The sequence below is a fragment of the Passer domesticus genome, chromosome 28 (genome assembly GCF_036417665.1).
Source record: "Passer domesticus isolate bPasDom1 chromosome 28, bPasDom1.hap1, whole genome shotgun sequence".
Classification (NCBI taxonomy): domain Eukaryota; kingdom Metazoa; phylum Chordata; class Aves; order Passeriformes; family Passeridae; genus Passer; species Passer domesticus.
This window is the reverse complement of record NC_087501.1, coordinates 2860164-2925492: the sequence shown is the minus strand read 5'-3', so window position 1 is coordinate 2925492 and position 65329 is coordinate 2860164. Positions and strand designations below refer to the sequence as shown.

The window sequence follows — 65329 nt, the reverse complement described above, 5'->3', positions numbered from 1 at the left end:
CCTCGGCGTGGCGGCCGCCGCGCTCCTCTCGGCCGTGCACAAGATCGACGAGGGGCACATCGGCGTCTACTACCGGTGAGGCAGCCCGGCGGGGAGAGAGCCGGCCCGCGGCCAGCCCCGCCGCCGCTCACGGTTTCCCTCCTGTCTCTCTCCCGTTCTCTCCGCAGCGGCGGCGCGTTGCTGACCTCCACCAGCGGGCCCGGCTTCCACCTCATGCTGCCCTTCATCACGTCCTACAAGTCAGTGCAGGTGCTGCTGGGCGCGGGCCCGGGCGGGGCGGGCACCGGGACACCGGGGCACCGGGATACCGGGACACCGGGGTGTCGCACGGGGCTGGCCGTGCCCGCTACCGGCGGCTCTCGGGACGCTCGCTGCCCTCCGTGCCGGGGAAATCCCTCTCCTAAGCCTCTTTCCTTCAATCCCCTGCAGACCACGCTGCAGACGGACGAGGTGAAGAATGTCCCGTGCGGCACCAGGTGAGAATTTCAGCTCTTCCCCCTCGGCTCCTCACGAACCGGGACACCGGGAGGACAGGGAGCCCGCGGGGAGCGGGGCTCGGGGCGTGCTGGGGTGGTCCCACAGAGGGGACAGTGCCCCTCGGAGCCGCCCAGCCTCCCGCAAGGATCATTTGGTGTTTTCTCCCTTGGCAGCGGGGGAGTGATGATTTATTTCGACAGGATCGAGGTGGTGAATTTCCTCATCCAGAGCGCGGGTGAGTCACAGCTGTGCCCCGGGGCGGGGCTGCGGTGGCAGGAGGGGCTGGGCTGGGTGTGGAGAGGGCCAGGCTGTCCCTCAGGAGGGGCTGGGCTGGGTGTGGTGGGGCTGGGTTTGGTGGGAAGGATCCAGACTGTCCACAGGAGGGGCTGGAGTTACCTGGAGGGATCCAGACTGTCCCTCAGGAGGGGCTGGATTTACCTGGAGGGATCCAGACTGTCCCTCAGGAGGGGCTGGATTTACCTGGAGGGATCCAGACTGTCCCTCAGGAGGGGCTGGGCTGGGTTTGGAGAGAGCCAGGCTGTCCCAGAGGAAGGGCTGGATTTACCTGGAGGGAGCCAAGCTGTTCCACAGGAGGAGCTGGGCTGGGTTTGGTGGGACTGGGTTTGGTGGGAGGCATTCAGGCTGTCCCACAGGAGGGTCTGGGCTGGGTTTGGAGGGACTGGGTTTGGTGGGAGGCATTCAGGCTGTCCCTCAGGAGGACCTGGGGCTGAATTTGGTGGGAGGGATCCAGATTGTCCCACAGGAGGAGCTGGGCTGGGTTTGGAGGGACCCACGTTGTCCCACAGGAGGGTCTGGGCTGGGTTTGGTGGGACTGGGTTTGGTGGGAGGGATCCAGGCTGTCCCACAGGAGGGTCTGGGCTGGGTTTGGTGGGACTGGGTTTGGTGGGAGGGATCCAGGCTGTTCCACAGGAGGGTCTGGGCTGGGTTTGGTGGGACTGGGTTTGGTGGGAGGGAGCCAGGCTGTCCCACAGGAGGGTCTGGGCTGGGTTTGGTGGGACTGGGTTTGGTGGGAGGGAGCCAGGCTGTCCCACATGAGGAGCTGGATTTACCTGAAGAGACTCAGGTTGTCCCTCAGGAGGGGCTGGGGGCTGGTTTGGTGGCAGCCAGGCTGTCCCCCACGTGTGCCCCAAGCACCTGGCAGAGCCCTGAGTTCCTGCTGTCCCCTCTGCCCTCTCCCCCAGGAATTTGGGCTGTTGGTTGTCCCCATCCCAGCCCCCCCGAGCTGTGTGCAGCAGGTTGGAGTCAGGGGAGCCAGGGGCTGTGGGCAAAGGCTCCTCTGCAGCCCGGGGACAGCACCTGGGCAGCCTTTTCCCAAATCCTTTGGGTCTGAGCCTGGCAGTGCCTGGCTCAGCAGGGAGCTGGGGGTGTGTGTGCAGCCCCAGCAGGGCAGGGGAGAGATCCTGGTGAGGCCTGAGCAGAGGCTGTGAGAGCAGGGGCTCCTTCATTTCATACTGCACTGAGACTGAGCTCCAGGGCTTTCCCTGAGGGTGCTGAGCCTGCTCTCTCCTCCTCTCTCCTCCTCTCCTCTCCCAGTGTACGACATCGTCAAGAACTACACGGCTGACTACGACAAGGCTCTCATCTTCAACAAGATCCACCACGAGCTGAACCAGTTCTGCAGCGTGCACACCCTGCAGGAGGTGTACATCGAGCTCTTTGGTGAGTGCTGCTGGGGGCTGTCCCCTTGGGCTGGCGCTGCAGAACCCCAGCTGGTGGCTTTTATCCACGAATCCCCAGCTGGCTCTGCGTGGAGCTGGGGTTTTTAGGCAGCTGCCATCGTTTATCCCTGTTATCTTTTGGAGCTGAGTGCTTCAATGTGTTGTAACAATGAGCTCCAAGGCCAGCCCTGCCAGCAGCCTCCCTTCAGGGAAGGCAGCAGCAATTCTGTGGCGTTCTCTGTGCGTGCAGCAGCTGTGATGGATTGAATTGGTCACAGGATTGTCTGATCCAGATGGAAGAGCCTGGCTGGGCCTCTCTGCTGCCACAGAAACCCTGAGCAAGCACCACTGGCCAGGGGCTGGCTCAGCTTTTGTGCCACAAGGGCTGCTGCCCTCCCCTCCAGGGAAGCACAGGGCAGGAGGGCTGAGCAAAGCTGTGGTTTCCTGGTGGGATTGGCCCAGCAGCTGCCAGTGCTGAGTGTTTTGTTTCTGGCTCTGGGCTGACAGGAAATCCTCCCAGGCTCTCAGCACTGCTGGCTGTGGGCAGGGGGCTGCTGGGGGCCCAGCAGGACGGGCTTTGTGCCTGAGTGAGCACAGGGTGTTTGCAGGCTCCTGTTCTCCCTTCAGCCTGGCTTTCCAAGGAGCCTGGCTGCCCTTCCCACACTGCTGCAGGGGCTCAGATCCCCCCAGTTCCCAGCTCCTGCTGGTGGCTGGACGGGTTCCTGGCCCGTGCAGGCTCCAGATGTTGGCAGCTGCTGCTTGAAATGGCCTGAAAGCTCTCACTCTGCACAGAAGGAACTTGTGCAAACTGCCTGGAAGCCCTGGGCCTGGCTGGGGCTCTGCAGTGGGGCACAGCCCCTCTGAGCAGCCTCAGTCACCCTCTGCCCCCACAGCTGCCAGCAGGTGCAGGGAACTGATAACAGCTGCTTCCCAAACTCCTGGCTGGCCTTCATTAGGAGCCTGAGCTCCAGATAGGAAACTGGGCCCAAAGCAAACATCCAGGAGTGTGATGTGATCCCTCTCAAGGCCCTTACTGTTTGATTTTCCCTCTGCACTTCCCAGCAGGCCCCAGCTGGAAGCACTGCCCTCCTTGGAGCTTTCATCAGAGCAGGGTTTTAGGTTGTGTTTCCTTTTGAAATCCTCAGCTACGCTGGAGTTCTGGGACTCCTTGAGCCAGAGAGACATTGCTGATGATTTTTGCAGCCTGCTCAAGTAACTGATGCAGCCATTTGCCATTCCTGCCTTTCCATTTGCTCCGTGTCCTGCTGGCACGGGTGCAGGTCAGGATTTACCTCGTCACTCCAGGATTTGTGGGGCAGTTCAGTTCAAGGGGGTCAGAGCACAGAGTCCTGGTTGTGGAGATGCTGCCTCTGGCTCAGGAAGGTTCCAGACTGCAGGTTATGGGAAACTGCAGGGTTTCCTTTCATGCTGCCACGTTCCTGTGGTGTGTCCCATTGCTGGGAGCCTGCCTGGGGGTCAGCCCAGCACTTCTTCATCCAGCTGCCATTTGTGCTCTCCAGGAATAAGAAATGGGAGCCATCCCAGCTCACTCTGGGTGCTGACACTGCCTTGGGGGATGTTTCATTTCCTTTTCTTTTCTCCCCATTCAGATCAAATTGATGAAAACCTTAAACTGGCCTTGCAGCAAGACCTAACCACGATGGCCCCGGGATTAATTATACAGGTAATCAGGATTTGATTGAGAAATTGAAGGGGCAGACTGTGAAGAGGGGAAAGGGCTAAAGAGGACCAAGAAATTGAGATTTGTTTAGGAAATTGCTTCACAACACAGATTTTATTTAACCTGGGGAGGGGGAGCAGTGTCCTTCTGGTCCCCTCGCAGTTTTGGTGTGTTGAGTTTCTCCTGGAGTTCCTCTGGGTGCTGCTTTGCCCAGGTTACAATCTCCTCTCATATCAGACCTTGCAGTGCTGTTTCTCTGTGGGTTTTGGGCCTGCTCACAGTCTGTGCAGCTCTGGTGGCAGAGGATGCCCTGAGTGCCACCCACAGCCCCAGTGGCCACGTGGCTGCTGGCCCAGGCTCTCTTGTGTGTCTCTCTCTGCAGGCAGTCCGAGTTACAAAGCCAAACATCCCTGAAACCATCCGGAGGAATTACGAGCTCATGTGAGTGCCTGTGTGTTCCCAGAAGGGGCAGCTGAGCTCAGGGCTGGGGCGTCCTGGTGCCCCTCAGGAAGGGGCTGGCATGGGGCAGCTCTGAGCTCTCCCTGGGATGCTTTTCCCTGGGGCTCCTTCCCCTGGCCCTGTGCTCCAGAGCCCTCCCAGAGCTGAGGCTGAGTGGCAGAGGGATGGATTTCACCACTAATCCTCTTGTTTGACTGGGATGGAGAAACTGTTGATTCAACAAGCTGAAGCTTTGAAATAACTCTCTTTGACAGCACTTGACGTGCTGATCCCCCTGCAGTGCCCTGAGCCAGCTGCCAGCACTTTGCTCAGCCAGGATTGGATCCCTCTCATGCTCTCTGCTTCCCCAGCACTGCCTCTCACCCTTTGGGCTTGTGGTAAATCCTGTGTGCTGTGGTCGTGGCAGGAGGCCCCAGATCAGCCTGTGTGCCATAAATACAGCAGGACGTGTTGAGAGACTCAGTTCCAGTGTCTCTTCCCTGACTGGGAGCAGCAGCAGAGTTTTTATTTCTGTTCACTTTAAAAACTCATGAATGTGAGTAAAAACCAGTAAGATAGAAAAGGCACCAGTGCAGCCTGCAGGGACTGTCACAGGGAAATCTTCCTGCTGTGGAGAGGAGGAAAGAATGCTTTGATTCAGGCAGAAAGCTCTGTGCAGGTGCCTGCCCTGGACACATGCTGGAAGGAGGGAAGAGCCAGCAGCTCGTTCTGGGGGTGTGCTGTGTGTCCCACACCAGTGAGCTCCTGGTTTTAACTGGTTTTAATGGGTTTAACTGGTTTTTCTTGCTCCCCAGGGAGAGTGAGAAGACAAAGCTGCTGATAGCAGCACAGAAGCAGAAGGTGGTGGAGAAGGAGGCAGAGACAGAGAGGAAGAAAGCTCTGATTGGTCTGTGGGGCTGGGGAAGGGGGTGGGGAGGGAAAAATAAGGGTTTGGGTTTGGATTAGGGAAGGGAGGGACAGGGAGCAGAGAGACCCCAGGTCCCAGGGAGGGATACACGTGGTTCACTCTGGGACCTTCTCTGATCTGATACTCCCAGAGAAACTCAGGAGTTTTTCAGGTGGGTTCCAGCTTTGTTCTCTGTGGGCTGGAAATGTTTCCCACCGTTTATTTCCACCTGAAGTAGGTGATGAGTGAGGATTTTCCAGGGTGAGGCTGCTCCTGGTGTTAGGAAAACGTGTGATGACAGCGTGGGCGTGTTCTTGTTTTCATTTCAGAGGCAGAAAAGATTGCACAAGTTGCTGAAATAACTTATGGACAGAAAGTGATGGAAAAGGAGACAGAGAAGCGGATTTCAGAGATTGAAGGTGAGTGGGGGTGAGCTTTCCAGTAAGTAAATCCTGGAGGAGGTTACCAAGGAGTTCTTGAAGTGTGTGTTGGCTGTTCCTCAGTCCAGGCTGACGTTCACAGGGGTGAAGTTCCTGACCACAGGCAGGAATAGGAATTTCTTTGCAGGCTGTCCTTCTTGAAACTCCCTTTCTCAAGGTGATCTTTGTAGCAGTTTGAACTTAAGGAGATGTTCCCTCACCCCTCTGATAAAGTCAGAGAAACTCCAGGGCATGGAGAGGGCTCTGCAACTCCAGCTCAGGAGTGGCAAGGCTTTTTTTCCCCTTATATTCATTAAAGTCCCTGACAAGCTCTGCGGAAGCCACTGAGGAGCCAATTAAGAGTTTTACAGGTCAGCAGCTTCTCATTAAGAAGTTCTTTGCAGGAATACAATGGGGTTTATTTCTTATAACTGTGTCAGCAGGTGTCAGCCCTCAGTCTGGCTCTGTGCTGGCAGAGGATTCCTGCCTCCTCCTTTTTTCCTGGTGTCTCTGACTGGGACCAGCCTCTCCTTTTAGCCAGGAGAGGCAGATGTGGGCCAGACCATCCAGCTGTTTACAGGATCTTTAAAGTGCAGCAGCTCCCAGGCCTCCCTGCTAGGGGAAGTAAACAAATGGTTTATCCAGCTGTGCAGCTCTCAGCCCCAGACTGACATGTTGCAATTGTGTGGCTCCATGCCTTAGGAGGAGTGGCAGGAGGTGGCAGGATTCCACTCATTTTATCTGTAACCTGCTGGCCTGATACCCATCATTATCACTGGATGGATGCAGAGGGGAAAAAGTGCAGTTCAGAAAGGGGAAATGTTCCTTAAGTGTCTGTGCCAGGAGTCAGGAATTGCAGTATCCACAGAGCTATGCTGTTGATACAGCAGAGAAAAGCTCTCCAGCATCTGTGCAAAGGGCAGAGCCTGTGGAGATTGAAATCCCCTGCTCTGTGTGCCAGAACCTTCATCTGCACATCCCAAATCCCAGCTGGGAATGCCATGCACAGCACAGACCTCACTGCACAGTCTGCTGGGCTGCCCAGGCTGCTGCTGGGCAGGGGCTGTGGGTAAATCCCACCTCTGCAGGAGAGCAGTTGCTGTGTTTGAGCACAAGAGTCAGCCCTGGCTCGAGAAGAAAGGCTGAGCTCAGCCCACGTGATGGGGATAATCAAACCCTGATGTTTGTGAAGTTCTTTGAGCTCTGCAGTTGCAGATGCAATTTGCTTCTTCATGCTCTTATTCTGCAGCCATTTGGCTGCAGCAAATTGAGCTCCCATTTCTGGGTTTCCCATTTCTGGGTTTCCCATTTTGTAAATGGGAAATTGAGCTCCCATTTCTGGGTTTCCCATTTCTGGGTTTCCCATTTTGTTCTCTCTTGCCTTGGTTGTACCCTGTGTAGCTCAGAGGTTCCCCTGACCACCTCCTGAAGAGTTACCAGCTGCAAGCAGTGCTGACGTGGCTGGGAATAAAAATGTCACTCACAGCATGTGTTTGCTTCCAGATGCTGCATTTCTTGCACGAGAGAAGGCGAGAGCTGATGCTGAGTGTTACACTGCAATGAAGGTGGCTGAGGCCAACAAGGTACTGTGCTTTCCTTTGTGGTGCCTCAGAGCAGGGCCCCTGGCACCAGGCTGAAGGGAAATACCAGCACAAGGGCAGGCAGTGATCCTTGTTTACGTCAAAAAGCAAAACAAGGCCATCTCCTCTCAGCAAAGCTTTCATCTGAAACAATTAGTCAACAATTAGATCCTTATTTGCAAGTTCATTTTGTTCTCTGGATGGATCAGTGTCGGGGAATGTGAAATCTCTGCTCTGCCAGGTGCTCACTGGTCCTGGCTCTCTGTGGAATATGACTTTCAGTGCTGCCCTTTCACACTGTTGTGATGAGAAATGTGGTTTCATTCCAGTCTCAAGCTGGCAGGCAGAGCAGGAAGATCTCCAGGGTGACAGGCAGGGGCAGAATAAACCACAGTGCAGGGAAAGAACTGAGCTCAGACCCCTTGGAAGAGCCTCAGTACTGCGAAGTAAAAACAACAAAAAATCCAACCTGGAAACAGAAAAATGGCATGGATAGAATGGTCAGGTGTGCTCCTGATACAGCAAGCTGCCAGCACATCCCAGCAGGGAGTTGCAGTTGTGTGGTGGTCAGTGAGAAGGGGCAGAGGGCCCAGGTTTTGTCCTCTCTGTTACAATGCTGTTATCCTGAAGGAGTGAGCTCCTCTCAGCCAGACAGGCTGGTGGATGTGCTCCCTGGAGAGAGCCAGGGATGTTTCCCTCCTCCTCAGCTCTCCTTGCAGGGGCTGCAGTGAGGGATGTGCTCTGGAACACTCCATCACGCTTGCACTGAGCCTTCCCCCAGCTGCTCCCTTCCCTCTCCATTCTGCCCCCTTCCCTTTCCATTCTGCCATTTAGTCCCTGGGTTCTGGAGTGCCCTCAGCCCTGCTGGAGGAGAGCCTGGCTCTGGGCACTCTGTTTTCCCTGGGGAGGGCTGGCCATGCCTGCTGGGCTCCTGGAAAGCCTGTGCCTCGTGTGCTCAGGCAGGAATTCCCTTTTCCCACCCCCGAGCTCCTGTGACCCGTTTTCTCTCCGTGCAGCTCAAGCTAACTCCTGAGTACTTGCAGCTGATGAAGTACAAGGCAATCGCAGCCAACAGCAAGATCTACTTTGGCAAAGATATTCCCAACATGTTCATGGACTCTGCAGGGAGCCAGAGCAAATCTGCAGAGGGACTGGCAGAAGGAATCCAGGAGGAGGACGGGGCAGGAACCAGTGAGGACACAAAACTACTTCATAACATCAACTGAAAAGAAAGATTTCTATTCATTTTATATCAAAAAATCATGAACTGGGAAATTCCTTTTAGTTTTCCCCCTTTTCCTGTGCTGAAAGAGATGAATCAGATTTAATCCTTTCAATCTTTTATATGACAATTAGACACTAGGACTTTGGTATTTATGGGGTGGGTTTTCTGGTAATTTCTAAGCCCCAGGTATGTTCTGTAGCTGCTCTTGGTCACCCAGACCAAGGATTTGGGAGAGGTTGTCATGCCTATCAGCTTGGGTGGGAACCTAATTTGGGACTGAGGTGGTTCATAGCAGTTGCAGGTAAAGAAATGTTGAGGTTTTGGAGGGAGGGGATTTGCTGCTACAACTTGTTTTGGGTTTTTTTTCTTACTGAAAATTCCAAGTACTTTATTTCAATCCCCTCTGAAAATAAGGTGCTAGATTTTGTACATTACACACAGATGGCTGCTCAAGGCTGGGGCCACACGAGGTGACCCCGTGAGGGACAGAGGCTCAGCTGGAGTCCTGCAGGTTCCCACCCCTGGGGGGATCGAAGCCTTAGACCACATCCCACAGGGAGAAACACAAACTCTTCATTTTCTGCGTCCTGACTCTGCTTTGTTTTCCATTTGTCATGTTTCTGTGGTGGAATTGTCCCAGCAGTTCAGCTGCTGGGGGAGGGTGTGGGCAGCATCCTGGAGTGCAGAGCTGGGTGGGATCTTCAGATGGAAATTGTCACAGAAAACCAGGGAGGAAAGAATTTTTGTCTCAGGGACCCTGAGTTTACAAAAGGCCTTGCTGGGGAGGAGCTGCTGGAGTGAGCAGACAGCTTTTCAGCTGATCTGCTCTGGGAGCAGCTGGAGCTCAGTGTTTACAGTGTCTGAGTAGAAAAAGGACCTGCAGGTGAGCACAGCAGAGCTCCTGTGGACTGGGGCTGAGGGACCTCGTGGAAGGAACATTTCCCTCTGGCCAAGGACAAACCACGACCCTGAGAGGCCACAGGGCAGAGACAAGCAGCTCTTCCTGAATTCCCAAAGATGGAGTCCCCTTTTCCTCTCAGAACAGTGTTACAGAATGTTCCCTCTAGAGAGGGAACAGAGCTTTCTTCTCCACACATGCAAAATTGGAGGATAAAAGTCCAGGCCTAGAGAGAACATTTTTTTTTTCCCTCCCTAATCCATCTGCATTTGGCAGCAGAGCCTGGTGATTAATTGCTGATGTAATTAGAGGCCAGTATCCTCTTCTGAGATGATGCCAGTGCTTGTCAGAGACCAGCCTGGTGCATTCACAGGCTCCTGCCCAAATTCTTGCTCCCCAGCACCCCTGGTCTCACCCTTCAGTGTTCAAACCTTCATCACTGTGTTGCTCTGAGAGCTCAGTGAATCACTCCAGGGTTTTTACAGCAGTTTTCTCTTCCTTGTTGATGCTTGAAAATGCAAAATAGAAATGAACATCAGTTTCTGCTGGAGCAAAGTCCCATCCTCTTTGTATTTCTTAGGAAATAGGAGCTAAGGGAGACCTACAACAGACCCAGCAGCATCCCCAGGGAGGCTGTGATATTCCCAAATATTCCTAAATAGGTCTGTGCAGGCTCTAACAGGGAATAGCAGAAGTTTTTAGCCATGAGGATGAGCTCACTTGAGATTGTTCTGCGTTTGTGCTCGAGGTTTCCATCAGCAACTAACACCTCCTTTTACACAAGTATTGTTCACTAATGAAAGGACCCTACTAAGCCAAAGTGGTGTTATAAAGGCTTTTTTTTTTATGTGTGATTTCACAGCAAGACAATAGCTTGGGATAAAGAGCTCTTAATAATTTTTTTTTTTAATTAAAACCCTAATTGCTAAAGCATTAGTGTAATTTAGTTAAGTTGTACTAAGAGTAAAAAAAGAAAAGTGAAGTTGAGAGTGTGTCAGTCTTCATAAGCCAGAATGTGTTGTTGTGTCTTCATTCAGGTTTCTTCACACTAAAATGTCCTGAATGTTCCAGAGTGGCTCAGTCTCCATGTAAACCTTTATTCCTCTAACAGGCAAATGGTCCTGTTTCTCTAACCTTGAGGTGAAGATCTGAACTTCCAACCCACTCTGTAGCAAAGGGAGCAGAGGTTTGTGGCACTGCTGATTCCTGGCAGCACGGAAATGCTCTGCCAGTGCAGTCCTTGATCTTCTTATGTACTGAATTCAAAGCCTTTTTATTTTGGTATTTGCTATGACAATAAAATGGCCTTCGATTTTAGAGCCTTCAGTGTTCCCCTCGGGGTTTCTGGATGGATTTTAATCCCACGATGTGTTTGCAGGGGAGGATTTTGCAGAGGGGAGGTCGAGGTGGGAGTGGGGGGCTGTGGGGTGCTGGGGGTCGGTGCTGTGCTGGTTTTCCCTTTCCACTGAGGAGGAGGAAGGTGGAAGAAGGCTGGGAGGAATCCCAGTCTGTCAGCGCCTGCTTTGCTACAGAATGAGCAAAAAACAGACCGGAGCAGCAAACACCTCAAAACCCTTGTCGTGTTTTACCAGACAAAGGGCAGGAACCTTCTGGGTGTTTTTCACCAGCTGTGTCAACACGGAATCTGCAGAGGGACGGTGAAGTTCTGCGGGTTAGGACAAATATTTGAGTTCATGTGCTGCAGCCGCGCTCTCCCGCCCTGCCCGGGCCTCGTCCCTCCGCTCCAGCTGCCCGAGGGCTCTGGCCGGGCTCTGGCCGGGCTCCGAGCTCTCCCCACACCTCAGGCGGGGCCTCAGGAGCAGCCGCGTTCCCTCCTTCCCTTCGTGCCGCTTTTCCCCTCAGCAATCGGGATCCACACCCTCGGCAGGCCGCTCGGGCAGGGATAACATCAGTTTTGGGGGCGGGCAGGCCGGAACAGCCGGGTGCGCTGCTGGCAGCGCTCGCTGCGGTTACCGAGGGCACGGAGCGATTTGGATTTGTCCCCAAACCCAGGCGAGGGCACACGCGGGGAGCCCCGGCCGGGCCCCGCTCCCCGGCGCCGCCATGGCGCCCGCGACCTTCCCAACATGGCGGCGCCGCGCCCCGCCCCGCCGCTCCCATTGGCCGGCGGCGCCGCACGGAGCGATCCGATTGGCGGAGAGCGGGGGCGGGGCGGGTGTGTGGCGGAAGCGGCGGGAGGGGATGTGGAGAGCGGGCATGGCCGCCGGGGACGGGCTGGGCCCGGCGCTCCGCGCCGTCACCGAGCAGGTGCAGCAGGCGGCGGCGCGGCGGCCGCAGGTGAGGGGGACACGGGGGACAACCCGGCGGGAGCCGCGGGGCGGGGGCGCTGCCACGGCCGCCGGCCTCCGCCACCCTAGGGACGGGCCCGCGCTGAGGGGACAGGGCACCGGTGACCGTGGGGACAGGCCCGCGGCGGCACCGGGACGGGCCCCACCGTGGGGACAGGTCACCGGTGACCGTGGGGACAGGCCCGTGCTCACCCGCCGTGCTCCCGCAGGGGCTCCCGGCCGTGCAGCCGCGGCTCGTGGCCGTCAGCAAGACCAAGCCGGCAGAGATGGTGATGGAGGCCTACAGCCACGGGCAGCGCAGCTTCGGGGAGAACTACGTGAGTGGGGGGCTGGCAGGGGACAGGGGCTGGGACAGGGTCAGTAGGGATGGGACAGGGTCAGAGGGGTGGGACAGGGTCAGAGGGATGGAAAAGGTCAGCAGGGATGGGGCAGGGTCAGCAGGGATGGGGCAGGGTCAGCAGGGCTGGAAAGGGTCAGGGGGCTGGGAGGGGGCAGCAGGGATGGGACAGGGTCAGAGTGATGGGATAGGGTCAGCAGGGAAGGGACAGGGTCAGGGAGATGAAAAAGGTCAGCAGGGATGGGACAGGGGGCTGGGACAGGGTCAGGAGGATGGGACAGGTTCAGAGGGGTGGGACAGGGTCAGCAGGGATGGAAAAGGTCAGCAGGGATGGGAAGGGTCAGTAGGAATGGGACAGGGTCAGCAGGGATGGGTCAGGGGGCTGGGACAGGGTCAGCAGGGCTGGAAAAGGTCAGCAGCGATGGGACAGGGGCAGGGGGCTGGGACAGGGTCAGCAGGGAAGGGACAGGGTCAGAGGGGTGGGACAGGGCCCCTGCAGAGGGCACAGAATCCCAAAATCATTCCAAGCCCTCCAAGGGCATCGAGTCCAAGCTGTGCCCCATCCCCACCTTGTCACCCAGCCCAGAGCACTGAGTGCCACCTCCTGAGCCCTTCCTTGGACACCTCCAGGGGTGGGGACTCCAGCCCCTCTCTGGACAGCCATTCCAATGTTCAACAGCCCTTTCCATGAACAAATTCCTCCTGAAGGCTTGGGCCAGCCTGTTTGGGTGGCTCTGTGGGTGACACATCATTCCCTGCCCTCGTGGTTTTGGGGCTCAGGTTGCCCCAAGATCACACATCCCGAGGACACCAATCCTCTGCCTGCTGTGGGTTTAACAGAATTTCATTCTCCTTCATTCTCCCAGGTTCAGGAGCTGCTGGAAAAGGCATCAGACTCCAGGGTGAGCCCACAGTTCACTCCATGCTTTCTTACCATGTCTAGCTGTGTCCTAGGAGCTGTTCTGTCAAAGTCCTGAGGTTTGTTAGGGCTTTGGCTGGATCCTTATCTGTGCAGATGAATGGTGGGTTATTCTTGGCTCTCTGCCTCTGCCCTGTTCCCCCTCCTGCCTGGCTGGCTCCAGAGGAGTTTGGGAATACATCTGCCTTAGTCCTGACCTGTCTGCACTGTGCTCTGCCTTTTGTGCTCTCTTTAGGAGAAGCACAGTCCTTGTTGAAAAAAAAAAAAAAACAACAAACATTAGCACTCAGTTTGGGGGAAATGTCATTTTATGACTGTTGCACAAGAGCTTTGCCTTCACTGTTCCCAGGGACAGCATTCCCTGCAGCCACAAACCCATCCCTGTCCAGGCTCAACCCCAGCACAACCACAGGCTGAGTCTCAACAAACAAAGAAATTGGGTGTCTGCTATTTGGTTGTGGGCAAACTAAGTCTGAAGTGCTGCGTGGGGGAAGGGGGAGTTGTTGTTCCAACCTGAGCATTCCCTCTGCTTTCAGATTCTCTCATCCTGCCCAGACATCAAGTGGCATTTCATTGGCCACCTGCAGAAGAGCAATGTCAACAAGCTGATCGGTGGGTCCTGCTTGCTTTGATGTGGGCAGTGGTCTTCCAGGGCTCAGATGTGTCAGGGAGGGTCAGGATTTGGAAAGATTCTCCCCCAGAGGGTGCTGGCACTGCCCAGGGAATGGGCACAGCTGCCAGAGCTCCAGGAGGGTTTGGGCAGCACTCCCAGGGATGCTCAGGGTGGGATTTTTGGGGTGTGTGGGCAGGAGCAGGAGTTGGACTCAGCCATCCTTGGGATCCAGCTCAGATTCCCTGAAACAACCCCCATGAACTCCCCAATGCCTGCTGGAGGTACCAACAATCCCCTGCCAGCAGAATTCCCTCAGCCTCTGCTCTCTCCCCAGCTGTCCCAAACCTGTTCATGCTGGAAACAGTGGATTCTGTGAAACTGGCAGACAGAGTCAACAGCTCGTGGCAGAAAAAAGGATCACCCCAGAAGCTGAAGGTCATGGTGCAAGTTAACACCAGCGGGGAGGACAGTGAGTGGCTCTTTGTGACAAGTGCATGGCTTGGCAGGGAACGGGGATGGGCTGGGCTGGTTTGTGCTCTGGAAGCAGAGCTGGGCACTGATGTCCCTGTGCTTTTGCAGGCAAGCATGGCCTTGCCCCCGGGGACACCACGGCTGCTGTGGAGCACGTCATCAACAAGTGCCCCAGCCTGGAATTCGTGGGGCTGATGACCATCGGCAGCATCGGGCACGACCTCAGCAAGGGGCCAAATCCTGACTTCCAGGTAAGGTTTTCTCACAGAAAATGGCACTGTGGGCTGGTTTCCTGGCACGGTTGGTCTGTCCCAGTCAAACCAGTGCGAGTCAGGCTGTCAGGAGGTAGGGACACCTTGTGCAGAGCCCTCAGTGCCAGTGTCAGTGCAGCTGTGAGGCTCCTTTCTGCAGGGTGTTGCTCCCACCCAGCCTCTGAAGCTGCAGGCAGGATTTTGGCAGGGCAGCAGTTGCTGAGCTGGAGCCCCAGGTGAGGTTTGAGCCTCCTGTGTGCTGTCAGTAAATCTGGGGGACCTCCAGACCTGTTACACTCCTTCTGTGGGAAGTGTGAGAGTTTCAGCTCCTGTGTGGAGCAGACATCAGGGACAGGCAGGAGCCAGCATCTGTGGCACCCTGGAGGGGAGCTGGCGTGGCTGTGCAGGTGAGTGACCTCTCGTGTCCCCTGTGCCCTGCAGGTGCTGCTGTCCCTGAGGCAGGAGGTGTGTGAGAAGCTGAACCTGCCCCTGGACAAGGTGGAGCTGAGCATGGGCATGTCCACGGACTTCCAGCACGCAGTAAGTGTGTGTCTGCCCCTTCCCTGGGGGAACAAACGTGCCTGCACCCCAAATTCCAGCCCAGGCAACCCAGACAGGCCTCTAAGATTTCCCCCTGGGTGAAGATCCCAGTGCAGCTCTCCTGGTCCTGGGGGTCAAAGCAGCCCCTGGGTGTAGCTGTGGGTGCTGAGGCTGTGAGGAACCATCCTGTGGGAGCCCAGGCTGGGCTGTGGGGGTGGTGGCAGCCCTGCCCTGAGCTGCTCCTCTCTGTCTCTCCCAGATAGAGGTTGGATCCACAAACGTCAGGATCGGGAGCACTATTTTTGGAGAGAGGGATTATTCCAACAAAGCCCCCGCTGGGGGTGGAGGCCAGCCAGAGGCTGTGACAGTGCAGGGGCACTAGAGGGAAGACAAGTGGCCTCAGCAGAGGAGAGACCTCGCCGTGGGAGACCTCACTATGCATTTTTACCTCCCTCCGTGTGGGCACCCATCGTGATGGTGAGAGGGAATTCCTCGGAGCAGAGGCCGGGATGCCTCGTGATCATTGTGATTATAGAGTACCCCTAGAAACTGGAGATCTTCATAACCAACAAGGAAATCGAGGGTTGGAAGTGGCTGTGGTGTCTTGGTTCCTCAGGGTCGTCAAGGACAGAGACTTTGGGGTAACTGGGCTGCACAAACAGGTGTTTGTCAGGCTGGAGTTGCTGCTGAGCAAGGTGGGTGTCCCTGCAGCAGTGCTGGTGGTTGTTTTTTGCTGAGGACTAAACGCTTCATTCAACACATTTATGATTGCCAGAAAGCTGTAAATGTTTCCCCAAGTGCAAGTTCAGCACGTGGGATGGTTGCACAGGAGCTGGGATGGGGCTGTGCCGTGGCACAGCAGAGGCCATGGCCGTGGGAAGGGGTGAGTGACAGGCACAGGGGACTGTGAGGAGCTCAGCTGCCACTGTGAGTTCATGGTGTGGGGCTTTGGCTGCACAGCACAAGTGTGGGAGTGTCTTTTCAGCTCAATTTTGTCCTTTTCAGCTGACACTAACTTTTCCCATGGCTCTGTGGCCGCCCAGATCTGGAATGCTTTCCCCCCTTCCCTTCCTTTCCTTTCCCCTCCTCTGTTGTTGGGAATTATTTTCATCCTGCCTGGTAGTTTTGCTGCTGTTTTTTGGTCAGAATGGAGGTTTCCTGCCAGGCCTCTGCTCTGCCACCAGCTTGCTGCTGCTTTCCAAGGTTTGGTGCCTGTGCCATCCCTTTTACACCTGTGTGAGGATATCAGTGCTTGGCTCAGGGCAGCAGGGAGCTTTCCTTGGGAAAATACTTCAGAAAATGAAGTTTCATTGTCCCACTGCATTCTGAGTTCCTGAAAAAAAAAATCATTTGGTCACTGAGAGAACTTCTAGAGTGTCTTAACATCCTCTCCTGCTTTTGGAAGAGGGAAATGGGACTGTCTCTGCAGTAACTTTCCTCCAGGTGTGAGCAGAAGCTCCTGCCTTGCCCTGCGTTGTTTGGCCACTCTCACAACCCGTGTCACAGCTGATTTTTGGGCTTTTGTGTCTGCTGAGAGGAGGAGAGCTCGGCTGCCAGCAGGACCATCCTCCCCAGGCTTTGCTCTGTGTGCGCGTGGTTAAATCTCGCTGTCGGTTTCACTCTCCAAAAGCTGAATGTAAACGAGAAGAGAACTCCACCTCCAACCCGTCGTAGCCCCGTGGTTCAGCAGCGCCGGGGGTCGGGGCCGCCCCCCTCGCGCTGCCCCGTGTGTGGTTCATCGTCTAGTAATAAACAGTGCTCCGTTCACTGCCATCTGTGCCAGCTCACGAGCTATTAAAGATGTTATTTTTACCTTCCAGCCTGGTGAGTGAATGCCCTGAGCTGCCCTCGGGGCTGGGCTGGGGAGAGGAGGGCGGCTGAAGGCAGCTGAGACGGGGCAGGTGACAGAGCCCCGGGCGAGCTGTGGCATGTCGCGAGCTGTCCCCGCAGGAGCCCCTGGGTGTCGCTGCCGGCCCGGGCACGGAGCCCCAGCCCCAAAGTCGCCGTGTGCCCACCTGGCTCAGGTGCGGAGCCCCAGCTGAGGCAGTCAGGGGGCTTGGGGGGCTCCCTGCGCGGCTCGGCGGCCCTGGGGACGCGCTTGGCCCAGGACACCTCCCCAGGACACCTCTGGGCTGCTCCACGTGGCCTCGGGGAGCAGCCTGGATGCTGTGCAGGCACGGCCCGAGCTGGGCTGGGGAGCAGCGGGGATCTCGGAGAGCTTCTGCTCCTTCCCCCGCAGCTGCTTCTCCCACCCGTGGAGCTTCCAGCTGCCTTTTCCCGTTATGCCCGGAAGGTTTGTCCTTCTTCCCACGGGTCTGAGCCTCCCCGGGGCCGGGGAGAGGGCTCTGCCCACGGGCACATCCCGAGGACCCGCCTGGAGCCGGGGGATGCGGCGCCGGTGGCACCGGACACCTGCCGGGGGTCGGGGGGCGCAGACCCCCCACTCCCTGGCAGAGATCACCCGGCAGATGGGAGCTGCTGGTCACTGGAGCGCAGCCAGCGGGCCGCGGATGAAAGAGCCCTGAAAGAGCCCTGAAAGAGCGCCCGGCCCCCGCCCCCGGCCGGGTTTGCATCCAGCCGAGCCCCGCAGCGGCGGCTCGGGCTCCCCGCACCGGCCCCGGCCGGGTTTGCTCTGCCCCCGCCGCCCTCGTGGCTTCCAGCAGCCGATGGTGCTGGCGTTGTCCCCTCCGGAGCGACAGCATGGCCCCAGGATGCCCAGCGGTCCCCCGAGGTCACCCTTGTTCCCACATGTCCCGTGGGTGGGGGCTGGACCGGGCTGACCCCCCCAGAGCCTCAGCACTTCACGTGCTCTGTGGTGAAAAACTTCCTGCGGGCTTGGAGCACACCCAGGGGCAGAGCTGGCTGATTTAGTGAAGAATAAACCCCTTGGTGAGGCTGCACAGGGTGGTTTGCTGCTGCTCTTCCTCCAGCTCCTGGGAAATGAGTCCTCCTCACCCTCGGGGACGCAGCAGGGCCCGAGCAGCAGAGGTGGGAGCTGGGGCTCAGCTCCCTGCTGCTCCTGGGTGCCACCAAAATGGGAGCTGGGGTCAGCTCCCTGCAGCTCCTGAGTGCCACCAAAATGGGAGCTGGGATCAGCTCCCTGCTGCTCCTGGGTGCCACAAAAATGGGAGCTGGGGGTCAGCTCCCTGCTGCTCCTGGGTGCCAAAAAATGGGAGCTGGGGCTCAGCTCTGGGCTGCTCCTGGGTGCCACAAAAAGGGGAGCTGGGGCTCAGCTCCCTGCTGCTCCTGGGTGCCACAAAAAGGGGAGCTGGGGCTCAGCTCCCTGCTGCTCCTGGGTGCCACCAAGGTGGGGAGCTGGGGGTCAGCTCCCTGCTGCTCCTGGGTGCTACAAAAATGGGAGCTGGGACCCCAGAGCAGCTGGGCCCAGGCGGATCCCCCTGCAGCCCTTCAAAGTGGGAAGCGTGTTTATTTCTGGGATATCGGCTTTCCGGCAGGAAGGACGGCCACTGCCAAGGTTTTTATTGGATCCCAGTGAAAGGAACTGAGAGAGTCTCGTGCTTGTTGTCTTGCCCTGTGCCTGCAGTTCAGGAGGTTTTTACCTTCCAGTGGGAGGGAGGGAGGGACACAGGGATTTGGCATCCAGCACCGTGGCGATGGAGTTTCAAAGTTGCCTTGTCTCCTGGGCCGGAGGCATCAGGAGGGGTCGGGGCTGGAAAAGCAGAGAGAGGGGCTTGGAAGCAGTTGAAAGAACCCGAGCTCTCAGGCTCAAAGCATGTGGAAAGTGTTGCTTGAGCTCCTCTCCTCCAGCGGGGCTGGGGCAGGGTGTTCCACACGTCGCAGCTTGGACAAGGTTCTCACTGTTCTTGGAGGGACTTTAGAGGCTGAAATTCTGAAGGGCAGGCCCAGAGGTTTGATTGCTTCACAGTGTCATGGATGCAATTCCAGTGCTGGTACTGGAGCTCCTGGAGGTGCAGATTTCTTCATTTCAGCTTCATCCAGTGAAAGGAGGTGGCTGTGCCCAGTACCCTGAGGTGTTTTGGGGTGCACTGTGTGGTGCTGTGCTGGGTGTGTTGTGAGTGCCTGAGACAAGGAATGTCCCCTCCCTCGTGGGAATGCCCAGGGAGAGCAGCAGGCTCCAGCCTGGCCCTGGGAGGGAGGGGAGCCCACTCCTGCCCTGTGCAGAGCTGGAAGGGGGGCCCCACTCACCGTGGGGGGCTCTGGGGGGGCTCCCTGCTGGGCTGATGCTGGCAGGGTCTCAGGACGGATGCTGGACACAAGCAGCTTCCTGCTGCTCTTCCAGCTTCAGGATCTGGGACCTGCACAGAATCAAGGAATGTTTTGAGTTGGAAGGGACCCACAAGGATGGTTGGGCCCAGAGCTCAGGACAACCCCAGGACAATCCCACCCTGTCCCTGAGAGGCTCCTGTGCCAGGACTCACTCCTGGAGCAGCGACATTCCATGGAGCAGGGCAGACCCAGGCAGGGAAAATTCTGCTCAGTGGAAAAAAATAAAAGGAAAAAAAAAAAAGAAAAAAAAAGACGGAAATCCGTGGGACACCTCATTGTCTGTCACCAGCAGGACGATGCTGGTCTCCAGGGCTCTGGGGTCCCACAGCTGACCCCAAGCACCGAGAAGGGATGTCTGGGGGGTGGGACTGGCCACGGAGGAGCCCTTGGGGCCACAATCCTTGTCCTGCTGGGTGCCCGGGCCGGGAGCTCTGCGGGCTCCGGGCTCCTGTGCTCGCCTGGGCTGCGAGCTGAGCAGCTCTCACTCCCCGGCGCCCACCGCCGCGGCGGGTTCTATTTGTTTAGAGAGAGGAGTAAATTTCTTTTCCCCTCCAGGAACTGTTGGTCCTGGAGAGAAACCGCATTCCCAGCGTCGCCCCGTCGTCCTTCCATGACCCTTTTCCTGCGCTCCCTGGCACGGGGTCCTGCAGGCTTCATTGCCGGCTTTTGATCCCCTTTGATTCGGCGCTGCAGCGAGCCGTGGCCTCGGAGAAGCCGAGCCCCGGGCGGCCGAGGCGGAGCTGCGGGGATGAGAGAGGGGGGAGCGCGAAGAAAAATATTGAACTTAGTGAGAAAAGCAGTGAAGCAAACAGGGAACCGAGGGGGACGAGTGTTAACTGCGGAGCGGAGGCTGGGAGGCGACAGGGCAGCGTGACCACGGAGTGAACTGTGACAGTTTGGGCAGGAGCGGGGTCCCAGGTGGGCAGGCAGTGCGAGACACCACAGAACTCCCAAAAAAAACCCCACAAAAAGATCTGCCAGGCCCACGTGCGTGTCACCACCCCCGACACGGCGCCCTGTGCTTGTCACAGCCGGGATGTCGCGGCGAGGCACCGCAGGGTGGCCACACGGTGGGCTCTGACCCCCGCAGGCTCTGACCCCCCACCCCAGCTCGGCCCCGGGCTGGGAGCAGCCGGAGCCCTCGGGGGCTGCCGTGGGACCCGGGCACCGTCGCTCTCGGTGCTGCGGGGGTCTCGGCTCCCGCCCGCGGGGGTCCCGCTCTGCTCCGTGCGGGTCTCCCCCGCTCCTCCACGCCGGTGCCGTCGGGGGGGCCGAGCCGGTGCCCCCGGCGGGGCCGGGGCGGGCCGGGGCGGGCCGGGGGAGGCGCCAGGGCCGGCGGCGGAGCGCGGCGAGCGGGGGAGGCGGCGCCGCCGGAGCCGCCCCGGGGAGCGGGGCGGCGGCGGGCGCGGAGCCGGAGCCCGGAGCCGTGGCCCGGGGCCGGGGCCATGCGGCGGGCGGCGGCGCTGGTGCTGCTGGCGGCGGCTCTGAGCGGCCCCGGGGCCGGGGCTCGGAGCTGCCCCGCGCTCAGCCTGGGCTGCAAGTGCTCGGCCGAGCGGGCCAAGGCGGGCGGCGGCCCCGGCGCGCCCCGGCGGAGGGTGGTCTGCAGCGGCGGGGGGCTCCCCGCGCCGCCCGAGCCGCGCCTGCTGCCCGAGGGCACCGTCACGCTGTGAGTACCGCGAGCCGCAGCGTCCCGGGCATCCCCCCCTACCCCTGGCATCCCCCCGAGCATCCCCCCTGTCCCCGGCATCTCCCCCAGGCATCCCCCCCTGCCCCCGGCATCTCCCCCGAGCATCCCCCCTGCCCCTGGCATCCCCCCGAGCATCCCCCCCTGCCCCCGGCATCCCCTCGAGCATCCTCCCTACCCCTGGCATCTCCCCTGGGCATCCCCCCTACCCCTGGCATCCCCCCGTGCCGGGCAGATGCTGCGGGGCCTCGGGAACCGGGGACGGGCGTGAAGCCCCGCGGGGGCCGGAGCGCGGTGAAGTGACTTTTTCCTCTCAGTACTTTTTCCTCTCAGTACTTTTTCCTCTCAGTACTTTACTTTTTCCTCTCGGGAAGCGGCTCTGCAGCCGCGAAAGCGTCGCTCGGCGCTGCGTGGCGTGGTTTAAATCGCGTTCAGGGGTGTCGCGGCTCTGGGCTGCCGGGGGGACCCCGCTGTCCCCAGGGCGCGGCGGCAGAGCGGGGCTGCTGGGGACGTGAGCTGGAAATGCAGGAAACGGGCTCCTTCTGCTGCTTCCCTCCGCAGCGTGCTGGGGGAACATGTTTTTGTTTGAAAATGACGGCTGTCCCTGGAAATATTTACTGAGAGGCCATCAGGAGCGGTTAATGGCTTTGGGGTTTGTGCAGAGGTTCCAACGCTGCTGCTTGATCCCTAAAGGCTCCTCTTCCTCGCGGCCCCCGTGCCGGGGGTTGGGGGCTCGGCTGGAGCTGGCAGACGTGTGCTGCTCGCTGCAGGGTTTATTTATAACTCCAGAGGAGATGTTTGAATTAAAACCTGGATTGGAGGCTGGGCTGGCAGCTCTGCAGCCGGGGGAGCGTTGTCCCCCTGTCAGGGTGGCTGTGCTCATGGCTCCCACCTCGCCCTCCCGGCTGGGGTGGGTGGGACACTCCAGGGGTTGGGTCTGGGGGCTGCCTTGTCCTGAGCCCATGGGCCGTGTTGCTCTTTTGATGCTTGCTGCTTTGGGGTGATGGTGGCAGTGAAGGTGACCCTGCTGGCACCACTGTCCCCACTGTGGCTGTGAAGGCACCGGTGCCACGGCATGGTGCCATGAGCAGGGGTGCAACAGCCACACTAAAAGCATAAATTGGCCCAGAACAGCAGCACTGCTGGGTGTCTTGGCCTTCCCTCGGTGGGGGACACTGCGGGGGCCTCAGGCAGGTGGCAGCTGGGCTCTCCATCACACTTGTGAGCTTTGCTCTTCATGCCTTTCCCCTTAGGGCCCTTCCTTGTGTCAGCCCCTCTCAAACACTCGTGGGGACGCTCAGTCCTTTGTCAGTTTGAATTTAGGGAAAGCATCCCATCCCATCCCATCCCATCCCATCCCATCCCATCCCATCCCATCCCACACCCCGGGCCTGCTCCAGTGCCTGCCCAGCTGCTCCCAGCCCGTGCTGAGGGCTCCTCGGAGGGGCCGGGGTGACCGTGCAGAGGCATTAGGGCATTACACGATCCCACTAAAACGTGACATGAAACCTACAGGCGTAGGCAGAAACCTACAAATATGCGGTGACCCTGGCTCTGCTCTCGTGCAGTAAACATGATTTATTCCAAACCCTTTCCAGATGGAACAATCAAAACCAGAGGCTCCGACTTTGGGAGCGTCTCCTGGAGCCACTGGGGTGCGGGCAGGGAGCGGAGGGGCCCAGGCATGTGGCAAGGGCTGCACGTGCCTTGGGGACATCCTGCTGGGGACAGCCAAATCTTGAATTCTGCGGGTGAGAAGGGCTCCTACACGTGCCCCGGGGTGCCAGGTCCTGTTTGTGCCCCGGGGTGCTCAGGTTCCCTGTGTTCCCAGGGTGCTCAGGTCCCCTGTGTCCCCAGGGTGCTCAGCACTGCTGTTGCCCCTGCTGCAGGAAATGTGTTTGGGGCAGTGACACTTCAAAGCAGAGCCGTGTTCCAGCGCTCATCCGGTCCAGCCCGGAGTCAGGAGTGCTCAGCTCGGGGGAGGCTCTTCCCAGCAGCCGCCAGGCGGGAGGGACGCTGGCCCAGCCCAGCTCCAGCTGTCCGGGCTGGGGACAGGAGGGTGGCCAGAGAGGCTTGGGTGGCTGCAGGAGGTCTGTCACCCTGTGGGTCCCTGCTCCCGCCTCCCGTTTGGCTTTTCCCACACTCTTGCTTTATTTATCTTTAATTATCAGGCTGTGCTGAGGAATCCTGCGCTGCAGCTGCTGCGCATTTACCCCCCACGCCTGAGAAACACACCCTGGATGGGCAGGGCAGGGCTGGGGGACAAGGACAGGGGCTGGGGGATGCCTGTGGCCCCAGGAACCTGCCCTGCAGCCACTGCTGGGCTCGGCACGGCCCCGGTGTCCCAGCTGATGGGGAGTGTCTGCTGAGCAGAGCTGTGGCTCCTCTGTCCTGCAGGGATCTCCTGGGAGGGCTGTGGGTCTGGGGAGGGGGTGATGCTCACACATCCCAGGTTCTGGGTGTGTGCAGCCCAGCACCACCCCAGTTTGTGCCCAGGTCATTCCTGTGCCCAGCTCCCTGCAGGAGAGGTGCCAGCCTTGGTGCTTTGGGCTGTCACCCTGCTCTGACCCGTGGCCCCAGAGGGGTCACCTGGCTGTGTTGGCAGGGCTGGCCCCAGCCCCACTCCTGCTCCAGCTACAAATAGGGGATTTGGCACCTCTGGGGCGTCCCCCCAGCGTGGCTGTGAGGTGCTGGGGTGCTGCAGACAGGGATTAAGGAGGCTTTAATCCCCCCAGCTGACCCTGTGCTAATGGCCCCATGGAAAAAGCGCCACATCCCCAACGAGAGCTGCAGGGGCTGGGCCAGCCCCGCTGTCACACGGGCGGGAGCCCAAACCTCTTCCAGATGTGGAATCCCAGCACAGGCCTCATTTATGTGCACAGCTTGATTGCACTGAAATTACAGATTGTCTGCAGGGAATAGAGGGCTTTGACTTATGACCAATTTCCAGTTCTACTTGAACTCCCTGCTCCAAGGCTGCTCTGTCCTGGGCCCTGCAGATGGTTTCTTTCTCAAGCCTTCTCCAGCTTTTTATTTGTTGTTTATTGGGCTGCAGCTCCATCAGGTTTGGGTTTTTCCAGGGGCTGCAGGTCATGGTGCTGCCTGGAGCATCCCAGCCCAGGCTGGCTCGGGAGGCTTCGCCCTCTCTCCGGGGCTTTATTTTTCCTGTGCTAACAAAAGCCGAGGCTTGGAACAATAATTTTCACCATCCGAAATAGCCCGGCGTGACGTGAGGCTGGAGGAAACGCCCGGGCCCGGCGCAGGGAGGGGAAGAGCCCCCGAGCACCCAAACAAAGCAGGGAGGGGGGATCCCCCGGGGCTGGGGTTCGCCAGTCCCAGGGGGTTGGAAGGTGTGGGGTCCCCTCTGGGGTGCAAGGATCCTTCTGGGAGCTGTGGGCTCCTTGCTGGAATGGGGGTTCCCCCCGGGATGCTGAGGGTCTCTGCGTGCCCCCCTTGTGATCCCACCACCCCCAGAGCCTCTCTCTCTGCCAGAGCCTCCCGCAGCTCTCAGCGGCCCCGGGGCCCCTCTTTTCCCTTCCCGAATTCCCTGTTCAGAGCAGCCAGCCGTGCTGGGGGCTCAGCCTGCTCCGTATCTGCTCCCATATGCTTTGAATTACTGCACTCGGAGAGCGGAGCCGGGCGGGTCCCCGCCCCCAGCGCGGCCCCCCAGGAACGCCGCTGCCTGCCCTGCCCGGCCGGGGAGCCACCGTCTCCCCGCGTCCTTTTTTGGTTGGGTCCAGAGGAAGTTTATTGTTTCAGCAGCCCAGTTTCTGGAGCTGTTATTTATCCAAGTGGATTCCAGCACGCTTGAAAAAACAATCTTGGGGGTTTTTTTTTTCACTTTTGGCTCCTCTTTTTTGGGATGAAAAAAGAGGAGGAGAAGAAGAAGGGATCTGTATGTCGCTGCCGGCAGCCTCGCGGGCTCCAAGCCCCCACAGCCCTGGCTCGGGGCGGGGGTTGGAGCTCGGATGCTGCTCCCCTTCCAGGCCTGGATCCCCGGGATGCGAGGATGCTCCTTGGGGCTCCCCCCGCCATCCCCAGCGTTTCCGTTTGACTCCGTGCTCCAGCCCTTAATCCCCGCATTGTCCAGAGGGACTTTTCCAGCCGCCGCTCAATTAGCCGATTATTGTCCCCGTGGCGGGGCTGTCCCCGGCGGGAGCCCCCGGAGTGGCCGGAGGGTCCCCGGGCACCGGGCAGGGCGAAGGAGCCGTTCCCGAAGAGAAGGGAGGGCTCTGGGGTGCATGGAAAAGCTCGGGCAGCGTGGGCTGGGGGCGAGAGGGACCCCAGCCCTCCCTCCAGGACTGGGCTGGGCCGGGGTGGCCTCGTGGGGACAGTGACCCCACTGGATTTTGGGGGTTCTCAGTTAATATCCTGTAAGGGGACGGTGCCAAGGACCCACACACAGCTCTGCTGCCTGTGGACATGTGGGAATGGAAAGTGCTGTGGAGCCTGATGAGAACTTCCTGGGGAAAAAAAAAAAAAACCTAAAAAACCCAAACAGAAAACAATTTGGAACATAATCTCCATGAAACTAGAGAAAACAAAACAAACCCGCGTCGGAGGATGTGGGTTGTAACTGGGGAGTGCGACCCAGATGGCTTCTGTGGGACAGGGAAGAACCGAGCCAGCATCCCTACCCAGGAAATTTTAACTGGGGGGAAAGTTTGGGGCAAACAGAAGACCCTTTTTGTGCCAAACCCTCCTTTTAGTCAAGGATCTTTGCTCCTTGAGAAGGGACAGACCTGGGCAGCACCTGGGTGCCCTGAGCTGTGCGGGGTCCCAGCCTTTTTCTGGAGGGGCTCCGGGGGTGGCTTTGTCCCCCGCCGGGGTGGCCCCGGGTAGGGCTGCAGATCCCAGGGGCAGCCGATCCTGCTGGAAATCTTTTAAGGCGGGAGCTGTGGTGGTGTGGCAGAGGGTGGATGGTCCCGGGGGTCCGGGCAAGCCTCCCCGGGGTCTGACTGAGCCTCCCTGGGGTCTGATTGAGCATCCCCGGGGCTCGGCCGAGGGCTGTGGGTCTGGGGCTCTGGGTCCGGGTTTCCGCCCCCACGGCCGCGGCTGCATCCCCAGCACAGCCCCTGCTTTTGGTTGTGAAATCTCCTCCCGCTGGAGAGAAAACCTCTGGGACAGCTCGGCCTTGAGCGACAGCCCCCACCGATGCCGTGGCGGGGGACTGGGGCTGCCGGGGCCGCGCCCGGAGCCATGGAACCATCCCTGGAAGCTGCGCCCTGCCCTGGGAAGGGTCCTGGGCCGAGAGTGATGCCGGCGGGCAGGAGAGGGCCAGGCACGGCCGCTCCGGCCGTGTGGAAGCAATTTGCAGCCGCCGGGTTTCCGCTCCCCGCCGGCCGCTCCGGGGCCCCGCGGACACTCCGGTGCCCGGTGGCGGCTCCTCATTAGCACAGGATGCGGGGGCTGCGCTGCCAGAGCGCGGCCCTTCCCTCCCAGCGCCGCTGCCGCTCCTGCCCCGGCCGAGCGCGGCGGCGGCTCCGGGGCAGCGCGTCCGGAGGGGCCGGGCGGCAGCACACAGCGGCCTTTCAGCCGGGCCCGCCGTGTGTAAACAGCCCGGCCCGGCCCTCAAAGAGCCCTTTTTCCAGCGGCTCCCCCGGCCAGGCCTCCAGGATGCCCTCCCGGCCCCTGCCCCCGCTCCGGCTCCGGGTGGCTTTGCCGGCGCTGGCGTCGCCGCTGCCCGCACGGGAATTCCGGGGAGGCAGCGCTGGTCCCCGAGGGCTGGGTCTGGCTCTGCTAATTGGGCTAAAGAGCTTTAATGAGCTGCTGGCTGAATCGCCGCGTGCTGGTGCCCTCTGTCCATTCCCGTCACCCCGCAAGGGGCCCTTTGGTCAGCAAAGCTGGGTTTTTTTGGGGTAAAATCTCACTGTTGGGAGGCTCCCGGGATAGCCACAATGACCATCACGAGCTGGGGGGCCCCTTGCAGCTGCAGATCCTCGGGGTGCCCCCTCGGCGTGGGGTGGGGGTCACCTCCTGGCACCAAGGAGATGCCCCAAGAGCCAGCACGGGTGGCAGTCAGTCAGTGTGGTCCATGGCATGAGGACCACGCAGAGCATCCCGGCACGGCTCCTGCATCCGTAGGGCATCCTGCATGGCTCCTGCATCCCTAGGGCATCCTGCACGGCTCCTGCATCCCTAGAGCATCCCAGCACGGCTCCTGCATCCCTGGAGCATCCTGTGTGGCTCCTGCATCCCTGGAGCATCCTGCATGGCTCCTGCATCCCTGGAGCATCCTGTGTGGCTCCTGCATCCCCACGTGTCCATTGCACCCCCTGTCCCTGGCGGGGACACCTCCGTGGCCACCACCGCGGTGGCACAGCCGGGGCCGTGGGGGTCTGCCCGTCCTCCTGCCAGCCCCCGGGCCACCAGGGCACGGCTGGGGGGCTGCGGCAGTGAGGTGACGGGGCCGCCCCTCTCCCTCTGCTCTTCCCGCAGGCTGCTGAGCAACAACAAGATCACGGTGCTGGAGAACGGCTCCTTCTTCGGGCTGCGGGCTCTGGAGAAGCTGTGAGTGGGGCTCGGGCAGGGCAGGGCAGGCTGGGCTTCCACGCTGGGCGGGAGCACCATCACTCGAGTTGTGCCCCCGATGTGCTGCAGCGCAGGATTTGCCGCTGGCACCCCCGGGCATCGCGGGGACCCCGGGAGCTGCAGTGGGGCGGGAGGCGCCGGGGGGGGCCCCTCCGTGAGGGCCGGTATGAAAAGAGACATTGTCCCCCCGAACAAAGTCAACTTTCTTATCTCTCCATGAAAGGCATCTCTATGGAGGGAGCAGCGAGCAGGGCAGATTTATGGCCCCCATATGGGTTTGATCTGTAGGTATGCAGGCGCGGGGACCGGCACTGAGGGTGTTTTGTTCCCCGCCGCGGCCCCGCGAGGGTCTCACGCATTCCTGCGCTCTGTGGGCTCCCCTGGGAACTCCCACGGGACCGTTTTTGGGGTCCCATCCCACGTAGCTGAGCCCTCCCCAGCAGGGCTCAGGGTGTGGGGTCACCTCCTGCTCCGGGCACTGAGTGGGAGGGATGGTGGAACACGGGGAGGAGCGGCTGGGGGGACACCAGGGGAGGAGCAGGGCTCAGGGTGTGGGGTCACCTCCTGCTCCGGGCATCCTTGTGAGCAGCAGGGATGGTGGGACACGGGGAGGAGCAGCCCCCGTGAGCCCGGGGTCCCCCTAAAGCTCTCCATGTCCCGGCAGAGCAGCTGCCCCGGGTCACCTCCTGCTCAGCCCGGGCTCAGGGGGCCCTGGGGCGCTCCCCCAGCCCTGCCGGCCCCATCGCGCCTCATTGCCCTCGACAGGAGCCATAATTGTTTTCCTCGGGTCGCTTCGGGGCCGTGGCGCAGACGTGGCCCACGGAGAGCCCGTGCTGGCACCGGGACACCGTGGGGGCTGCGGGGCCCCTCGCCTCCCAGCCTGGGGCTGGCAGGGCTCCTGCCCACCCTGGCACCCATCCGAGCAGCTTTGGGGTCCCAGCAGAGCGGGGAGATGGGAGATGACATCCATCCCTGGGTGTCAGGGGTGCCCCCACGGGCCGCCTCCCCCCGGCTTGGCATCTGCAGTGATTTGTAGCCGGCCTAATGAGATTAATGAGTCTGAGCGGGGACGGTATGCGGCGGCGGCTCATTAGCAGAGCGCCGCTCGGGAACGGCCCTGGGGGGACGCGAGGGGGCTCGGAGGGTGACAGCAGGGACGGGGATGGGCTCTGTCCGTCCATCCGTCTGTCTGTGCCGGGCTGCACAGGGAGTTGAGGGCTCGCAGCCCACAGGATGGCTCAGGTCCAGAGGGCACCTCTGTGCCCTCGAGGTGATTGGGGTCCCCACGCCCGTGTGGCGCTGGGGTGTCGCCGTGCACTCGTGGCACTGAGCCACTGCTGGCTGAGGGAGGAGGGGGCTCGGGACCGCAGGAAATGCAAAGGCAAGGGCGCAGAGCAGGGAGAAGAGGAGCCTTATCGGAAATCAGCAGCAGCAGCCCCCGCCCGCGGGAGGAAGTGCCGGAGTGAGGAAGGCCGGCCCTGGCCGAGCGCCAGGCTGGCTGCAAAGCCCTGGGGCCCAGCTCGGTCCCACCCCCGCCTGGTGGTCCCCGCAGCACCCAGACCTGAGCCAGGGGCCGCAGCTTTGTCGCTGGAGCTGCGTTTTGGCCGGCAGGGTGTGCTGGGGGTCCCTGGGTTTCAGCTGGGCGGGGGGCTGGCAGCGCTGGGGGCGCTGGGCACCGGCCGGGGGGGGCTCGCAGGATGGGGATTCGCGGGGTGTTGGTGGCAGGGGGACTCCTGCCGGTGCAGGTGGCGGGGCAGGTGAGCGGAGCTGTTCCTTCAGCACCAGCGCTCACCTGCGCGCACCTGGCGGCTGCCAGGACGGGCGTCTGTCTGTCCGTCAGCAGCGCCGGCAGCGGCAGCCGTGCTCTGCAGCAGCCGAGAGGGCCGGGATGAGCCGAGAGACCCCTCTCGTGAGGAGACACCCCCACCTCGCACCCCGGCTGTTCTGGAGGGGGTCGCACCGCTCCCATCCCGGCCGCTGGTTTGTGGGGGGCTGTGGCTCACGGGGTGTCCCCAGAGCAGCGGGAGAGCCAGCGAGGAGCTCCGCAGAGGCTGCTATAAATAAACACGGATCCGTATGGATCCCATTTCCTCTCCCGGACAGCGCCGGGGCTCGGCAGAAGTTGCCGCGGGTCCCAGGGGCTGGCACGGCAGCCGGTGCCACCAGCGCTCCCGCAGAGTGTGTGCCAGGCGAGCCCCTGATTAGATGTGCGCCTGCAATCAAGCTAATTGCTCAAACGAGCTGTCTGGGCCGTGCTCTTATCCCGCACACTGCAGATAAGCCGCCGGGACGCGGCTGCTCCGGAAACAATGCGGGGCCAGCGCCAGGCTGTGGGGACACCAATGCTCCGGTGTGCCCGGGGGCTGGCATCCCCCCGGGATGCTCCTCCCCTGCATCCCTCGGAGAGATAACGAGAGAAACGGGATGGAAAGCTGCTCAAGAGGCCCCCACAGGGGGTGGGCAGCGCCTGGGGGTCCTGGAGGGGATGGGGGCAGAGCGGTGTGCTGGTGCCCCCGGTGCTGTGTCTCCTGGAGATGGGGGTCCCCGCAGCACACCCCCAGAGCCGGGTCTGTCCCCCCACAGGGACCTGAAGAACAATCTGATCAGCACGGTCCAGCCAGGCGCCTTCCTCGGCCTGCCCGAGCTGAAGCGGCTGTAAGTGCCCGTGCAGCCCTTGCACCCCCTGGGGACAACACTGGGGACAACAGTGGGGACAGTGGGGCATGGGCAGCCCTGATGGCCCCTGCACTCCCCTCGCAGGGACCTCTCCAACAACCGCATCGGCTGCCTGAGCGCCAGCGTCTTCCAGGGCCTGCCCAGCCTCCTCCGACTGTAAGTGGCTCCCTGGGGACATCCTGGCCAGCTCTGTCCCCTGTCCTGAGAGCGAGGGGGTGTGCGGGCACAGCGAGGGGTCTGGCAGCTCCCTGGCCCCCTCCATGCCCTCTTTCTCTCCTGTCCTTCAGGAACATGTCCGGAAACATCTTCTCCAGCCTCCCGCCCGGTGTTTTTGACGAGCTCCCCTCCCTGAAAGTCGTGTGAGTTGGCGCCCTGGGATTTCACACCCGGGGAGGGGTGTCCCTGCCGAGGGTCTCAGGGTCGGCGGGAGCCCCAGCCCTGCGGTGACACCGTCCCTTGCAGCGACTTCGCCACCGAGTACCTGACGTGCGACTGCAACCTGCGCTGGGTGCTGCGCTGGGCCCGCGAGCGGGCGGCGCAGCTCTCGGAGCGGACGGCGTGCTCCTTCCCCCGGCAGCTCCGCGGCGTGGCCCTGCGAGGGGCGCGGGACGGGCAGCTCCGCTGCGGTGAGCCGGGGCCGGGGCGGGGGCGGCGGCGGCGGCGGCGGCGCGGGCTCACCTGTGTCCCCCGCAGCGGGAGCCCCGGAGCTGCACACCCACCACCTCATCCCGTCGCTGCGCCAGGTGGTTTTCCAGGGAGACCGGCTGCCCTTCCAGTGCACGGCCACGTACCTGGACAACAGCACCCAGATCCGCTGGTTCCACAACCGCGAGCCCGTGCGGGAGGATGAGCAGACGGGCGTGATCGTGGAGGAGAGTCTCATCCATGACTGCACCTTCATCACCAGGTCGGGGGTGGGAATGGGGATGGGATCGGGACTGGGATGGAGATGGAATTGGGATGGAGATGGAATTGGGATGGAGATGGAGATGGAGATGGAATTGGGATGGAGGTGGAGATGGAATTGGGATGGAGATGGAGATGGAATTGGGATGGAGATGGAATTGGGACTGGGATGGAGATGGAATTGGGACTGGGATAGAGATGGAATTGGGATGGAGGTGGAGATGGAATTGGGACTGGGATAGAGATGGAATTGGGATGGAGGTGGAGATGGAATTGGGACTGGGATGGAGATGGAATTGGGACTGGGATGGAGATGGAATTGGGGTGGAGATGGAGATGGAATTGGGATGGAGATGGAATTGGGATGGAGATGGAGATGGAATTGGGATGGAGATGGAGATAGAATTGGGATGGAGATGGAATTGGGATGGAGATGGAATTGGGATGGAAATGGAGATGGAATTGGGACTGGGATGGAGATGGAATTGGGATGGAGATGGAGATGGAATTGGGATGGAGATGGCGATGGAATTGAGATGGAGATGGAGATGGAATTGGGATGGAGATGGAATTGGGACTGGGATGGAGATGGAATTGGGATGGAGATGGAGATGGAATTGGGATGGTGATGGGGACAGAGATAGGGATGGAGAGGACCACTCGTGGGCACAGGACTCACGGGTGTGTGAGTACCGAGTGCCGAGTGTGGGCACCTTTGGTGCTTCATGGCCCGCGTCCCCCTGTCCCCAAGCCTGGGGGATCGCTGTGAGGTGCCAGCCGTGCCAGCCGTGCCAGCCCCTCTCCTGTGCCCGCAGCGAGCTCATCCTCTCCAACATCCACGTCTCCGCCAACGGCGAGTGGGAATGCGCTGTCTCCACCTCGCAGGGCAACGTCAGCAAGAAGGTGGAGATCGTGGTGCTGGAGACCTCAGCATCCTACTGCCCTGCCGAGCGGGTCACCAACAACCGCGGGGACTTCAGGTGGGGACGCACGGAGAGCCAGCGCTGCGTGCGGGGCCTCCGCTCGCCGCAGGTGACCGCGCGTCTGGTAGCGATTATCGGCACGGCTTTTGAAGGGCTTCCCGTGCCGGCGGCGCAGCCTGGCTCCAGCAGCGGAGGTGTTGGAATTTCTCTGGCACGAGACGAAAGGCTCCGGGCGCCCGCCGTAACCCCGGCGGGGCCCTTACGGAATATAAATTACTGGCACAGCCAATGTGGCTTAAATTAGCCGTGCCCCCCTCTGCCCGCTGCTTCCCCCCGCGCTGCCGGAGCCGAGTGGGATGTGGGGCTGGAGAGGGTGGGGGTTTTTGGGGGAGCACCACGCCAGCCCCCCCAGAGCCCAGGGCGGCAGCAGTTTGCAGAGGGGGCTGCAGGGGGTCACCGTGTGTGTTTTCCCGCAGGTGGCCCCGCACCCTGGCGGGGATCACGGCCTTCCAGCCCTGCCTGCAGCACCCGTTCGCCGCGGGCCCGGCGGGCGTGGGCTCGGCGGGCGAGAAGCAGGCGTGGCGGCGCTGTGACCGCAGCGGGCGCTGGGAGGACGGCGACTACTCCCACTGCCTCTACACCAACGACATCACCCGCGTGCTCTACACCTTCGTGCTGGTGAGGGGGCGGCCCGGGGGGCTCGGCTGGGCCGGAGGGAGCCCAGCTGGTGACCGTGGCCGTGCCGCCCTGCAGATGCCCATCAATGCCTCCAACGCCCTGACCCTGGCTCACCAGCTGCGCGTCTACACGGCCGAGGCAGCCAACTTCTCAGACATGGTTGATGTCCTCTACGTGGCCCAGATGATAGAGAAGTTTATCGGCTACGTGGACCAGATCAAGCAGGTAATGAGCGCTGCAGGTGTCCCCTGCCTGCCCCAGTGCAGCCTGGTGTTTTTGGGGCAGAAAAGCATGAATTGGGGTGTTTCCTCGGGGGACGGCGGTAGCTCTTTGCAGAGCTGCTTGCTGTCCCCAGCTGACAGACGTGATCGTGGAGATGGCCAGCAACATCATGCTGGTGGACGACCACATCCTGTGGATGTCCCAGAAGGAGGAGAAGGCCTGCAGCAGCATCGTGCGCTCCCTGGAGAGGATCGCGGCCCACACGCTGGGCAGCAACTCCCAGCACATGGCAGTGGTGAGGCTGGCTTTGGGGAGGAGGGCTGGGTGGGCTCTCTGGCCATGCCAGGGGGGGTCTGTGCCCGTGCCAGGGCTGATGATCCCTCCATGGTGCTGGCAGAACTCTCGCAACATCGCCTTCGAGGCGTACGTGGTGAAGCCCGAGAGCTACGTGGGGCTGAGCTGCGTGGCCTTCCAGCGGTGGGATGGCACTGGGACCCCCCCAGGACGGCCCCCCCAGGCCGAGCGGGGGGCCGAGCCCTCCCCAGACCAGCAGCTCAGGCTGCGCTGCACCACGGGGCGCCCCAACATCTCCCTGACCAGCTTCCACATCAAGGTACGGCAGCGCCGGGGGTCGGGGGGCGCTGGGGTCGGGCCCCGCTCACCCGTGACCTGCACCCGCAGAACAGCATCGCCCTGGCCTCCATCCAGCTGCCGCCCAGCCTGTTCGCCAGCCCCGCCCCGGCCCCGCCGGGGGCCGACTGCAAGCTCCAGCTGCTGGTCTTCCGCAACGGGAAACTCTTCTGCAGCACCGGGAACTCCTCCCGCCTGGCCGACGATGGCAAGCGCCGCAGCGTGGCCACGCCAGTCATCTACGCTGGGACCTGTAAGGGCAGCGTGGTGGGGGGCTTGGGGTGCCCCGTGGGGCTCCCTGGGGCATTGGGCTGGTTCTCCCGCAGTGCAGAGCCATCCCAAGGGTTTTCATGGGGAGGTGGCAATGTGCCTGTGGGATGTCCCCCGTGCCCAGCCCCTCTGGGGGTGCAGGTGGAGAGGTGTCACTTGTCCTGCCGACCGGGTTTTCTGTGGCTGCAGATGGCTGTGGAGTGAGGAACCTGTCGGAGCCGGTGGCCGTGTCCCTGCGACACCCCGGGGAGGGCACGGACCCCGTGGCTGCCTACTGGAACTTCGAGGTGCTGGGGGGCATGGGGGGCTGGAGCGCCGAGGGGTGCCAGCTGGCCTCCCGCGAGCCCAACGTCACCTCCCTGCACTGCCGGCACCTCAGCAACGTGGCCGTGCTCATGGTAGGTGTGGGCGAGCAGCAGGGAGGGAGCGTTGCCAGGGCAGGGGGCGTGGGGGGCAGCAGGAGGGTGGTGGGGGGGTCAGGGGCACAGGGCTGCTGCTGCTGTGGATTCTGACGGGCTGTGCTGTGCTGTGCAGGAGCTCAGCGGGTTCCCCAGCGAGGCGCAAGGCGCTGTGGAGGTGCTGCACCCGGCCATGTACACCTGCACGGCCGTGCTGCTGCTCTGCCTCTTCACCACCATCATCACCTACATCGTTCACCACGGGTGAGGGGGTGTCCAGTGCCTGTGCTGCTGCTCGGGGGGCCAGGCTGGGCCGGGCTGGGCTGGGCTGGGCCGGGCTGGGCTGGGCTGGGTCTCTGTGCGCAGCAGGAGCAGCTCCCCAGGTGTCAAAGCCAGGAAAGGTGAACGGGCATGGCCGTGCAGTGACATGGCCCTTTAGGGCAGGGTGCTCAGGAGAGTGAGGAGCACATTCTCGCACATTCTCAGGGAATGTGCTGCTCCATGAGTGGCCCTGGGTCCTGGTTCTTTGCCCAGGACGTGCCTGGACACGTTCCTTTGTGCAGGACATCTCCTCCAGGCACGCTCCGTGGCCAGGGACGGGCAGGGTTTGTGTCTCTCCCGGGGCCGGGCAGGAGCTCACAGGTGCCCGCTGTGCTCTTGCTCTTGCAGCACCATCCTCATCCCGCGGAAGGGCTGGCACATGCTGCTTAACCTGTGCTTCCACATCGCCATGACGGCCGCCGTCTTCGCGGGAGGCATCACCCTCACGGGCTACCGGGCCGTATGCCAGGCCGTGGGTACCGGGCAGCGCCGCGGGCTGCTGCGGGACGGGCACCGGGGGGCTGCAGCTTCCCCTGCCCAGCCGCCGCCTCCTCCCGTGTTGTGGTGCACCAGTTTAGTTGTTCTCTTGCGCTGGGTGATTGGGAATTTGCAGCTATTTGGGAATAGTTTTGTATTGCACTGTATAGCTTATATTATGTGGCTTGTTACCCCGTTTCCCCATCCCAGTACCCCCTGGTGGTCTCTCCCCTGGGTTACCCCTCCCCTCACCACTCCTCACTGTGTCCCATTGCCTGTGGGCCTCTCCCTCTGTCCCCATCCCAGGGTATAAAAGCTCCCTGCTGCCAGGGAACGCTCTCTTTTCTCCCATGGGTTTGTCCGCCTGATGCGTGTCTCCTCCACATTTCCCACGTGGAGGAGAGCTTCCCTAATCTTTTACCATTGTCTATGAAGTATCGTGGGTGCAAGGGTCTGTAGCTGGCCGGAGTGGACCCCGACAGCCCAGGAAACACGTTTGTTCACTCCCGCAGGTCGGCATCATCTTGCACTACTCGTCCCTCTCCACGCTGCTCTGGATGGCGGTGAAAGCCCGAGTGCTCTACAAGGAGCTGAGCTGGAAGGCGCCACAGCAGCCGGACAGGGACACGTCCCAGGCAGCCCCCAGACCCATGCTGCGGTACGGGCCCCCCTTCCCCCTGCCCCGGCCCCTCGGGGCACCTCCAGGGGCAGGGATTGCTGCTCTGGGCGAGCCCATCCCGTGCTCTCCCGCGGGCTCCAGGTGTGCGGTGACACTTCCCCGCCTCCCCGCAGGTTCTACCTGATCGCCGGCGGGATCCCCCTCATCATCTGTGGGGTCACAGCAGCTGTCAACATCCAAAATTACCACGACAACAACCCCTAGTAAGTGTCCCTGCTCCACCTTTCCTCCCTCCCGCGTGGGTGGCCTCCCTCTGCTGGGGCAGGGGACTGGTGGCGCTGGGAATCTGGAGAAGTCTGGGAAGAGGTCAGTGAGGTTTTTCCTGAGAATTATCCATACACTGGGGGAAAAAATCACGCAGGCAGCCGGCACAGCTCCACAGAGGGCAGGGGTGCCGAGCAGCTCCAGCCACGGCCCCTCAGAGTCCCTCTCCTCCCGCACAGCTGCTGGCTGGTGTGGCGGCCCAGCCTGGGCGCCTTCTACGTCCCCGTGGCTTTCATCCTGCTCGTCACCTGGATTTACTTCCTCTGCGCCGGGCTCAGCCTCCAGTGCCGACCCTCGCAGCAGAAAGAGCTCCCGGAGCCGCTGGAGCCCCCGCCGCGGCTGGGGGCCACCGGCGACCTCCTGACGGACTCCGGCTCCATCTCGGTGACGCTGAACTCGGGGCCGCCCTGCCCCGAGGGGGACGGTGTGTACTCGCTGCGGGTGCAGTTCTGGGCGCTGCTGGCCACCCACGCCCTCTACGTGGCCCTGTGGACGTTCGGCGCCATGGCCGTGTCCCAGCGCTGGTACCTGAGCATCGTCTTCAGCTGCCTCTACGGCGTCACCGCCGTGGCGCTGGGGCTCTTCATCTTCACCCATCACTGCCTGCGGCGCCGGGACGTGCTCAGCTCCTGGTTCTCGTGCTGCCCGTCGTACCGGAACGCGCTGCCCATGCAGGCGTACGTGCACGCCGGGCTGGGGCCGGAGGACGGCTCGCAGGTCTTCATCGGCTGCGAGCCGGAGGCCGCTCGCTCCGGCGCCTCCTCCTCCTCCTCGCCCAGCAGCGCCGGCTCTGCCGGGGGCCGCTGCAAGCTCACCAACCTGCAGGTAGCCCAGAGCCAGGCGGAGCCGCGGCCGGCGCCCTGCCCGGAGCCGGACGCTGCCGACGGGAAGCCCGCCCGGCACAACAGCAACCTGCACGGCCGCCGGAGCCACCGGGGCAGAACTAAACCGTGCCGGGACGGGAAGCACCACCGCTTGAAAATGCTGCGGGGATCCTCGGAGCACCCGTCCAGCGAGAGCGGCAGCCTCCACAACAGCCACTCCGAGAGCTACCCCAGCGGCAGGACCAGCCCGGCCCGGGTGCCGCACGACGGGGACGCGGCCCCCAGCCCCTCGGAGGGCAGCGACGGCGGGCGGAGGGTGCCCGACGTGGCCGAGGCTCGCCGGAGGAGCGGCAGCCGGGACAACCTGCGGCCCGGGACGAGCTGCGAGAGGGAGGCGAAGCGGCGCTCGTACCCGCTGAACGTGGGCAGCCACAACGGCGGCCTCAAGGGCAGCAAGTACGACATCAACCTGGCCAGCGGCGACAGCGCGGCCGGCATGAAGACCGGCCTGTGGAAGAGCGAAACCACCGTGTGAGGGTGGCGAAGGACCGACGGCCGCAGCGTTTTCCTCGGGGAGCATCACCCGGTGCACTAGCGGGGATGGGCGGCACGGCCGGGGGCTCCGGTGCCCCCGGGCACAGCACGATGCCGGGCCCACCCATCTCCCCGAGGAGGCTCGGAGCTTCCCGCCGCGGTGGCGGAATTGCAGCCGCGCTTTAATCACTCCCGCATGTCACTTGAGATTGATCCTAAATGCTATTTTATATTCTACAGAGGAAACGTCTATTTTTCAAAGCTATATTATTGAATGTATATATGTATAGACAGAGCCGTAGGTGGCACGAGGGCCCCCTCCCGTGCCACGACTGCAATATTCCCGCCGAGGGACCACTCCAAGTGCCCTTCACGTCCAGGCAGCGCAGCCCCAGCCTGAGCACGCTGCCTCTGGAGGGCAGCTGCTCCCTCTGGAACGTCCCCAGCTGTGCCAGCCGCGGGGGCCGAGCGCTGCCAAAGCCATATTGCAAAGCCAAGCACAAGGTAAGAGGAGCCTCAGCTCCGAGGTGAGGTGATTGTCTGCACTGCTTTAATGCCAGACACTAAAATAAGGGCCAGAAAAGGCTCCAGACACTAAATTCAGTCAGATAATGCTCCCAGGCCCTCAGAGGCTCAAGCCATGCGCTGGGGTGGGCTGGCAGACCTTGCTGCTGCCAGGACCGACCCTCTGTGCCAAAGCACCAAAGAACCAAGATGTGAGAGAGGCCCAGAGCAGCTCTGTGTCCTTAATCCAGGCTTCAAGCTCAGAAAATACCTATGTTTGCTCTTAAGAAGGCAGAGACCGTTCTGGGGAGCAGGGGCCATTCCTGGGAATGCAAGAGAACGATGCCAAGGAATTGGAGCCCTTCCTTGGACTGTCAAAGGGCTGGAACCTGGATAAGCACTTATTGTTCCCATTGAAAAACAAATCTCCCCTTTTTCCCCGCACACAGGTAAAACAGCCAGGCTGCAGAGAGGCTGCAGCAAAGCAGAGGAGGAAGGTGGGAGCCTGGTGCCTCCCCTGCCCTTTCCAGCCTCCCCTGCCTCACTTTCCCCCGCCTGCAGATGAGTTTTGTAACGTAGCTACCTCCGAGGGGTCGTGGGGCTGGCAGGGCCACGAGCCAGGGGAGGAAAAAGCACTTAGTGGGGACTGGTCTCACCTGGGAAGCACTCACCCCACGGGGCTGGGGCACCCCTGGGCTTAACCTGCCACTCCCTGCCTGCCTCGGCTTCTCTGCCCAGTTAAATGTTGAAATATTTCATTGTCCCTGGTGTTTAACACAGTTTAAACCCTTGCTGCAGCTCCTGCAGCCTCCCCAGCCTGGCTGATGCCCCGTGGTTCTGTTGCTTGCTGCATTGTGACAGTATTAGAGAAAAAGCTTTGTATTCTTAATTACACTTTGTCTGTTTACAAGCGAATGACATATCAACAGAGCTTCCTGCAATATCCGGGGGGAGGGGAGGGAAATATGCCAAAGAAATGTCTTTAAAGGGGTCTTTTTGCATTTTTATATGAATAGAATGTTTCTAGCAGATATGTTTTGTTTAATATATTAAAGATATGCCAATCTGCCAAGACCTACTGTGATTTCTCTCAGGCTTCATGCTCAAATGCAGCCTGGCCTGCAGTTTTGTGACCCTCACAAAGTCATCCTGCTGAAGAATGAGAAGTCCAAGGTGAGGCTGCCCTGGAAAACCTGGCACCTGCACTTTTATTTACTTAAAACAGGAATGTAACACGACCTGAAGCAGTCACTCCATCCAAAGCCCCATTTTGGTCCAGCACATTAAGGAGGACGCAGCTCCCTCCCCACAGCCTCATTCCCTGTTCCCTGCAGCACAACCACACTGGGCTCAGCACTTCTGGTCCCCAAATTGTCCCTCTGGGCCAGGGCCACCCTCAGAGCCAGGCCTGGGCCCTGCTGAGGGCGCGGATCTCCTCGGGGCTGCGCAGGTACTGCTCGATCTCGCTGTCTGAGATGGGCTCGTCGCCCGTCACGGCCGCGGCGCTCGGAGCTGCCACCCGCGGCCTCTTCCTGGGGTGGATGAGGCAGGGGGGCAGCAGGGGCCTCAGGGGGCCCCCACGCTGCTGCTTCCCCGCCCAGGGACTGCCCCGCTGCTGTGCCAGTGCAGGAGAGGTGGGGGGAGCCTGGCCTGGGCAGCTCTGGCCAGGGGAGTCCTTATCCAGGGAGCCCTGGCTCACAGAGCCCTGGGCTGGGCAGCTCTGGCCAGGGGAGTCCTGGCCTGGGGAGTCCTTATTCACAGAGTCCTTATCCAGGGAGCCCTGGCTCACAGAGCCCTGGGCTGGGCAACTCTGGCTCACAGAATCCTGGCCTGGGCAGCCCTGGCTGGGGGAATCCTTATTCACAGAGTCCTCATCCAGGGAGCCCTGGTTCACAGAGTTCTGGTCTGGGGAGTCCTTATCCAGGGAGCCCAGGCTCATAGAATCCTGGCCTAGGGAGTTCTTATTCACAGAGTCCGTGTCCAGGGAGCCCTGGCTCCCAGAGCCCTGGCTTGGGGAGTCCTTATTCACAGAGTCCTTACCCAGGCAGTCCTGGCTCCCAGAGTCCTGGCAACCCTGGCTCCCAGAGCCCTGGCAGTCCTGGCTCCCAGAGCCCTGGCTCCCAGAGCCCTGGCAGTCCTGGCTCCCAGAGCCCTGGCAGTCCTGGCTCCCAGGGTCCAGGCCCACGTCCTGCTCCTGCCCGTCGTGCTGGCTGAAGGCGCGTTTCAGCAGGAACAGCCGGTGCTGCAGCAGGTCCCCGATGTGCTTCACCACCGTCTTCTTGTCCAGGCGGAAGGCTCGCAGCCAGGAGAGCTGGGAGGCCATTCCCAGCAGGATCTCCAGCAGCTCCCTCAGCCTGAGGCGGGCCGGGGGGGGCAGCTCCACCCCTGCCAGGCGGCAGAACCGTGCCAAGGGGCAGCAGAGGCGCGGGCCGGGCCGCAGCGACTGCCAGGCCAGGAACGCCGCGGCCGTCACCACGGGCACCGGGTGCCGGCCCGTCACCAGCCACGTCTCGCTGGCCAGCTCCACTATGGCCATGGTCCTGGCCAGCAGCTTGTCCTTGTCCTCCAGGAAGGGCGCAGGGACGCTGGCTGTGGGCTGCACCAGCCGGAAGCTGCGGGGGAAAGAGTCAAAGTCAGGGGGAGCCTCGGGGACCTGTCACACACACCTGTCAGTGTCGTGTCTTCTGGGAAAATCATTCAGCAGGATTTCTCTCCTGGGAAGCTGAGAAGCCTCAGAGAAAAAAGGGAAATATTATCTCGTTGCTTTTCCCGTGTTTTGCTGCTTTGGAATGTGGTAGGTGATTGTTTGATTGGTTTTGTGTGAATTGTTTTGACTCATTGGCCAATGATGGCCAAGCTGTGTCAGACTCTGAGGAGAGAGTCAAGAGTTTTCATTATTACCTCTTTAGCCTCCTATCTGCATCCTTTCTGTATTGTTTAGTAGTTTAGTACAGGATTCTTTAATATAATCTAGATCATAAAATAATAAATTTGCCTTCTAAGAACATGGAGTCAGACTCATCATTCCTCACTTCATCTGGGAACCCAGCAAATACAGGACACACCCTGCCCCTGCCATGCTGCTGCTCGTGGGCACCAGAGGAGTTTCCTTATGGAAAGGGTTCCCAGGCACTGGAATTGCTGCCAGGGAGGGGTGGAGTCCCCACTCAGTGCTCCGGGCTGGGTGCCAGGGTGGGCATCGGGCACAGCTTGGACTGGACAGCCTCAGAGATCTTTTCCAACCTCAGAGATCTGGGATCCCGTGACCCATGGTGCCTCCCTGAGCACCTCTGTGCCCTCTCCAAGCTGAGAATGGGGCAGGATGAGAGAATCACAGCCCAGGTGTGACACGGGAGGGACAAAACCAGCCCAGTGTCACCCCCCAGCCCCTCACCCAGCCAGGACCAGCACGGGCTGCCAGGGCCCCATCACCTGCTCAGGTGTGTTGTCACCAGGTCTGCCAGGCTCAGGGCGGGCACTGAGAGCCCCAGCTCCTTCTGCAGGCTCAGGAAGATGCTGGCAAACAGCTCCTGCTTGGCGTAGAGCAGGCAGCACACGGTGCCCATGGTCAGGGGCCAGCGGTGCTGCCGGCACGTCACCAGCACACAGCAGCCCCCCAGCAGCTCCTTCTTCTCCAGGCTGACCAGGTGGAAGGCAGGGAGCTGCAGGGCTCTCTGGAAGTAGGACACAGCTGTCTCCTCGAAGGTGGCTGGCAGCTGCAGCACCTTGCAGAGGTCCTGGACCCGCCGGATCCCTGAGGGGAGAGAGGAATTTCTGCTCAGAAGTGTTTGCAGCAGGCTGAACTGCTGCCAGCACAGCCCAGCAGGCCAAAAGGGCTTTTGCATGATATGCACAGATGTTTTATTCAGCCCTGCCCTGAGATTTCAGCACTCACACACACACAGAGTCTCACTTTCTCTCTGCAGGGGCAGGGGCTGACCCTGCTCTCAGGGCAGTACAAAGGTGAGGGTTAATCAGGGAATAGGGAAGGAGTGGCTCAGGGATGTAGGAACAGGGGAAGGAGCCAGTGGGGTCTGGCAGCTTTTTGAGGCAAGCTCCTTGTGTCTCCCTAAACCAGGGAATGCCCCCCCAGGGTCTCCACGATTATATTATAAAGAAAGCTTCCCTGAAGGATGAACTGAATCAACACAAAAGGACAAAAGCAGGCAGCGCTCACCCAGCCCTGCCCAGCACTGGAGCCCCTCAGGCAGGTGCTGGATGCAGCACCAGGCTCAGCTCCAGGGGTTTTGGGCGCTTTGTCACCACCAGAACCAGGTGAAACAAGCTGCAGAGGCAGGCAGGGAGGGGGGGGTGCTCTCACCTCGCTGCAGGCAGCGGCTCAGCTGCTCCTTCTGGCCAGTGCTCTGGGAATAGGCGACCTCTGGAAAACAGGGGGGGGTCAGTCAGTGCTGCAGGGAATCCGGGCACAGGCACGGGGATCTGGGGCCAGCAGGTGCCCACAGAACCGGGCTGCAGCAATCGGAGCTCTTGGAGGGCGCTGAGTGAGAGCAGCACAGGGGAAAAGGAGCTCTTGGATCTCCTCTGAGCCGGGGATCCCCTCCAGACAGAGCCAGGCTCTGCTGCACTTAAAGCTCTTCTAAGAGATTTCAATGCGATTTTAACCATGTATTTTAACAATAAGAGATCCCCCAGTTTAAATTTAAAGCTCATCACCGGCTCCAAGCCAAACCCTGACCGAGAAATGCCGCGGGTGCGCCCCGGGATGGAAAACCCCGCGGGTGTTTGGGGGATGGAGGCGGGGGACAGTGCCGGCATGGCCCTGGGGGCACTCCGAGACACAGCTCGGGGAGCGCTTCGCTTCTCGGGCCGGCTGGGAGCGGCCCACACGAGCTGCGCACCGTCGGTCCTGCACCCCCCACCCCGAGCGCGGTGCCGCACCCCGCAGATGCTCCTCGTCGGTGTAGGTGGTGGTGAGCAGCCCCTCGGACAGGACGCAGCCGCAGGCGGCGCAGACCAGCTGCTGCTGCGCGTAGTGCGCGTCCTCCACCAGCGACGCCGAGCCGCACTCGGGGCAGCGGCCCCGCGCCGCCATGGCCGCCGCCGCGCTGGGGGAGCGCCGGGGCGGGCGCACCGCCAACAGCCAATAGCGGCGCAGCCCGCCCCGAGCCCACCAATAGCGGCGCTGCCCGCGGTCCGTCCCCACTCCCGCCCGGCCGCGCCGGCGCCCCTGCACGCCGCGTTCCGGCCACGCCAGTTCCGCGGGGATGCCCCCGGGGGGAGCGGGGCCGGGAGCGAGGGGGGAGCGGGGCCGGGGACAACGCGGCCTCCTCGGCGGGGAACCGCAAAGCACCCCGCCCCTGGCGGCCTCCCCCTCCTGCCAGCCCCGCGGCAGTGAGGCCAGCGCTGCCATGAGGGCCCAGCGCCCCTCCCGGTCTGTGGCCGGTCTGTGGCGGTGCTTACGGGAACGGCCGGGGCTGCAGGGGCGGACGAGCCCGTCCGGCAGGTTCCCACACCCCGCGAGGTGCTCAGCAGGAAGCTCCCGGCAGGGATGGAACCAGCCCGGAATGCCCGGAGCATGAGGATGAACAGAGGCACAAGGAGGGGACGAGGCCCTGCTGAAACTGCTCCTTCAGAACAAAGACACAGCAGTCAGAAATCTGGGTTTAAGGTGTCTTTATCTGATAATTTATCATCCTCTTTACCTTAACTTTATCATCTTTATCTTAACTTTATCATCTTTATCTTAACTTTATCATCCCCTGGAGCATGAGCAGAGAGGCACAAGAAGGGAACGAGGCCTTTCTGAAACTGCTCCTTCAGAACAAAGATACAACAGTCAGAAAATTGGGTTTAAGGTGTCTTTATTTTATCATTTCCTCATCCTCTTTATCTTAACTTTATGTTCTTTACCTTATCATCCCCTGGAGGAGGATGAGGATGAGCAGAGAGGCACAAGGAGGGGACAAGGCCCATCTGAAACTGCTCCTTAGAACAAAGACACAGCAGCCAGAAATCTGTCTTTATCTGATAATTTATCATCCTCTTTATCTTAACTTTTTAATCTTTATCTTAATCATCCCCTGGAGGAGGATGAGCAGTGGCACAAGGAGGGGACAAGGCCCATCTGAAACTGCTCCTTCAGAACAAAGACACAGCACTCAGAAATCTGGGTTTAAGGTGTCTTTATTTTAGTGTTCCATAAAACCAAGAGGTGTTTAAAAACAAACAGTACCTGGGCTAAAAGCAGAGTACAAACATGCATTAATCCTTCAGTAATAAACAACAGGTTTGATTCTTAAGGCCCTTGAGGATGTAAATGCCAGTCCCCTCACACCAAAGGAAGGCTTTAATAAAAACGAGGAATGAGGGCTGGGCCAGGCTTTTGGGACAGGAGCCCTGCTCAGCTCAGGCTCCCCCAACACACCCGGCTGGAACTGGCTCAGAAAGGCTGCCAGAGGCTGGCCCCAGTGTTAAGGCTTCATCTCTGCTAAGAGCAGAGCATTATTTATTTTATGAATAATAATATTATTTATTGCTTTGGTTCTGTGCAGCTCACTCTTCCCCAGAGGAGAAGAAGTCTAAAATACAAGTTTATCAGTGAGGTACAGGATCCTGTGAGCACAGACCCACGGAGGCACGAGGAGGAAACAAATCAATCCTTCATCTTCCTCACTCGAGGAGGCACAGGAGGCAGCAGCAGCTCCAGCAGGGCCAAGCAGCACCCCTCAGAATGAAACCACCACCCAGGCTGCCCTCCCTCAGAGAGAGAACTCCCTCACTGCCCAAGTAACACTAACATGAGATAAAAGCACCTGGAGTCTTGCAGGACTCTCAGCTCCTAATGCTTGTTTGAGGCCAGGCTGCCCATGAGGGACAGCTCTGCCCCTAAAGCTCCAGACTTTGGTAGCAGAAAGAAACAGGAATAAAAAGGTCATTAACAGCATCTCTTTGATTGTTTTGTAATAAATGTTTACATCTCTGTGCAAATCTATCAAACTGCTCCTCGCTCCAAAATGCAGCATTTGAGACCTCCAGTGGTTTGTGACATTGTAAGCAGACTGCTCACGGGGTGAGAGTCCATCCAGCTGCTCCAGCCCCCCAATAAAGTGCTTTCCTGCAGAAAAATGAAGTTAAAAACTCACCCCTGGGCCAGGAGTGACTCAATAACCCAACCATTTCCAAGGTAGGAGTGTTTATTTCCAGAGAATTAAGGCTGGAAAGTTTTAAGCTTTGGTCCTTGTGAAGTTTTGGTCCTTTGCAGGGCTCTGTTGGTTTTCCAGCTTCCCTCTAAGCCTTTCCTGGGCTCTCCCTACCCTGGCAAATCCCAGATCTGGATCCCAGGGGTCCCAGAAGGCATCTGATGGTTTTGCTCTGTGCCGAGGGCTCAGCAAAGCAAGCCCTGGTCACTTTGCAGTGGGGGAGGCTGTGGTGGCTGCTCCTGCAGCCTGAGGGGATGGAGACACCCCTGAGAGCCCCAGGAGCTCTGCCCTGTCCAGCACACCTCAGCTGCAGAGGCTTTTCCTCAGGCAGGAGCCCCAGTGCAGGGCTGATCACCTTGGAAGGGCTTCAAGGAGAGCTCCAGAGCCCAAAGGATTTCTGATTCCTCAGTGCAGTGTGAAAAATGGTCACTGAGCTCCCACAGGGCACAAGGTGTGAGACCAGGGCTGCCTCTGCCTGCTCTGAACAACCTCCAGGGCAGAAATTTAAGACACTAAGAGAACAAGTTCTGATTTAAAATGTACCTTTGGCCTAAAGTCATTGAGGTAAGAACTCCTATGGTAGGAATGTACCGTGAACCTCAATGTCTCCTACTCCAAAAAACCTGAAAACCTTCCCTTGAAGGACTCTTGGGAATGTCCACTTGATGAGATGAACTGAGATTTGGTCAGCTTACAGTCAACTTCCAGGGCATTAATTCCTTTTAAATTACAGCCCCAATCTGAAGCTGGGCCATCTTTGGACTTCTCCAGTGTAGTTAATTATTATTTTAAAACCAATCAAATCCTCAAGCTCTACTGTACAAGGATTTATATTGCACTACAACTTCAGATGTGGAAAGGAAAGTAACTGATCTCTAAAAGCTGCTACAAAACAAAACCATTTAAAAAAAATCTTCCTAAAGGATCATCAGTGCCTTGCTGGGAAGCAAAACACATCAAAAACCCTCCTCCTTCCCATCACAACCAGCCTTGGGATTAATGCCTGACCTTCCCAAATAATGGGAAGAAACCAAAAAAATAAAAACCAAAAAAAAAAATAAATAAGGTGAGACTTCATTACAACACCTGATGGAACTATTAATCAATCTGAGGGTTGCTCAAGGCAGAAAGAGGAAAAGGTCATTTTCTGTGAGCAGCACAGCCAGCTCCTCCCCCTGCCCTGGGGGGATTCAGTCCTTGCCCACCGACACCCCCAGACCCTTCACATCTTCCCAGCTTTTTTGTTGCCAGCCATGGGAACTCGGAGGATGTTTGGGGTTTCTTCCATGACTCTGACCAGCAGGTTGTCGATGTAGTCCTCGAGCTCCCGCACCTGGAGGTCCTTCCTGGTGATGGTGTCCTTCTGCTTCAGCACCAGCTGGATCAGCTCGTCGTGTGTCAGCTGAGCGTAGGCATAGGCAGGGTCTGAGGGATCGTATTTCTTGGGAGGGAGGGAGGGAAGGCAGGGTCAGAGCAGGCCCAGCACATTCCAAACCAGACACACAGAGCAGCACGGTGACAGCTGCTGCCAAACAAACCTGGGAAAGCTTAAACCAGCTGCTTAAATGCACACTGGGAAAGCCAAATTCGGGTTAGACAGCAAGAAACACCCACCCAGGCCTTTGCTGTTTCTTCCTATTGCTTTGAAAAATCTGTTTTTAACCCCCAAGCAGCATGAGGGGTACTGGGCAGCTTCTGCTGACTCCTCCAGCTCCCAGAACACTGCCCAGGCAGGGAGTGTGAGCACAAGAGGCTCCTGTGGGGCATCTCACACAGCTCAGGTGCCACCAGAACACCACAACACCCCCTGCAAGATCTGAACCCCTTGAAACAGCAGTCTGAATCACTCAGCTCCCATCCTCTCCCCTCTCACCAGGAGGAGGCACTGCTGTTATTTCAGTTCTAACTTCCCTATTTCCCAAAAAAACCCCTGGCAGAGCATAAGGGGACCCGTGGTTTTCCCTGCTGAGCCAGGGATGCTCCAGCCTGCCAGGGAAGCTGTGCCTCAAGCCTGGAGGTCTCTCTTGAGGCCAGGATTATGCTGAAAGCTCCTGGCAATCCCACTGCTGACCCAAGTGCATGATTGTGCTCCAAGGAAGTGGCTGTGCCTGAGATTCTCCCCCACAAAACACAAGCCACAGCTCTATTTGTAGGTCAGTCTGCAAGAAAATAAGCATTTAAAGACTGCTCCCACTCTTGGGGGCTGACCAAAAGGATGTTCATGTCCCAGCTATCTGGAATACACAAACTCTTCAAATCAATCAAAGCTTGGGCAGTGAAAGTGCCACTTCCCTCCATACCTTCACACTCATTTCCAGCAGCTTTTCATTCATGGTGCTGATGACATTCAGGTTCTTGCTCTGAGGCTTGTTTGCCATGGCATTCATTGGCTTCACAGGATGGAGTCTGCAACAGGAAAAAAAAAAAAAAAAAGAGTCCTGTTGTTCAGGCAGAAGAGGTAACAGCAGCATGGCACAGATCTTTAGACTGGGAACAAATACAGCAAGAAATTGGGGATGATTCCCTCCCTGCTCTATCTCCTGAAAGAAAAGAGATTCAGCTTCAGGAAGACAAGGTATTTCAGAGTATTTTCCAGTTCTCTACTATCTTTACTGACTTAAGGCATTGGAGATAAAGCAGCAGCAGGAAGGGAAATACATCCTGTGTGTGTCATGGAAGAAAAGCCAGGTCAGGCTACACGAGGAGACAGAACACAGGGCAGCTACTCTGATCCCTCAGAAACTGGTATTTCAGCCTGACTTTCCTAATCAGAACATATTTGTGATCTTACAACACACCAAATACTTCTGCTGTCCTGAGACAAGTGCTAGGCCTTGTCCAATGTGAACTGACACCACCAGCTGTGAGAAGTGCTGTCATTATTGGCCTGCACAGGACTTACAGCACCAATTTTAACACAGAATCAAAATTTTACTTCTATTCCAGCAAACACTGGCCCAGGGGTGCCCTAGAGCCCAGGCAGAGCTCTGCAGGTGAAGTCTCAAGGGCTGACAGGTCAGTGGCACCACTCGCACAGAGCAGGAGCTGCAGCAGTGGTGGTGATGCCTGAGGAGCCCACTGAGGCAGGAAATGAAGCAGTTACCAGGTGTCCCTCCTCCCTGTCTGACAAACAGCTCATCCCCAGCCTTTCTGCCAGTGGGATGAATGACTCCATTCCCCCTGCACCTTCCCTAAGAGCTGGGAGGAGCAGCTGCTCCCCTGGGCACCCTGAGGAGCTGCACAGACCCTCCTGGAGCCAGCAGCAACCCCGCAGTGGGTGACAGCAGCCAAGCCCTGACAAACCCAGCCCCCAGAGGAAATCAGGGCTGTCCTGGCCTGATGCAGCAGCCTCAGGGACAGGTCTGCACCCAGAGGGCAAAGCAAAGCTCACAGTGCACGGAGGTACCTGCTGGGATCCCCACATGCCTCACCTGTGCTGGGGAGACACGGTTTCAGCACCCCGAGGGGTTTGCTTAGGGAACGTTTCAGAGGGTGAAACCCGTGCCTGGAGGAGTTTCTTCTTGCCCGAAATTCCCGCTTTATCTGCGAAGCCCTCGGCTCTCGGAGACTCTGCTCTACGACTCGGGGTGTCAGAGAGAAGGGAATGAGAGGAAGAGGAGGGCTGGCAAGGACTTGACAGGGAGGAAGAGAAAGCAGAAGGCTCAGAGAAGTCACGCTCTGCACACTCCTCAGCGCCTGCACTCCTTTCCAGCTCCTGTTTCTCAAAATGACTGTCACACTCCCTGGAATGAGATGTCACACCTAAGCCTGAGTCAGCTGCCTGCACACAGACCCTGGGAGCACCCACTGCAGCAGGCAGCACAGCCAGGCTCCTTGGCTCACAAGCACCAGGAATGGCTCCTGCTCCTCCTCCTGGAGCAGCCGGGATCACAGGGGCTGCATCAGAGCTATCAGAGAGCTCTGGCTGTTCTCCATGCAAAGGTGTCAAACCTCGGGGCTGCTCTCCATTCCCTAGAACATCTTTGTCACCTGCAGTGGCCCCACAGCTGTCCTGGCAGTCCCCCAGCAGCTCATCATCAGAGCCTCCCTCCGGGATCACGGGAAGACCGGCCAGCGCCGAGCCCCGGTCCCCGGGAACAGGAACTGCAGACCTGACGTTTGTGAGACTGACACACAAACCATCACCACCCGCCTTTCCTAAAGGCCTGCCACTGTTCTTACCTCTGGGTGCCACTGCAGGGGTGACAGTCCCCAAGGAGCCCCCTTGAGGGAGGCACCCAGGAGCAGCTGCGGGCTCAGGGAACGGGAGCCCTGGTGTGGATTTTACACCTTCCCCTGAAGCAGGAACATCAGCCCTCAGCTCAGCCCGGGGAGGGGCTGGGGATTTCCTCAGCAGCACAGCCAGTCGTGGGGCTGGCTTTGGGGGCACAGGGACCTCACTGCCAGCCCTGCCTGGATCCCCTTCCCCAGGGGACACCGTGCAGGCTCTCTGTGTTGCTGGGACCTGAGACAGTGGCTCATTTCCAGCAGGTGGAGGTGCCTGGGGCTCTAACCTGGGCACACATTCTGCCCACTGCTTTCCACCACAGATCTGCTCATCCCTGAGCTTGCTCTGGGGGGATTGTGCTTGGTCAGCCTCTGGCACAAGGCTGTCACTGCTCTTGGAGAGAGATACAACACCTTTGTCACCCCTCGTGCAGGCCTCAGTGCTCCCAGCAGTGACCCCCACAGCTGTTCCATCCCTGTTCCAGGTGGGATGAGAGAGCTCTGTCAATGGGTCTCCCCCTGCTCCCAGCTCACCCCCAAACCCTGCTGGCTCTCCTGCTGCCCCTGAACTCATCTGTAACCTCCCACTGGGATCCAGGGGCTGCTCTCCACCTTCCTGCCCACCCAAACCCACATCACCTGATGGAACACCCTGCCATTCCCCAAGGACAAAGGACACAGATTTCCCACAGCCTGGCTTGCTGCTTTCCAAAGAACCCTCAGGCTGAAGCTGGGCAGAATCCCAGTGTGGCTCTGGAGCCAGCCCAGAGGGGCCAGCAGGGTCTGGCACAGCTGTGACATCACTGCTTAAAGCCACTTCTGCAGAGCCCCCTGAAGCACCACGAGCAGGGTGTCCTGCAGAGGAACAGTCCTGCCCACCAGGAAGGCAGGAAGGGCAGGAACCATCCCGGGAACCTGGCACTGCCTGCGCCCCACGCTTGGGCACGAAGGGATTGTTGGCATTGAAAGGACAGCCAGAGGGGACAGAAGGTGTGCGTGGGCCAGAGAGACCCTGGGAAGCCTCAGAGCCCTCAGGAGCCTGCCCCCAGTCAGCAGCAAAAGGATTCTTGCCCCTGGCAGACACCTGCCCAGGAAGAGGCACTTTGGGAGCAGAGGCTGCAGGGTGATGGGGTGAAGGGAAACGGGCGGTGCTGTCGGGATCCAGGGCTCTGGATGCCCTGTCCCACTCAGGACTAAAGGGGTTCTTGTCATTCCAGAGCTCTGCAGCAAAAGCAGGAGAAGTGAGAGAGGCAGGAGGACTAGTGATGTTTTCAGAGTCTGGCACTTGGACTGCCTGCCCCACTTCAGAAATGAAAGGATTATTGGCACTGCTGATACGGTGCACAGAGAGAAAAGCAGGGAGGGGGTCAGGTGCAAGAGTAGGAAGCGTGGCTTTGGGTTCCTCCTCTGGAGACAGGCCCAGTCTGCAAAAAGGGACAAAAAACTCGCATGTCACTTGCAGATGCAACACGAGGCAGGAACAGACAAGCTTTAGCACCAGCCTCCATCAGCTCTGCCACTGGAGGTGAGCTGTACCTTACAGAGACCTCAGAGAGAGGTCCCCTTGTCTGTGAGACTTCACATCCTTAATTTCACCTTGACCAAGCACTGGGCTTATGTCAGAACTCTCCTGCTGCAGAGCTTGGTTTTGCTGCTTTAAGCACTGCCTCTTTGCACCCCAAGCAGGTTTATTAGTATGTAAAACGCTGCACAGGCAAGAAACTCAAACTTGAGAAGCAGTGAAAATGAGGAGTTAGGCACAGACACAAAACACAGCCTTATTAGTAGGGCACACCTATATATATATAATAAACCCCATACACAATTTATATATTTGTATGAAGGATAAAGGAGCAGAATTTCCGAAAAAGCCTTGTGTACAAATCCACACAAGGTCCCTCTGTGCTGCTGTGAACGATGCCAAAAGCAGAAGGGCTCCAGGGCCACCCTTTGGAAGACCAAAGCCAAGTAGGGAAGAGGAAAGCAGAGACGTTAGAACGGGCATTTCAGACCCTGGGGAGGCTGCAGCCACACAGCTCAGACAGAGTTAGTTTGTGCAAGAGAGCCAGCAAGAAAATTCACCCCTTCAGCACCTGCACAGGTGCCTCCTGCACTAGAGAACCACCACTGCAGCATCACTTACAAGGAGCACCCCTACATCCATCTTTTTTTCACACTGAGGAAGAACTTGGGAGTTGTTCTTTGCTAACAAAGCCACCAATGCCAGCATAAAACCCACAGGTACCCAGAGAGCAGCACCTGAGCCCAGGTGTGGCAGACACAGCCCGCTGCCACCAGCACTGCCCACCCCAACTCCTGCCAGCAGCTGGGACCCACCTGGGTTTCACAGCTTTGGTCTTGGCCGGCGCAGCTCTCTCAGGTTTCTGTTCCTCCTCCTTGGTTGTGAGGGCCTCCTCTGCGTGGTGAGAGTCTCCTGAGGGGCTCCCTCTGCCCACATCTGCTGGGGCTTCAGGGCATTTGGCCTCCTCTTCACTTTTCTCTTCTGGAATTGTATTTTCCTCACTCTGCAGGGTCCTGTCGGGAATAATCTCAGCATCGCTGGGCTTCGCCGTTTCCTTCTTCCCAGTGACCAGGGAGAGCAAGGCAGACTTTTTGTGGTCTGGTTTTTTGGTCTCTCTAACAACCTCGACGCTTGGTGGAACGCTGGTGTCCAGGTGCTCCTCACTGCTGAGCAGTTTGTATGATGGCAAAGTCATGGACTTGAAGGTCTCCAAGGATGTGGACCCAGAGAATGCCTGCCCAGGAGAGGTTCTCCCCATCTCTTCAGGTGATTTAGTGGACCTGGAGAACAGGTTCTCCTCTGAAGCAAAGTGCTGCTTCCTCCTGAGGTTGTGAGGAGAGGGGGAGGAGGTTGGAGTCTTGTCCTTCGTCGTGGTCTCTTCCATATAAACGTGACTGCCATTGATGCACAGACTAGACTTGGACACGGGATCGTTTTTGGATTTAAGGCCACTGAACAAAGACAGCCCATCCTTTTTGGTGTGGTTAGTGGTGCCCTGGGTTAGCTGCCTACTGTCCAAAAAGGCTGGTTTACGAGATTTGAACAGAGGAGAAGGAGCTGGCTTCTGTGCTGGCACACTTTCAAAGGATCCTGGAAAAGAAAACAGGGAGAAATTGAAGATGCAAGAACAACCTTTTCTCTGACACTACAGCAGCCTCAGTGCCAGCAGGGACCTTCTGTGGATTTGTTCAGAAAGGAGAATTTAACCAGCGCTGTGAAAAGTGTAAAGAACCCTTTGGGGGAAGGTTTTGTGCCAACACTCACGTTCTGAGACAGGAGAGGTCTCGGGCTCCTCCTCATCCCACTGTGCCTGGAAGTCGCTGGGCCGCAGCCGAACCCTCTGGGTGGGGGGCTGCTGAGTGGGCAGCACTGACATGGACTGGGACAAGGATGTCTTCTGCAGGCCAGGCTTGGAGAACAGCGCTTTGAACTTGGATTTCTTCTTCTCCTTCTCCACTGCCTCATCCTCGCTGTCAGCAGGGGAGTGGGAGGTGCTGGGGACGATGGCCGAGGCCGTGTCCGAGAGGCCACTGCTCCTCTTGCCCTTGAGCTTGTCTTTGAGCTTCCCAAAGGGAGAGCGGGGCTTGTCCTTCATGGACAGGTCAAACATGCTGGCTGTCATGTTGCTCCTCATGAACTGGATGTCCACCTCGATCTCCCCTCTCTCCTTTTCCTTCTTCCCTGGTTTGGAGTGAAGCTTGTACCACCTGCAGCAACAGGGAGATTTCTTTAACCGCTGGTAATTGAGAACACAGAGGGTGCTTATGGCTGAAAAATCAAATCAGCCCACAGTGTAGGAAAAGAAAGACTTTAATCTTATGGTGACATCATGGTCACGGCCCCAGGTGCCAAAGAAAACACTCCTTATCGTAAACAGAAAGTTATTAATAAGATTTGCTTTAAAACCAGATCAGGAAGGGTTAAAAACAAAGGAGAAAAAACAGAGGCACAACATGGAATTCTTGTATTTCAGCTCAGCCGCTCTCCTCTGCCCTTTCATCTCTCCTCCTGACACTGGCAGGGGCCACAGCTTTGAAGTGGAGTGAGAGCAGCAGCCTCAGAGCTGCACAGGCGTCCCACGCCCTCATACCTTTCATTCCAGCTCCTTAATGCCTCCTAAGCCCAGGAACCCCTAATCAACAGCAGAGAGCCAACCCCAGCCTCCCAGACCTCGGGGATTTCCACTCCCCTCTCCAGGCTCGTGACTGGCACACACCAGGAAGGGCACTGCTCAGCCAGAGCCTTCTCCCTCCCCAAAAAACTCTGTGTGGGCAGTGCCCAGGGCATCCCAAACCACAATCCCACCACCCACACGCCCTCAACCACCCCTCGGTGACACTCAAGCCACATCTAGCCAGCACAGCACACCAGTATGGTTTTGTTTGTTGGTGGAACCGCAGCATTCCCGACCCCACAGGACCCATAGGGAAAGGCTGCCTGGAAATTGCTTTGTTTCTTCCTCCTCACCAGCTGGAATGGGAAAATAAAGGCAGCAAACAGAGCATGCAAATGTGACCTGCCATCAAATTTGCACTTCAACCTCCAAAGGTATGCTGGAAGCAACAAAAGAGAACGGGAAAAGGTGATTTGCTCCAGAGAAAATTCAAAACTAATGGGGATAACTGAAGGAGATGGATTCAGGAATCTGCTGCAGACACTTCAGAGGGAAATGAGGAAGAAATTCTTCCCTCTGAGGGTGGCGAGGCCCTGGAGAAGCTCTGTCTGTCCTGTCCCTCCGAGTGTTCAAGGCCAGGTTTGGAGCAATGCTCTAGTGGAAGCTGTCCCTGCCCAGGGCAGGGGGTGGAACAGGATGGGCTTTCAGGTCCACTCTGGGATTCTGTGACTCTAAATGAACACCTGAGAGACATTCAGGTGCTCTGGCCTGGGCTTAGAAGACACCCAGAAAAGGGCATTTATCAGGAGACCGAGGCTTTGCCCAGTGCCTGGAGCTGCAGCAGCCTGGGGATCACAACCCCTTTGCCTTTAACTCGAGTCAGCACTGTTTTGTTGGGCTTTTTGTTCCAAAGCTGTGATTTCCAGGAGCATCCTGTGCTCGCAGGGCTTCGGTGCCACAATTGATCCTGGGCAAACACCGTGTTCAGCAAAGGCAGCTCAGCCCCGGCTGAAAGCAGCACCCTGGGGGTGGCTGGAAGGAAATCACAGACTGACAACCCCCAAACTACAAAAAAAAAATCTCATTAGTGGCATTTATGCTGTTAGAAAGCACCTGTCAATCATCATCTATCTATTTTCCAATAAAACTGGCTACACATCACCATGGCAGCAGGAACAAAACAGGCTTCAAACAGGAAACCGAGGGCTGCAAACAACTGAAAACATGAGAAACTTCCCCAGGAGCAGCAAAGCTCTGCTTTCCTTTTTTCTCCCCCTCAATTTTCCTCTGCCCAGACACAAAGGAACGCACCCGGGTGCCTGAGGCACCGGCCCTGAGCTCTGCTGACCAAGGGGCTGCAGTGTAAACACAGCCAGAGTCTGACACAGCCTTAATGAACCCGCGGCCTAATTAAGCCTTGACAAGCGGGACGGCGCTCAGGTGAGGCAGGGGAGGAAGGTGATTCATCAGCACATTACAAGGCTGCTGACTCCCAGCAAAACCCTCCCGGGCACCACCCCTGGGTTTCACCGTGCCCGTGTTTGTGTTCAAAGCAGCGAGTGTGACACAGAGCTGGCGCTGGGCAGGAGCGGCCCCGGCTCCCAGTCAGCCCCTGGAAGGTGGAATTATCCACCCCGGCACGCTTCAAAAGTGTTTGTTAGCAGAAATAAATAACCTGGTCCCTGCTGGAAGGAGGCAGCACTGTGAGGATGTCAGGTTTCGGGGGGCAGGCTGGCTGTTTGCTCTGTAGTGGCAGCACTGACATGGAAATGTCTGGAAATCAAACCCAAGGACCAGGCAGGACTGGCTGGAACAGCGCTCTCCAGACCCCCAGCCATGGGGGCTCAGAGGGCTCACCTGCTCTGAGGGGTCACCCCGTGGGGCTTCAGGGGTCCCTGTGTCCCCCAAGAGTCCCCCAGCACTACCCTGGGGCACGGGGTGAGCCCCAGGCTGCGGGACACACGGATTACCATGGGGACACACGGACTCCTTGAGGACACACGGACTCCATGGGGGCACAGGGACTGCCATGGGGACACACGGACTGCCGTGGGGACACACGGACTGCCGTGGGGACTCCATGGGGACACACGGACTCCGTGGGGACACACGGACTGCCGTGGGGACACACGGACTGCCGTGGGGACTCCATGGGGACACACAGACTGCCATGGGGACACACGGACTCCTTGAGGACACAGGGGTCTCCCCCGTGCCTAAGGAACACAGAGATTTCCACCAGGAACAGGGACATCATCCCACGGGGGACTCCTCACAGCATTCCACCCCCGAAGGGCACAGAGCCACCCCTCACCGTCCCCTGGGGCACAGAATCCCCCTCAGACCTCCGAGGGCCGCACAGCTGCCCTCACACCTCTCCGTGACCCCCCCAAAACCTCCTCCCCAGCCTCCTCAAGACCCGGAGGGGCCTCTCCATCCCCCTCCCCGGCACACAGCAGCCCTCACGCCGCTCTGCCCGAGGCCGCCCACCCCTCCCCGGAGCCCCCCGGTCGCACCTGGTGTGCCGCCGGCCTCCATCGTCCCTCAGCGCGGCCAGCTCCACCTCGGCCCGGCCCAGGAACTTGTCGGCGCCGGCCAGGGCGCGGTGCAGCACCGTGAGGCGCAGCTTGGCGGGCGGCGGCGGCAGCTCGAAGGTGGCCTCCTCCCGCCACAGCGGCTCGCCGCGGCACCGCTCGGCCACCGACGTGCGGAACTTGTCGCGGCCCAGCGCCATCACGGCGTACGCGTCGCTGCCGCCCGCCGCCGCCTTGGCGCGCAGCCCCCGCGCCCGCAGCACCGTCACCCGCGCGTGGGTGGGCGCCCAGCCCGGCGCCGCGCCCGCCATGGCTGCGAGCGAGCGAGCGAGGGAGCGGCGGGGCCGGGACGGGCGGCGAGTGCACCGGGACGGGCCCGCGGCGGCGGCGGGAGCGCCGCCCCGCCCCTCTCGCGAGAGCGCGGGGAGGGCGGGGCCTGGGGGCGGGGCCTGGGGGACAGGTGAGTGCAGGTGTGTACAGGTGATACAGGTGTGTGTGTGTGTGTGTGTGTGTGTGTGTGTGTGTGTGTGTGTGTGTGTGTGTGTGTGTGTGTGTGTGTACGTGTACAGGTGAGTGTACAGGTGAGTGTGTACAGGTGTGTGTGTGTGTGTGTGTGTGTGTGTGTGTGTGTGTGTACAGGTGAGTGTACAGGTGAGTGTGTACAGGTGTGTGTGTGTGTGTGTGTGTGTGTGTGTACAGGTGAGTGTGTACAGGTGTGTGTGTGTGTGTACAGGTGAGTGTGTGTGTGTGTGTGTACAGGTGAGTGTGTACAGGTGAATGTGTACAGGTGTGTGTGTGTGTGTACAGGTGAGTGTGTACAGGTGAATGTGTACAGGTGAGTGTGTACAGGTGTGTGTGTGTGGGTGTGTGTGTGTGTGTGTGTACAGGTGAGTGTGTACAGGTGAGTGTGTACAGGTGAGTACAGGTAATACAGGTGTGTACAGATGAGTGTACAGGTGAGTGTGTACAGGTGTGTGTGTGTGTGTGTGTGTGTGTGTGTGTGTACAGGTGAGTGTGTACAGGTGAGTGTGTACAGGTGAGTACAGGTAATACAGGTGTGTACAGATGAGTGTACAGGTGAGTGTGTACAGGTGAGTGCAGGTGAGTACAGGTGATACAGGTGTGTGTGTGTACAGATGTGTGTACAGGTGTGTGTGTACAGGTGTGTACAGGTGAGTGCAGGTGAGTACAGGTGATACAGGTGTGTGTGTGTACAGGTGTGTACAGGTGAGTGCAGGTGAGTGCAGGTGAGTACAGGTGATACAGGTGTGCGTGTACAGGTGAGTGCAGGTGAGTGTGTACAGGTGTGTGTGCATGTACAGGTAAATGTGTGTACAAGTGAGTGTGTGCAGTTGAGTGCAGGTGAGTGCAGGTGTGTGTGTACAGGTGAGTACAGGTGAGTGTGTACAGGTGTGTACAGGTGAGTGCAGGTGTGTGTGTACAGGTGAGTGTGTGCAGGTGAGTACTGGTGAGTACAGGTGAGTGTGTACAGGTTTGTACAGGTGTTTATGCATGGGTGTGTGTCTACAGGTGTTTACAGGTGAGTACAGATGTGTGTGTACAGGTGAGTACAGGTGAGTGTGTACAGGTGTATACAGGTGTTTATGCATAGGTGTGTGTCTACAGGTGTGTACAGGTGACTGCAGGTGAGTGTGTACAGATGAGTGTGTACAGGTGTGTGTGTACGGCTGTGTTTGTGTACAGGTGAGTGAGTACAGGTGTGTGTCTGTACAGGTGAATGTGTGTACAGATGAGTGTGTACAGGTGTGTGTGTACAGCTGTGTTTGTGTACAGGTGAGTGAGTACAGGCGAGTACAGGTGTGTGTGTGCACAGGTGTGTGTGTGTGTACAGGTGAGTGAGTACAGGTGAGTGCAGCTGTGTGTGTACAGGTGAGTGCAGGTGAGTGTGTACAGGTGTGTGTACAGCTGTGTGTACAGCTGTGTGTGTACAGGTGTGTGTACAGCTGTGTGTACAGCTGTGTGTGTACAGGTGTGTGTACAGGTGTGTGTACAGCTGTGTGTGTACAGGTGAGTGCAGGTGTGTGTGTACAGGTGTGTGTACAGCTGTGTGTGTACAGGTGTGTGTACAGGTGTGTGTACAGCTGTGTGTGTACAGGTGAGTGCAGGTGTGTGTGTACAGGTGTGTGTACAGCTGTGTGTGTACAGGTGTGTGTACAGGTGTGTGTACAGCTGTGTGTGTACAGGTGAGTGCAGGTGTGTGTGTGTACAGGTGTGTGTACAGCTGTGTGTGTACAGGTGAGTGCAGGTGTGTGCCGGTCCCTGCGGACACCCTGCACCATCCCTGTTGCGGTCCCTGCCCCGAGCCGGGGTTGATTTCCGCGGCACCGGGAGCTGTCCGGGCAGCTCCGCCCTCCGGGCTGCGGGAACCGGGGCAGCGCTCGGGGCAGCGCCGTGCCCAGCCCGGCTCTCCCGCCAGCCACGGCCCCAGGGCGGGATGGACCCCCCGAACCTCAGGCAGCCCCCCGGGACAGAGCAGGCGGCACCGCGGAGATCCAGAGGTTTATTTCACAGGCAGGGGGACACAACCCGGGATAAACCTGTGCAGACACTGTGAGATGAGAATCCACCTCCCGTCCCCCGGGGACACGGGCACCTGTCCCCAACGAGAGGGGGAACTGCCGAGGGGCCCGAGACCATCCCAGCTCGCTGTGTTTGGAAATTCTCCGTGCTCGGAGCGCTCCTCATTCATTCCCCTGAGCTTTTCCTCTGCTGAAGACGTCGCTGCGGCTCCTGGATTGAGCTCAGCCCCGGAATGCAGCAGCTGGGGCAGGGATGGAAGTCCTGGGAAGGGCTCGAGCCTGCAGGAGGCTCTTGTCTCCTCGGCACACTGTCCGAAACTGGCCAAGCCTGGGACAACAGGGTCCTTTGTCCTTCAAGAGGGCAGAGCTGGCAGTCTGCACATCCCACTGCCAGCGTGCCAGGAGCACCCAGATGGGAGCTTGTCCCCTGTCCACACATCCCTGAGGCTGTGCTGCCCCTCGCTGAGCAGCTCCAGGGCTTCTCCCCAGCTCCGGGTCTCCAGCACGAAGGAGCTGGTGCTGTCCCAGGACCACCAGGGAGATCCTCCTCCTCCTCCTCCTCTCCGGGTCGGTGCAGGCTCCTGGCAGCCCCGTCACCCCTGGCGCTGCTTCTGCAACCCCGGCCCTGCAAGGAGAGGGTGCGAGGTGACACAGGGTCACCCAGCGGGCTCGGCTGGGGACAGGGACCCACAGCCGCCACCCCAGCGGGCGCGGGGGGATCCGGGAGCGGCGTGCAGCCCCAGCGAGCCGGCCCGGCAGCAGCACAAGCAGGGTTAAGGGGCTGCGGCCGCGCCGATCCGGACTCACGTGCCCGAAGCCGGGCAGCAGCCACGGGCTGGCCACGGGCTGCGGTCCCCGGGGAGGGCGGCGGCCAAGGCGGGCAGAGGAGAGGCCGGAGCGGCGCTGGCCCGGCCGGGGAAGCGCTCTCCTCCCAGCTCTCGGCTGCTCGCAGTCAGTCGGATGGACCCGCGGGAGTTTCTCCGCCAGCAAACCTGAAATGGGAGAGCGCAGGGGTGAGAGAACAGACCCTCCCACCACGCAGCGCCCAGCACGGGTGAATCCTGCCCAGGAGACACCTCTACCTGCCCATCCCTGGCAGGAAACCTCTCCTGCCCTCAGGCATCAGGAGAGAAACACGGTTAAAATCCACAGTAACCAGAAGAACTCCAATTTTGTCATACTAATAAAAAACCCCACCCTGTAACTGGAGGTGTAAATCTGTGTCAGGGTGCCGGCTGGGCAGAGCCACAGCATGGGCATCTCTGCCACCCCTGCCGGCCGCTGCCAGCCCCTGCCAGCCCTCCCAGCCCCTGCCAGCCCCTCTCTCTGCGGGCTGCCGGCTCCCGGGAGCGCATTTCCCGTCATGGGACTGAGCGGGATGAAATTAATTCCCTTCCCAGATTTACACCGCTGGAGGGCAAAGCAACCTGCAGAGCCCGGAGTGGCGACGGCAGCCGCAGTGCCTCGCTGGGAAGGGGTCCCCGCGTTTTCCTTCTTTAGCAGCAGAAAGCGGGATGGGGAGGAGAAGGGGGAAATGCCAGGTTTTGGGACACATTCCTGCTCAGCTGGTTGGCTCCCCTGTTCACCACCCGTGTTTCTTTTACCCAGGAACAGCAGCGGGTCCTGGCGGGCTGGAGTGGGACTGGTTGGGACCCCAGTTTTTCAGCCCAGTGGAGGAGCCAGAGTTTTAGGGGAACACCAGGGAGCAGGACAGTGGTGCCCAGTCCCACATCCCAGTCCCACATCGCTGCTCCCCCAGCTCTGCACCGCGCTGTCACAGCACAGTCCCAGCACCGACAGCCCCCCCAGCCACCCCCCAAAGGGCTGAACCGCACCCCCCGAGCCCCTCCCGAGCAAATGCCTGCAGGTACCTACTCATGCAGCTGGGAGCACAGCGCGGTCTGCGCGCCCTGCAGCCGCGACTCGCCCAGGGGCCGCTGCCGGTGGCCACCGCCCGCGGGCAGAGGAGCCTCCTCCGCTCTGCCGCCGCTGCCCCGAGCCTCGCCGTCCTCCCCGGGGCGCCCGGGGGCCGCCTTGCTGTCCCCTGCGGGCTCCCCCCGGGGGCTGAAGGCGCAGGGGCAGCGCTGCAGGTCCTGCGAGACGGCGTGGAGCCGGCGGTCGGCGCGGCGCGGGCAGCACAGCAGCTTGCGGAAGGCGCTCCTGAAGTCGGGGCTGCGGCAGTAGATGATGGGGTTGAAGGCCGAGTTGATGTAGCCCAGCCAGTTGAGGAAGAGAAAGAGCTGGTCGGGCACCAGCGAGCGGCAGAAGACCTTGATGATGTTGGCCACAAAGAAGGGCAGCCAGCAGAGCGTGAAGACGCCCATGATGATGCCCAGGGTTTTGAGCGCTTTGTGCTCCTTGATGGCCAGCAGGCGGGAGGGTCGCCGGCGCCGGCTGCTCCTGCCCGTGGGGCTGGGCGGCTCCTGCAGGAACCTCACCTTGTCCTTGCCGATGAGCTGCACGTGCCGCGTGGCCACGGCAAAAACCCGCACGTAGACGAAGATCATGACGAGCAGGGGCACGTAGAAGGAGATAGTGGAGGAGACGATGGCGTAGGTGACGTTGGTGACGAAGTCGCAGCAGCGCGGGTCGTCGTAGCAGCGCGCCGCCCGTTCGTCCGCCCCGTCCCTCCACCAGTGGTTCATGATGGGGAGGAAGGAGATGAAGGCAGAGATGGCCCACACCAGGCACACCACGGCCCGGGCCCGGCCCTTGGTCACCAGCGCCTCGTACTGCAGCGGGGAGGTGATGGCCAGGTAGCGATCCACGGCGATGGCGCACAGCGTCTCGATGCTGGCCGTGACACACAGCACGTCCAGCGAGGTCCACAGCTCGCACACCGTCGTGCCGTAGGGCCACTGGCCGCTCAGCAGGATGGTGGCCCCCGGCGGCACCACCAGCAAGCCCATGATGAGGTCGGCGCACGCCAGCGAGGTGATGAAGACGTTGGTCATGGTCTGCAGCCGCGGCGTCTTGGCGATGGCCACGATCACCAGCAAGTTACCGGCCACGGTGACCAGGACGGTGAGGCTGATGGCGGTGCCCAGCACCCACTGCCGGCCCAGGCTGCCCGCCCCGCTGCAGTTGCCGGAGCCCCCCCAGGCGCTGCCGTTGCCCGCGGGGAGGGGGCTCATCTCGGCCGGGCTGGGGGCACCGGCCCCGCGCCCCGCCGCGCGCTCCCCGCCGCGCTCCCGGCGCAGCCCTCGGGCCGGACCGGCGGGGCCGGGTCCCCTCCGCGCCGGAGGAGGAGCCTTTAAAGGCGAGGGGCGGCCCCGGGCTGCTCGCTCCGGAGGGCGAGGGAAGGGGAGCGAGCGGCGGCACCTCCTCCTCCCCCCGGACGCGCTGCCCCGGCCCGCCCCGCTCCCCCCCGGTGTCCCCGCCGGACATCTCAGCCTCTCGCCGCGCTCTCCATCCCATCCCTGTGCCCTCCAGCCCCTCTCTGAGTCCCCAGTGCCACACGTCTGTCGCTGCTCTCCACTCACCCCACACCGTGCCCTGCACACCATCCCGCTCCTGTCCTTCCCCGTGAGCCCTCAGCCCTCTGTGCTGCCCTCTCCGTGCACCCCTCGCTGTGCTCAGACCCTCCCCGGGCAGGACAGACTGTCCCTGGTGGGGACAGTGTCACCCTGTCACCCCCCACCCCGACATCAGCACAGGTGACACAGCTCCACCCAGGTGACACTCAGGGCCACAGTCACCACTTCGCTCCCACCTTTATTGCCTGAGCCTCCTTCCCAGTGGATGGAGGAGCCCTTTCTTGCTCCCCTTCCTGAATTTCGGGGGTGCTGGAGTTTGGAGACCCCCACCCACACTTCCTGCCCGTCTCACTTGGCACTGGAGAACCCCAAAACTCTGGGAGGCTCCACGGCCCCAGCGCAGTTCCCAGGGCCCCTGGGCAGACTCCAGAGTGGATCATCCTTCCCTATCAGTTATTTATACAAATACTGGAACTTCTAAGACAGGCGGTCTCCAAACGCGGCAGTTTGAAGTCTCAGCCAAATGGGGGGATGTTGACAAAGACGGAAAAAATATGTGTAAAAACGATCTGGTTGGCATTTCTTCCCATTCATGAGCTACGAAAGCAGAGTCCTGCTTTTACGAGCTTCATCTTTACAAGGCTGTTTTGGATTTTCAGAGCCCTCAGCCAAGGGCTTGGTCGGATCTCACTGAGCTCCCAGCGCCGGCCTTTGCTGCTGGCTGGGAGCGAGCTGGGAATTGCTGTTCACAGGGCACTTTGTGCTGGCCCAGAGCGGCCCCTGGCACACACACAGCCTGCAGGGAGGCTGCTGTGTGTCCTGCCTGCCTGCACAGCTGCTCCGGGGGACACTGGCACTCAGGGCTGGCTTTGGGTCTCAAAGCAAAGCAGGAGCACCCATGGGATTGTCCCTGGGTGATGAGGGCTCTGGGGAGTCACCAAGGGCCAGCCACGGGGCAGGATGCCCAGCTCTGCCACCCCTCTGGGCTGCTGGCTTCCCACCCCTCCCTAGGCTTTCCATCCTCACCTCTGCTTCCCGTCCTCGCCTCCTTTTCCATCCCTGCCTCCATTTCCCCGGCAGGGCTGGGCTCTGCGCTGGCCCCCAGACACCCACGGGGCTGCCAGCCTCATCCCTGGGCATTTTACATCCCGTTTTCCTGGCCTTCCTCACCCTGCAGGGAGCTCCCCCCGCGCTCCCAGCCACAGACAGACACACCGCCCATAGCAGGACAGACAGCCGGGGACAAGCAGGCACCCAGCCCCGGTCCTGACGGCGTCTCTGCGGAGCTCAGAGCCGGGCCAGCCCCCGACAGGAGGGCTCGATGCCCTGCCCGCTGCCGGGGCCGGGCGGGGCTGCGGAGGGGAAGGCAGAGCCCCGGGCTTTCCTCCCCGCCGGGGAAGTAACGCGGCTCCGTATCTTTGTCCCACTTTTACAGCTGGAAAAGCTGAAGCGCAGAGGTGCTGGGTCTCACCCAGCCCTCACCCCCACCCCTGCTGCTCCAGAGCTTTGATCCAAGCCCCCACAGGGATGGAGGCTGTCCAGGGGAAGCACCCTCGTCCCTTTCCCATCCCTGCCACCCTCCAGGACCTCTGGCCTGGCTCTACCTGCACGGCCACTGGCAGTGGGGAGGCAGGGCCAGCCTGGCAAAACGCCACAGGAAGCCAACGGGTCAAGGGTTGTTTAGAAAACTCTGGGAAAATATGTTTATACCATGGATCAGAGCAGCTCCTCTGGCTGTTGCTGCAGAATAAACAATGGGTATTTAAAAATACATTTTACACACAGAGAATCGGAATCAATTAGGGGAGATCCCTGCTTGGGGAGGGCTGGGATGAAGGGAGCAGACTTCTCCTTGCCGGGCAGCACATGGAGTTCCTGGTGCCCACGGATGTGTTTGGAGAGAGGAAACAGATGCCTGAGCTGATCCCAGACACATCTGAGGGCACACGGGCCCTGCTTGGTCCCAGAGAGTGAGGGGTGAGAGCTCAAGTAGCAGCTATGGATAAAACAAAAGCTTTTTATAGCTGAGAACTCACTCCCTCCCTGGCATGTGGCTGCATACTGGTACAGGACACGAGATAAACCCAGCACACGGTGCTGCCACTGCTCTGGGGGACACCAGAGTCCCCTCTCCCCTCTGCCTCAGCCTCCTCAGCCTCCCATGGCAGCACAGGGTCCCAAACCAGCCCCAGTGCAGCAGGTGATGGCACCAAAGTGGGTTTCACCCGCCCATGCCAAGGGAGGACAGCACAGGATGAGGGCCATGGGATGCTCTGCATGACGAGGTGCCAAGGAGCACCACTTCACCCAAATTCCCTTCCCAGGGTGGCAGCTCTGGGCTCGCTGGGGCGGGCACAGGGCCAGGCTGGGCTTTGGGAATGGGTCTGCCCCGCCTGTGTCCCCACAGAAGTGACAGGCTCCCCTGGACTTTGCAGAATGCTTCCCATATCAGATCCGCAAATCTCGCTTTGAAGTTGTTTGGGATTCTCTGTCACCACATTTCCTTGTCAGCACATAAACAGGCTGTGATGAAGCTTTAACCCCTGGGTACTGCCTGTCCCAGGAAGCCTGCAGGAAGCTCCACATAAACTCAGGTCCCCATATAAACCCTCCTCCCCCGGCAAAGGCGGGCACAGCTCTGGGAGCTGCAGCAGTCAGGGAAGGGAAAAATCTGTGTCAGAATAATAAAAAATGATAAAAATGTGCTGTTTCATGGGCATGCTCAATATCCCGAGGCAAATATCCCATAGATAGTGTGTACCCCATAGGGGGTACCCCACAGACAGTGTGTACCCCACAGACAGTGTGTACCCCACATTTACAGGGCTCAGGCAGGGTCTCAGCTGTGTATCTGTGCATCTTCAGACCCTCTTGTACATCTGGAGCTCCCCTGAGCCGGCTGCTGCCCCAGCACAGCTCCCCCATCACCCAGTGGGACGATCCCTGTGCCCCCCCCGGCTCTGCCACCCCAGCCCCGGGCATCCCAGGGGCTCCGAGCTCCCACGTCTCCAACACGCACATCCTGTTTTCCAGGCGAAGCTCCTGGGAGCTCCTGCCTCCCTGGTGATGAAAGAGGCACCCGGAGGTCGGAGCCGGCCCAGCCGGGGCTGAGGTCGCTCTCTGTCTGTTTGTCCAGCGGGGTTTGCCCCACGGACACACGGCTGGGCAGGAGGAAGGAGCCGTGCTGCCCTTCAGGGGCCGGGCAGGGCTGCTGGGGTCCCCCTCCTCGCCTGGAGCACCCCGGGGTGGACAGCTGGGGGTTGAGGGGTGGGAAACCTGCGATGGAGAATGCGGCTCGGGCATGGCTTCAGAGGGCAGCGGAGGGAGGCACGGGTCTGCCCCGGGGCCATGCTGGCCGGAGCAGGCAGCCTGAGAGCCGGCACAGCCCCGCAGCCCTTCCCGAGCCACGGCAGCACCGGGAGAATGAGGGAAAGGGGCACCGAGATCCTGAAACCCAGCCAGAGACAAAGGCTGCACTGAGGCCACGGCGGGTCCTGCTCCTGCCCCCCAGATCCCTGCACAGTTCTGGCTGCAAATTAAAAAAGAAATCAGAGTAAAGCTGTTTTCTTTCCTGCGTTGTTGAGAGGAAAGCCTGCGGCAGCAGCAGGGCAGCGCCTGCAGCAGTTATTCCCAATTTCTGGCATTTCTATCAAGCCTTGCAGGTTCTGTTTCTGACAGGTCCCATCTCCCTCCAGCTGTTGGAGAAGGGACAGTCCTCATGCTGCCAGCAGGACCACAAAGGC

At 59.9% G+C, this 65329-nt stretch overlaps 6 protein-coding genes across 12 annotated transcripts in view; 3 read left to right on the top strand and 3 right to left on the bottom strand.

The window, feature by feature from the left end:
• ERLIN2 (ER lipid raft associated 2) overlaps window positions 1-8533 on the top strand; it is an 8614-nt gene extending 81 nt beyond the window's left edge. Inside the window, exons 1-11 of the mRNA XM_064400237.1 lie at window positions 1-75; window positions 168-249; window positions 430-476; window positions 651-712; window positions 2032-2157; window positions 3767-3840; window positions 4220-4278; window positions 5091-5182; window positions 5512-5601; window positions 7105-7184; window positions 8198-8533. The exon at window positions 1-75 is cut by the window's left edge and continues 81 nt beyond it. Of these exons, the coding sequence (XP_064256307.1) occupies window positions 1-75; window positions 168-249; window positions 430-476; window positions 651-712; window positions 2032-2157; window positions 3767-3840; window positions 4220-4278; window positions 5091-5182; window positions 5512-5601; window positions 7105-7184; window positions 8198-8407 (997 nt within the window). The 3' untranslated portion in view covers window positions 8408-8533. The remainder of the gene's footprint in view (window positions 76-167; window positions 250-429; window positions 477-650; window positions 713-2031; window positions 2158-3766; window positions 3841-4219; window positions 4279-5090; window positions 5183-5511; window positions 5602-7104; window positions 7185-8197) is intronic.
• A 2913-nt stretch (window positions 8534-11446) lies between these two features.
• PLPBP (pyridoxal phosphate binding protein) lies at window positions 11447-15334 on the top strand. 2 transcript variants are annotated; one of them, XM_064400239.1, is made up of 8 exons: window positions 11447-11602; window positions 11823-11930; window positions 12817-12852; window positions 13406-13481; window positions 13817-13951; window positions 14062-14204; window positions 14646-14744; window positions 15008-15334. In XM_064400239.1, the coding sequence occupies exons 1-8, from the start codon at window positions 11507-11509 to the stop codon at window positions 15107-15109; spliced, it is 795 nt and encodes a 264-aa protein (XP_064256309.1). In that variant the 5' UTR covers window positions 11447-11506; the 3' UTR covers window positions 15110-15334. The 2 variants fall into 2 exon arrangements, with proteins under 2 accessions (XP_064256309.1, XP_064256308.1); XM_064400238.1 differs by having other exon boundaries at window positions 15004-15334.
• Window positions 15335-20382: 5048 nt separating this feature from the next.
• On the top strand, window positions 20383-38587 carry ADGRA2 (adhesion G protein-coupled receptor A2). The gene is made up of 19 exons (XM_064400440.1): window positions 20383-20658; window positions 27115-27186; window positions 29791-29862; window positions 29968-30039; window positions 30171-30242; window positions 30346-30509; window positions 30577-30790; window positions 31605-31769; window positions 32189-32390; window positions 32466-32615; window positions 32746-32907; window positions 33010-33225; window positions 33294-33495; window positions 33702-33910; window positions 34047-34174; window positions 34580-34703; window positions 35221-35366; window positions 35501-35590; window positions 35831-38587. Exons 1-19 carry the CDS (start codon window positions 20438-20440, stop codon window positions 37008-37010), a joined length of 3861 nt encoding a protein of 1286 aa, XP_064256510.1. The 5' UTR covers window positions 20383-20437; the 3' UTR covers window positions 37011-38587.
• Window positions 38588-38687: 100 nt separating this feature from the next.
• BRF2 (BRF2 RNA polymerase III transcription initiation factor subunit) lies at window positions 38688-42594 on the bottom strand. Its single transcript, XM_064400441.1, has 4 exons — window positions 42413-42594; window positions 41835-41894; window positions 40946-41267; window positions 38688-40125 (listed from the first exon to the last, which is right to left on the bottom strand). Exons 1-4 carry the CDS (start codon window positions 42564-42566, stop codon window positions 38910-38912), a joined length of 1752 nt encoding a protein of 583 aa, XP_064256511.1. The 5' UTR covers window positions 42567-42594; the 3' UTR covers window positions 38688-38909.
• Window positions 42595-43639: 1045 nt separating this feature from the next.
• Window positions 43640-55965, bottom strand: RAB11FIP1 (RAB11 family interacting protein 1). 4 transcript variants are annotated; one of them, XR_010350936.1, is made up of 7 exons: window positions 55553-55962; window positions 52187-52629; window positions 51238-52012; window positions 49540-50324; window positions 48105-48416; window positions 46974-47079; window positions 45977-46114 (listed from the first exon to the last, which is right to left on the bottom strand). XR_010350936.1 is itself a non-coding variant. In XM_064400303.1 (6 exons), the coding sequence occupies exons 1-6, from the start codon at window positions 55879-55881 to the stop codon at window positions 45896-45898; spliced, it is 4092 nt and encodes a 1363-aa protein (XP_064256373.1). In that variant the 5' UTR covers window positions 55882-55965; the 3' UTR covers window positions 43640-45895. The 4 variants fall into 4 exon arrangements, 2 of the variants coding, with proteins under 2 accessions (XP_064256373.1, XP_064256374.1); XM_064400303.1 differs by having other exon boundaries at window positions 43640-46114; window positions 48105-50324; window positions 55553-55965; XR_010350937.1 differs by lacking the exon at window positions 48105-48416 and having other exon boundaries at window positions 55553-55961.
• A 2112-nt stretch (window positions 55966-58077) lies between these two features.
• Window positions 58078-61322, bottom strand: ADRB3 (adrenoceptor beta 3). Of its 3 annotated transcripts, XR_010350939.1 has the most exons (3): window positions 59986-61322; window positions 58918-59102; window positions 58078-58735 (listed from the first exon to the last, which is right to left on the bottom strand). XR_010350939.1 is itself a non-coding variant. In XM_064400308.1 (2 exons), exon 1 carries the CDS (start codon window positions 61242-61244, stop codon window positions 59982-59984), a length of 1263 nt encoding a protein of 420 aa, XP_064256378.1. In that variant the 5' UTR covers window positions 61245-61322; the 3' UTR covers window positions 58078-59102. The 3 variants fall into 3 exon arrangements, 2 of the variants coding, with proteins under 2 accessions (XP_064256378.1, XP_064256377.1); XM_064400308.1 differs by having other exon boundaries at window positions 58078-59102; window positions 59982-61322; XM_064400307.1 differs by having other exon boundaries at window positions 58078-59102.
• Between the last annotated feature and the right edge of the window lie 4007 nt (window positions 61323-65329).

Coding starts and splice junctions, on each gene's coding strand:
- PLPBP (XM_064400238.1), top strand. CDS start 11,507: ATGTGGAGAGCGGGCATGGCCGCCGGGGACGGGCTGGGCCCGGCGCTC. Junction 11,603..11,822: donor CGGCGGCGCGGCGGCCGCAG/GTGAGGGGGACA, acceptor GTGCTCCCGCAG/GGGCTCCCGGCCGTGCAGCC. Junction 13,952..14,061: donor TAACACCAGCGGGGAGGACA/GTGAGTGGCTCT, acceptor GTGCTTTTGCAG/GCAAGCATGGCCTTGCCCCC.
- ADGRA2 (XM_064400440.1), top strand. CDS start 20,438: ATGCGGCGGGCGGCGGCGCTGGTGCTGCTGGCGGCGGCTCTGAGCGGC. Junction 32,391..32,465: donor TGCTCTACACCTTCGTGCTG/GTGAGGGGGCGG, acceptor GCCGCCCTGCAG/ATGCCCATCAATGCCTCCAA. Junction 32,908..33,009: donor ACTCCCAGCACATGGCAGTG/GTGAGGCTGGCT, acceptor TGGTGCTGGCAG/AACTCTCGCAACATCGCCTT.
- BRF2 (XM_064400441.1), bottom strand. CDS start 42,566: ATGGCGGCGCGGGGCCGCTGCCCCGAGTGCGGCTCGGCGTCGCTGGTG. Junction 41,895..42,412: donor CGACGAGGAGCATCTGCGGG/GTGCGGCACCGC, acceptor CCTGTTTTCCAG/AGGTCGCCTATTCCCAGAGC. Junction 40,126..40,945: donor GTGACAACACACCTGAGCAG/GTGATGGGGCCC, acceptor TTTCCCCCGCAG/CTTCCGGCTGGTGCAGCCCA.
- RAB11FIP1 (XM_064400303.1), bottom strand. CDS start 55,881: ATGGCGGGCGCGGCGCCGGGCTGGGCGCCCACCCACGCGCGGGTGACG. Junction 52,630..55,552: donor GGAGGCCGGCGGCACACCAG/GTGCGACCGGGG, acceptor CTGTTGCTGCAG/GTGGTACAAGCTTCACTCCA. Junction 46,115..46,973: donor TGCTGGAAATGAGTGTGAAG/GTATGGAGGGAA, acceptor CTCCCTCCCAAG/AAATACGATCCCTCAGACCC.
- ADRB3 (XM_064400307.1), bottom strand. CDS start 61,244: ATGAGCCCCCTCCCCGCGGGCAACGGCAGCGCCTGGGGGGGCTCCGGC. Junction 59,103..59,985: donor CTGTGCTCCCAGCTGCATGA/GTAGGTACCTGC, acceptor CTCCCATTTCAG/GTTTGCTGGCGGAGAAACTC.